At 42.7% G+C, this 72,089-nt stretch overlaps 3 protein-coding genes and 1 non-coding gene across 10 annotated transcripts; 3 read left to right on the top strand and 1 right to left on the bottom strand.

Annotated features, from left to right (window-relative positions):
* On the top strand, nt 33,534-37,092 carry LOC8067286 (receptor-like protein kinase HSL1). Its single transcript, XM_002462180.2, has 2 exons — nt 33,534-36,209; nt 36,415-37,092. Exons 1-2 carry the CDS (start codon nt 33,701-33,703, stop codon nt 36,762-36,764), a joined length of 2,859 nt encoding a protein of 952 aa, XP_002462225.1. The 5' UTR covers nt 33,534-33,700; the 3' UTR covers nt 36,765-37,092.
* On the top strand, nt 49,269-49,342 carry TRNAV-CAC. Its single transcript has one exon. It is a non-coding gene; the product is annotated as a tRNA-Val (tRNA).
* On the bottom strand, nt 51,235-53,107 carry LOC8054565 (probable protein phosphatase 2C 68). The gene has a single exon (XM_002460010.2). The coding sequence runs from the start codon at nt 52,777-52,779 to the stop codon at nt 51,706-51,708; it is 1,074 nt and encodes a 357-aa protein (XP_002460055.1). The 5' UTR covers nt 52,780-53,107; the 3' UTR covers nt 51,235-51,705.
* On the top strand, nt 54,696-65,348 carry LOC110432442 (zinc finger BED domain-containing protein RICESLEEPER 2-like). 7 transcript variants are annotated; one of them, XM_021452877.1, is made up of 5 exons: nt 54,696-55,051; nt 55,196-55,267; nt 57,815-57,895; nt 58,300-60,230; nt 60,317-65,348. In XM_021452877.1, exon 4 carries the CDS (start codon nt 58,310-58,312, stop codon nt 59,276-59,278), a length of 969 nt encoding a protein of 322 aa, XP_021308552.1. In that variant the 5' UTR covers nt 54,696-55,051; nt 55,196-55,267; nt 57,815-57,895; nt 58,300-58,309; the 3' UTR covers nt 59,279-60,230; nt 60,317-65,348. The 7 variants fall into 7 exon arrangements, with proteins under 7 accessions (XP_021308552.1, XP_021308548.1, XP_021308553.1 ...); XM_021452873.1 differs by having other exon boundaries at nt 55,142-55,267; XM_021452878.1 differs by lacking the exon at nt 55,196-55,267.

Below are 72,089 nucleotides of genomic sequence, written 5' to 3'. Positions count from 1 at the left end.
CTTACCACTTTCTAGCGTCATTGAAATAGGTGTTTTAGGACCTTTACCCTTAATAGGAAGAGAACGATAGCACCGCAAGTTGAGTCAATGCTTGAAGTGTGAACCTTTGATGCTTGGTTTGGTTTGTTATTATGATCATGATTGATTTGGATCTTTGTAATGAGTGTAATGATCTTGTGGATTTTCTCTACAATTTCATTTAGTTTATAGGCCTAAGGCATAAGGATTAATGAACTAAATAGTTAGGTTTGGTTGAAATCCTGTTTCTATCTCTTGCTGTTTTCTGGAGCAGTCTGTAATGATTCTGGTATAAATCAAAATCTGTTTGTGCAAAGTTCATCAACCTTTTCTGGGAACAACTAGACTCCAAGATCTTTCTCTGACCGCAAGAATCACCCTTATAGCTATTATGGTTTGGAAGTTACAAAAATCACAAGATGATACAGATGGGCTGTCAAGAATCTGGACCAGTTTCGGTTGCTTACTGTTTTAGACAAATATAACTATAGAATTTGAAAAAGTGTTATATAGAAAAGTTTTAGACAATTTTCCAAGCTTTCCAACGGTGTAAGCTGGAACTTATTTGGATAAGTAGAACCTGAGCTATGTCATTTACAATTGGATGTTTCTGTTCTGTTTCAAGATTTGGATAGTTTTGATATTCCCTATTTTCAGCCAAGATAAATTCAGAATCTGGGAAAAAGTTGTATACGAAAGTTGTAGAGGATTTCCTAATCTTTCCAAAAATATAAGGATCATCTCCAGATGAGTTAAGTAGCTCAAGATATAACTTCTGTAAATTACTATACTTTTGCTGAGACATTGTTAGGATGGATTTTAAGTTTGGCTATTTTACCTAAGCTTAAAGACAGAACCTAAGGAGGTTTTCTACATGAAAGTTTCTGGAAATTTCATAAGTTTTCTAACGGTATAATCCACAACTCTATTGGATCAACAGAATAAGAGTTATACCTGTTTTACTACACCGGTGTTTTCATATCAAGAGGAAAATTCCAGGATACCTGTTTGTTCTCTTGCACATAAGTTCTTGGGATGTCAGAGGTTCTCAATGTTAGTTAACTTGTCTGGAAAATATGCAAGCTACCTTTCTTGCGTCCCCTAGTTGACTTTTCTTAAGAGGGGTAGCCTAATTAAAGAAGTTACAAGAGAAGAAGTGGTTAATGATTGGAACATCTACAAGGACATCAGGTGCTTGGTATGTTGGTTTGTTTCAAGATATGATTCTATTTGGAGTGTGCTAATACCAATGGAGGGTTATGCCATTTCTGATACTCATGGATTAAGAGTTGTGTATGAGGATCAGATGACACCAAAGTCTATGAAGTTATATATATAATATGAGGGTGAAACAACTCGACTAGGATAAAGGTACCATTAGTTGGAACTCAGTGATGGAACCAACCTTGGATTAAGAGACCTGGTACAAGCAAATTTAAAAAAACTATGATGTGTAGTGTCTAAAAAAAGATAGGAGAGCTAGTCTCTAGTGTCCTCCAATCAATCTCATTTTAAGGGGTGTAGATTTCCCTGTCAGTCCTATGGTTATGAAACTTCAGGCATAGATGTGATCTTGGGTTTGGATTGGATGAAGAAATATGCTACGGAAATTAAGTGCAAAGAGAAAGTAGTAGTTGTGACAACACCCAAGGGAGAGAGAATTAGTGTGGATGTAGCAGTACAGGCTCCACCCACAGCTACAGTGAACCAGCTGGATGATGATATTCCGGATCGTGCAATGAATACATTCCCAGGTGATTTCTTAGAAAAGCTACCAGGTATGCTACTTGATTAGGGACATTGAATTTGCTAGTGCAATGGAATTGGTTTTCAGAGGCAGAAGCAACTTGGAAAAGAGAGGATGTTTGGAGAGGGTCATATCTACGGTGGTTTGATTATGCACTGCTCAATCTCGTGGACGAGATTCTTTTAAGGGGGTAGAATTTGTAACACCCAAAATTTAATTTTCAATTAATAGGATTTAATTTGATTTAATTAAGTACTTTTGTGAGCATTTAAATTTAGCATTTAAACAATTTTTGGGGAAATTAAAATTTATCATAGGTTTAGTAACATGATTTTGTGCATTCATACTGAGACATATTTTATTTTGTGTTGATTGCTTTTGGTTAGAAATAAATTGTGCTTTCAAAATGCTATTCAGAAAAGAAATTGGAAAAAAAGAAAAGGGGAGGAGCCCCTGGTTTCCCCCCCCCAGCCCAGCCAAACTCCCTCTCTCCTCCCCACTGCGGCCCAGACCGCGGATCGGCCCAGTACCCCCTCCCCCTTCTCTCCTCCCGCAAGGCCCACGGCGCGGCCAGTGCCTCCCAGCAGCCAGGCCCGCGCGTGCAGCACTCCCTCCCTTCTCGCTTGGCTGGCTGACGACCGGGCCTCGTTCCTTTCTCTCTCTGCTGCTCTGGCCCCACCTGTCAGCGCCCTGGCTTCCTTCTTCTCCAAGTCGTAACCGAGCCGGACATGGCCGGGAGCAAATCAAACCCGATTTCTCGGGATTTCTTGCCAACACGCGCAAAACCGAGCCCCATAAAGTCCTAGGCCTGCCCCGCGGCTCCCTCTTTGCGTCCAAGTGGAGAAACCGAGCCCTAATCGCCGTACTCTCTCGCGTTTGGATCTCACCGTGAACTCTTCCGCCACCGCGCGTGACCCCAACTCCCTGACCTCTCTCGGCCCGAGCCAAAGCTCTAGGTACGTTCGCGGTGAGCTCCTCGTCCCTCTGGTGCTTTTATTTCGGCGTTTGGTGCTCGGAGACGAGAAGTCGGCGAAGCCGGAGAGCTCCGCGGCGGCGCAAATGGCGCACCACCGCGCCGGGGCACCCCGTGCTGGCCGGACCGCCGCCAGCGCCCCCCTGCGCGTTTCCCTGCCGTCCGATGGAAGATCACCGGCCAGGATTAGAAGATACCCCTTCGGGGGGTATTTTGTTAAAGAGACACTCAGTTTTCCTTTATTTGAACCCGCCGTCCATTACGTAATATCCAAAGTACGCTTTCTCGGCTCAGAAAACGTAATCGGCTGGCTGTGTTCAAATGACGCTTTCTGAAAATTACAGTTTTGCCATTGGGAGTATTTTGGTCATAAAATATTCATTTTAACTCCGTTTTTGTCTATCCAAATTTCGTTAGATTCGTTTCAACGAGCTCTACATGTTAGAAGTATTATTTCACTGTGTTGAAACTTTTTAATTCTGCAGTAGCATTTAAATAATTATTTCTCTATAGGAAATCTTGGAAAATGCATAACTTCTCCGTTTTAATTCCGATTTTCGTGAACTTTACGTTTGTGTGATCGTAGCGCTCATAAACTTTTATCTTTGTTTTCCCACTGTTTGGTGTAATGTTCTAATTATATATTGTTTGCTTCGTGTATGATTGTCTACATTGGATTGCGTGTTGTTGATTGATGATCAGTTATAGACGGTGAGCGATACGTTGGTGATCAAGGTCAATCTTTTGAAGACCAGCAGCGGGCTCAGGAGAGCTTTGATCAAGCCAAGTATAACTTGGGATCATCCTTGTTACCTATTCACTTATAATTACACATATATATCATATGCATGCTATCACCTTGTCGACCTTAGCAAAATCATAGATGATTGTTACCTGGATTCCTTGGTACTTACTTGATATGCATTTGTTGTAGATGTGCTAGTGCTTGATATAATCCATGATCTTGTAAGATGATTAATAGCTATGCAATGAACACAAAAGAATGGCAAATAACTGTATGAGATCTTGTCTGTAAGTGATCACCGGGACAACAGTGCAACCATGAGGGCTATAATGGCTCTGGCTTTAGCTCAGTATGAAGCCCTTTTCTAGCTTGTTAGAGGTTACCTGAAAGGGCAGAGGGGCTGAACCGTTTTGGGTATAGTGTGGCCTCTGTCTGTATGAGTATAGGCTGCGAGTCATTGTGCCATCGGAAGGGGGGCTCTATATCTGCGCGCAAAGGAAACCTTGCAGCCCTAACATGTTAGACGAACTTTTGAAAGGCTTCATAGTGATCCCTGCCGACCTCCCTAGGAAGGGGGTTAAGAGATTAGCTACCTCGGGCGAAAGGGTAAATCATGACTCATGGGTAAAGATGTACAACCTCTGCAGAGTGTAAAACTGGTATACTAGCCGTGCTCACAGTTATGAGCGGCCTTGGGGGTTCTTGCTGCGCCGACGATGAGCTTATTAAGTTGTTATGTTCATTTGATTATCGTTTATGCTATGGATTAATTATGCTTACACTTGATCATGGGATTAATAGATTATTACTGCTACCTTGACATTTGCTATTTAATTATGAACATGCTATCCACCATTAAAAGCTAACTGCAGTCAAACCAGTGTCAGCTATTTGAGCCTCATGAACCCTGGTTATACTTGTTGAGTACGATATGTGCTCACTCTTGCAATTTCCCAACACCTCAGGATATGATAATGAAGATGACTGGAATGAGGACTACCGTTATGAGTACTAGGTTTGAAGTCAACCAGTCAACAGTGTCCCTGTGTGGAGCTTCTGTCGAGAGCGTTGTTTAATATTATTATCATCTTTGTATGAGACTATGTGATATATTATATTCTGCTATGTAACAAGCACTGCAATGGTACATTTGAGATTTGTCTACTTATGTGTGCGACTATTCCTGGGGCACATATGAGTCTTTTATGCATCCTATTTTGTTCTTAAAATATGGGTGTGACAGCAACTTGTGGAGGCATAAGTTTGAGCTAAGTCTAGGTAGTTGGTTGATATGATCATTGAAAGTCTGAGCTGCTATTTATCTTATTCCTAGCATTACTAAGTTCTGGAGATTTATTTTGAAAACCCAAAATTTTACATGATGAGCTCTTGTATGACAAAGTTTTAATTCCTACCAAAGCCAAATATAATACACATTTAGAGTTAGGAAAACTTTTGCACATTTATGCTACTTGCTTTGCATTGAGTTTAGTCAACCTTTGTAGTATACCCTACAAGAGTCTTGTCATGCTTTTAAAACCAAGATCACATACACACTCCAGTTCACATATGCATTATTCCTACACTTGGAGTAATCACAATCATTTCCATTCCATGTTCATCAATCATGCTTTTCTCTTACACTAGGAGTAAACACCAACAATCACCCTATAGGATAACCCTTGTCTTTAATGTTCTAAGTTTTTAGTATTACCTCTCTGATTATTTATTCAAAGGATACATGTGGCTATGTAAAAATATAAAAGAAACAAGGGAGTAAAAGATGGACAAGTGTCCCAGTAATTAAAACAGTGGGTACTAGATTCCCGCCTCCCTAATTATAAAGAAAATAAATATAAAAATAATAAAGATAGCCCATGTCTTTTCTGAAAAGGTTCAATAGAGAGTTATTCCCAAAGAAATATAAATTAGCCACAAATACTACAAATACACCTATCCACCATATTCCATACACATGCACACCTTGGTTTGATTGTATGCCTCAATTCTCTATGGATCCATTAGTTGACTTTACAATACATGCACTGCAAGTATGCCTATCCTTGTTACTAGCACTCCTATAAGCTCTACCATATATATACCTTTAGCTATAGGAGGCATAACATCATTAATGCCTCAAGAGAGAACCATAAATACCACATACATTGAGAGACTTGAGGGTGTTATACAATAAAGCTCTAAGTTTTATTCTGATACTTATAAAAAACTCTAGAATAATGGTTGTGCAAAGAATTTGAGACAGAGTGCTTGACCTGATCGTTTTGTCTTCTGATTGCTTAAGACTCATGCAAAAGCTATAAAGCCCCATGGTTAAAGGTAAAACAGGTAAGTTTGCAGATTAGAGCAAGTATTAACTAATCTGGAGGAGAATCTTTGTTGGGAGCATATGTACTTGGAAAGAATGAAAACATTGTAGCAACTCTTGATCCAAATGCATATACTCCTTAGGCTTGGTTTGCTAAGGGACTGACAAAAAGTAAGCTTGGGGGAATTCTTTATGTTCGATAACGTCAACTTTTATTACAACTTTAGACCTAAAGGAAAACATGATAACACACTAGTCTAGGGTTTTATCTGACAATTTCCACGATTTTTTTATATTTTGTATTTTCCAGGGTGAATTTTAGGAAAGATGAAAAGAGGGAATCTAGTGCAAAATAAACATGAAACTTATCCGCCACGAGAAACGTTGCGGGAAGATTTAGCAAGGATGGAGAAGACACCCGAAGTAACAGGGGGCTTGGCGGCTGCCAGGTGGCGCCGGCTGGCCCCACCATAGCGCCGGCCAGTGCCCCCCTTAGGGTTTTGGCCCCCCTCTTCTGAAGCTTCCTCCACTGCCTCTCCTGATGCATCTTGGCCCTTGGTTAAGTTGGTTTGATCCTACGGCGCACGCGCATCCCACTAGACTATAAATACAGGGGTAGACCCCCCTGGAGAGAACCAATTCATTGTTCATCAAGGCCTCAAGCCATCAAGCATCAAACGCCTTCAAGTTCATCAAGAGCCTTCTAGTTCATAGTTCTAGTTAGTTAGATTAGAAGTAGAGGAGATCTAGTTCTTCATCAGGATCTGGAGCCCGTGGCGTCAGTTTGGAGCACAAGAGTTTGGTAATAGATCTAGTTCTTACTTTATATAGTATTCAATTGTATATTAGGGAGACTTTATTCTTAATATATTCATATATTCTTAATTGCAATAGTCATTGTCTACTTTGATTATATGTCTAGGATAGTTGGTTTGATCTTATTGAATTCATGTAATTGCTCGTATAGCGTTTACCTAATTGATCGTTGGGTAGATGGTAGACAATATGTAGACTGGTGTTTAGATATCTTGTTTATCTGCGAGTGCACCCTGAAGTGCCGGGACGTGTGGTAGTCCGCGTAGGTGACAGCTGCATTGGTTCCTCTATAGTCCACCCTCCGTACGTAGGTCTACCATGGGCACGGTCGTGAAGGAGGTGACCCTTGTGTCTTAATACCCTCATTAGTTGATGCCTCTTTACATGTGATTATAATATAGGGTTGACTTAACGATGATTTGTAGATGTAATTGCACTAATTAGAGTTATTCATTGATATAGTTATAGAATTACCTTAGATCCAACTCCCTAGTTCATCCATTGGCTAACTATGATTATGACTAGTAGATGCTCTGATGACTATCTTTAATTATGATACTTGATGATTATGCTATCACTATTATTTATCCATAGTTATCTTGTGACCTCTGCCTGTTATGAGTAGATTATACGACTTGGGTAATATCATTTATTCATCCTATATAGTTTCTTATCAATATAATATATTATAGTTTAACACTTAGCCTTCCCAGTGGTATAAATATAAATCGACAACCTAGATACTTCCCTACGTAAAATGCTACAACGGTATAATTATCTGTCCGCTTACATAACCCATTTAGTTTATAATTATATTCATATCTTTTATTCTCTTCCTATCGTAATAGAACATGTGAATCTATGTTGAATTCCTAACAATATAGTTAGGGATGACAACCTACTTCATGCTTAGAGCATCTCCAATTGTTTGGAAAAAGGACTTGCTATCCTTGTTTATTTGGAAAAAGAAGAAAATTACTTCTCCAATAGTTTCGAATAGGACTTGCTAAATTTTTCCAAGTTGGAAAAAAGAGGAGTCACACGCGGATCTATCCGCGGCCGTCGTGGCTTGCTATACTGTGCCGCGAGTAATTTTCCCCCGCGCCACCACTTCTCCCGCGCGCAACGTGAAACTTCCATCGCCTCCTTCCATCGCCCGATCCTTCGCGCGCCTGGTCGGTCATCGAGTGGAGTCTTCATCATCGCCTCCGCCATCATCCTCTCTTGGCCTTCATCGACCGGCGAGGTGCCCTCCATCCCTGCGCCGGCCCGTTCAAGGTATGGAGTTCCCTCATGTCTTGGCAGTCCCTTGGTTCAACAATTTGATTCTTCTATCCGGATTCCGTTTCAATCTCTCACGCTAATCTGGTTCGACTACCATAGATAAATCATCCTAGTATTATTCTTTGTAATGTTTTGTGTATAGACATGGAGATGCAAGGATAGGAAAACTTTTTGTTAGGCATTCTGATGAGTGGAGATGTTAATGGTATTGCTGCTTTGGAGGACTTCGATTTTGGAGTGACTCAAGACACTGAAACTCATGACAAAGTGTCTCCAACCACCGTCACAAAGGGCCACAGGAAGAAGAATTTTCATTACAAGGAAGATGAGCTTGTATGCTCGGGATGGTTGAATGTTAGCAAAGATCCTATTAACGGTGCCAATCAATCCAATCAACCTTTTGGGGAAGAGTTCATGCCTACTTTGAAGAGCATAATGAGATGGCCACTGTGAGGACAAAGAGCTCGATTATGCATAGGTGGTTGGCATTCAGTTGCAAGTTAACAAATTTTGCTCATGCTATGAGGCCATTCTACATAGGAATCAAAGCGGGACAACTATTGAGGACAAGGTATATTCATTTTAATTATTTAATTATGCTGTGATTATTTGTAAGTGTCAAGGTATTTTAATTTTGATTATTTATTTCAACTGTGATTATATGTTCAGATTGTTGCAGCCAAAAAATACTATGTTGAATTGGACAAAGACAAGAAAAGTTTTGGTCTTGAGCATTGTTGGAATATACTGAAGGGGAAGACAAGTGGAAAGCCAACATGAAAGAGCTTGCTGAGCTTGAGAAAGACAAACAATCTGCCAAGAAAAAAAAAAGAAGACTTCCACCAAGGACAAGAGGCCGAGGGGGGAAGAAGAGACTCAAAATAATGAACTAGAAGATGCTGGTGTTGAAGAAACCGCACCAAAGAAAAGGCCAGAAGGGATAAAGAAGGCAAAACAAAACCTTAGACGTGGTGGTGGCGAGGCTTGCATGGAAGCTTTGGACAAGATGATGGCAAAGAAAGAGGTGTTAGACAAGGAAAAGGAAAAGTCCAAGGAGGAGAGGTTCCTGGCTGCACTAGAGCTAGAGAAGAAGAGGGTGGCAAATGAAGAAAAGATTGCAGAAACTAAGCTTCTCAAAGAGAAAAAAGAAATTATGTTGGCTGATCTGTCCTCCCTCAACCCTATGCAGCGCCAATGGATTGAGAAGATGCAAAAGAAGATCATGGAGAAGGAGCTTGCTAATTAAATTGACTTCTTGTTATTTGAATTATGTGTGCGTTGGATCAAGTTATATTAAGTTTTGTTTTAATATTTCAGTTATGTGTGTGCAGGATCAATCATGATTTGGATGTGCGTCGACAGGTTCATCTGAAAAGCTACTGCTGCATGGCATGCTGAGGCGTGCTGCTGCTGCATGGTTCTGCTGCTGCTGCATTGCTGCTGCATGGCGTGCTGCTGCTGCATGGCGTCCTCGACGAATTCTGTTCTTGGCGATGCCTGCAGATTCTGTCCTCGGCGAATGATATAGGCTTTCACTCCAAAAACCAAAAAGTTTTCAAGATTCTCGGTCACATTGAATCTTGCGACACATGCATGAAGCACTAAATTTAGACGAAATCAAAAACTAATTGCACAGTTTACCTGTAAATCACGAGATGAATCTTTTAATACTAGTTAGTCCATAATTGGACAATATTTATCACAAACAAATGAAAGTGCTACAGTAGCGAAATCAAAAAAAATTCACATCTAAACAAGGCCATAGTGATCATGGCCGGCAGTTGCTGTCCTGGGCAGATGCTGGGACAGATGATGCGACAGGCAACAATCGTTATTGTCGTACAAATTTTACATAGATGCGGTGACACATGATACGAATAAATAAAGCATATAAATTTAAAACAACAATCCAAGGTTCACAAGTTGAATATATATTTGTTCAATGAAATATAAATGTTTAGCTAATTAAATCATATATTGTACGAGTATAAATCTGGATGATGGTTCCACAGGTGTTCGATGAGGTCTTCTTTCAATTACACATGTGTGTCCTTGTCTCTGTTCTTTCTTTGAGCTTCAATGTATTCCTCAAGCGAACCAGTAGGCTTTCCATGTTCGGGCTCCACATTTTAACCACCGTACTCAAAACGCTCGTTAGGATCGACAACGAATCGTTCGTCTTCTACAATCATATTGTGCATGATCACACAAGCTCTCATAATCTTTGATAATGTCTCTATATCCCACATGCGACCCGGCCCTCGAACAATGGCATATCTAGATTGAAGGACTCCAAAAGCTCTCTCAACCATCTTCCTAGCTGCTTCTTGTGCTTTTGCAAAATATTGCCTCTTGTTCCCCATAGGAGCAGTGATGGACTTCACATTAGTCCATGTGGGCTATATGCCATCTGCAAGATAGTAGCCCATTGAGTAATCGTGGTCATTAACAGAAAAATTGACTTCCGAAGCTCTACCTTCCGCCAAATTATCAAACAAAGGAGACCTATGAAGAACATTGATATCATTATGAGACCTTGACATTCCAAAGAAAGCGTGCCATATCCAAAGGTCGTCCGAAGCAACAGCCTCCAAAATGATAGTGGGCTTCTCCACATGACCCTTGTACTGACCCTGCTTCTCATAAGGACAGTTCTTCCACGCCCAATGCATACAATCTATTGACCCTAGCATTCCTAGAAAACCTTTTTGCTCACTAATTGCAAGTAAGCGTGCGGTGTCTGCCTCATTGGGATATCTGAGATATTCTTCTCCAAATATTTCATCAACTGCTTCAACAAACCTCCACAAGCTCTCTAGTGTTGTACTTTCACCGATGCGAATGTACTCATCTGTCGCATCAGCAGGAATCCCATAAGTCATCATACGCATTACAACCGTGATTTTTTGGAAGCAAGACAAGCCAAGTACATTGGTCGCGTTCCTTTTCTGCACAAAGTAATCATCGTGTGCTTCTACGGCATTTATTATGCGTAATAAAAGCTCCCTAGATATCCTATACCTTAAAAAAACAAAAATTCAGTTTAACACATTCATTAAGTTTTAAGCACATACAACAAATTCATCCGAAGTGAATTAGCATCCACCTTCGACAAAATATTTCAGGGCCATATGTTGGATTGACCGCCAAATAATCTTGAAACATGCTCTGATGCCCGCCTTCTCTATCATGATGAAGAAATCTACGGCCTTTGACAGAGCCATCGTGTTTCTTTTTAGCTTTGACAAAGTTGTTCACAATTGCAGTAGCCGCTACTATCTCCAAGTCATCATCATCATCGGATGATTCCTCATCCAACTGTCTTTGAAGAAGGGTTCTCTTGCTAGCCATGATTCCTATGAACAGTAGTACATAAATCATGGATCCACATGAGATTCAGATTGGAAGATAGATGGTAAGAAGAGATGGGAAGATTGAAAACAGGGCCGGTATATGACATGCTCATCATCAAGCTGCACATGTGGAGAAGAGCGATCACCTGAGGCGGCAGAAGCTGGCAGCCTTCGTTGGACGTGATGGACAGAGGAAGCTAGGCGCCGTCGTTGGATCAGGTGATGCCTGAACGAAGCAGGGTCGCCTTGGTGCACGGCGTTGGGCGGCAGGGTAGCGGCGGCTCGGGGTCGCTGCGAGCGCGAGGACATCGATCGTAGAAATTCTGTTGGACCGGTATATGTGGGCCTATTTTTCTATGTTTACCAAGCCCAATTTACCAAACTATTGGATATACAAGAAAAATGGACTTGCCAAAATGTTTAGCAAGTTGCCAAATGACAATTTTTTCTAAGTCAATTTTCCAAACAATTAGAGATGCTCTTAGGAATGTTAGAGTGGTTAGTTGCTATTTGACAAATTAATTATATACCGTGCTTTTCTGATGTTGTTACTAGAGGTAGGGTTTATCTCTATTTTTAGTAATGATGATTGTAAATGTCAACAGAAACAACATGGTAGAACATACGAAACATATCCAGGATAGTATGCGAAACAACATGAATACACTACTGCAACATGTACGGATAGGAAAGTGAAACTCAGCAGGAAGATGCGGCAAGGGCTTTGGAGGCACCTACCCTCTCGCTCCTCCATGCGCGCGGAGTTATGAGATGGGGATTCCTTCTTTGCTCTAGGATTGTGTTCTTAGTTGTGTGTTGTGTCAAAGACTAGAGGCTCCTATCCTCTTTATATCCTTGCGGTAGGAGGAGCAGAGGAAAGGACAGCAGCTGAAGAGACAGTGATGAGTTTAACTTGGAGTTGAAACTCCTGTAATTAGTGAGTGCTAAAAATTAATGCACCACACCACACCAGCCTGCCTCGCCACGCCACACCATGCCACGCCCACGCCTGGCCCGGCCGGCAGCGGCGGCGGCGCGCGCCCGCGTGTGGCATGCCATTGTCCTTTTCTTAACTTCTCAATTTGAGTGGAAAGTTTCCACCATATAATTCAAGTCAAAGAATCTTGGAATTCCAATCTGGTATAACTCATATTGTCCATAATTACATACTATAGAGTTTATTGATTTATTAAATCTAAATGGGCCTAGCCCAAAAATAAATCCAACAGTATAACCTTCTGGTTGGCTTAGATGTCACGGTCGACCATTGTAATAAGATGTATGAAATGAGGGTTTGAATTGGCTGCCATATTATCCAAGACACCTCTGAGCAGGTCGCTCAACTGAGGTAGCTGGAAAGAAGCAAGGACCACAGTATGTTGCATGGTGTATACCTTTTGATATGCTGAACTAATGGGATTTTTTTGCTGGATGGAAAACATGTTGTGTTACATATTGTAGGACTGAAGGAATCAAAAACCAAAAATGTAGAGGATGTTCTGTAAAATGATGGAGTGCTAGAAAACTAACCCAGAGTTTGCCATAGCATATGTGATCCTCTTTGTCGGCCCACCTATTCAACATTGAAATATGTTGCTTTGAGAATAAAGCAACCTTTAGCACAACCATGTGATTGTTGTTGTCATTGAGTGGGTGATCCAGGTTCTTGAGGTAGTAAATCTGCATGGACAAATGAGTTCTTGCACATTATGAAACGCTAAAAAAATACATTAAGGGTTGAGATAGAATGCATGATGAGTGGTACTTACTAAGAGGAACGGAGCACATGATCGAATTGTAGTGTTAGTTGTCTCTTTGGCACCAAGAGACTGCCAGTCTTTTGCAGAGATCCTGATATGATCAATCACAACTTGTTGCCAATCAACCTTACCAAAGTTTCGGAAATCCTAGTTAACTGCAAGTCTGTGTTAGCAATGTCATATCATATCCCCGAAAACAATAACTTGTTGAAGATCATGAGGAAGAAGCATATCATTGAGAGGTCATCGGCGTTTCCCTTGGCCACCTCTTCCAAAAGCCGAGGGACTATGATTTTGTTTGTTGCAATTCCAAGCTGAGCCATGAGCTCTCTCTTCGCATTAGAAAGTTCCTTCCTAGACTTCTTAAGAATGCCCTCTGTGCCAGCTGGAACACCAAGCACAGCCTCAGCAACTGTCTTGTTGAGAGGTAGTTTGATGTTGGGTGGCACACATAGAACCATGTTGTTGGTATCCACCCTGTCTAGCAAATAAAGAAATAGGTTCCTGCTCTCCACACAATCTATAACAATTTCTAGAAATTTACCCCATCCAAGCTCATGAATCTTATTCTTTTGAGGTTTTGAAAGTTTATTGACGGCATTGAGCGCATGTTTGGGAATGCAGCAGGAGTTAATCTTGGCTGGTAAACCATCATCGTCCTATGGGATTAAAATTACATAAATGTGGACATAAAAATAGAGAGTTATATATATGCTTGTGTGAAGCCATTTTAGCTCACCTCTTCGTGTATGGATGGAAGCATAGATTTCTTTGATTTAGGTTCTTTGTGAGCAGGAACCTTTGCCCTTCGGCGTTTTATTGCCGGTTCGAAATCCTAGATGGAGTTGAAGTATGATCAAACATATGTAAGCATTAGTAAAAGGGAGATTCATAGAGCAGTAAATCCGAACTCACATCGTCATTGTTGTCTTGTGATGCAGGCGATAGTGGTGAGCCTATGGTCGGACCAGAAAGCAGGTCTTCATGATGTGAGGTATGAGGTGTTCTCTTTGGGAATGCTACAGAAGAACACTGACCCCTCTTCTGTTGGGAATGATTTGGTATGGTTTTCTTCTAGTGTTACCTTGAACCAACACCCTCATGAACTAAACCAAATGCATCATGAGTACTGTGTTCATTGATGTTCACTGACCTTGTGATGCCACCATTGTTATTGGTTGAACATGGAATTTGAATCTCAAAAAACTCCTAGCGGTTTGATATAGTAAATGTTGTAACACATCCAGGAACATGATCAAGTTTTTACTTCATCTTGCACCGAGTGTGGACCACACTGAAAATAAAGCAGTTAAGGGTGAATTGTGGACTATGAAAGGAAGCAGAAACTGTTATGTACATCATCGCTAAAAATTGACCTATTTGTGCAGCTATGGAATTATGATGATATCATGAGTAAAAGAAAAGTACCAAAGCATTGTGATAAAGAATTGAGCAACAAGAAACTATTATCTCTCAGCCCTGTAGATTAAGGCGATAGTACAAGTGTGAATTTTAATCCCAAACATGAGACAATTATAAACAACTAATGCTTTCTCATAGATAAATACTAGAAGACAATCATTGCTGATCTATTCTAGTAGGCGTAGGGCAATAATAAAATGCAATGATGACAATGGCTCATCCAAAAAAATGTATGAGACTGGTTGAAAGAAATAACAAGATACCGAACTACTCCCTCCATATCTGAAATTCTTGACATTTAGGACATGATTGTGGTAACCAAGAAGTGATTAATTAAGGGGTATTTTTCCTTCTTTACCCTTATTAAATAGGACTGCGCGTACATTATTTTCAAGAAAGCTTTGTAGTTTAGATTGCTAATGTGTGAGGTTGTTAGCCTTGAGGTCTTGAGTTCAAAGCCTCATAGGCACTTTTTTTTATTGAACGCTTTGATTTCTGCATGGACGGGCGGCGCGTCACGTCGAGTCTGCTGCGGGCTGCAGTTAATGTGCGTGTCAAGTCTGCACGAGCGGAGGGTAAACAAGTCCAAATGATGTCTTGCTACAGTAAAATGTCAGCTTTTGTAAAAATAGAGTGGAAGCCTAGGATGTCTGTTTTTTAGTATGGAGGGAGTATAATGCAAGAAGGGTAATTAATTAGTTTCATACACCACCAAGAGGACTACAGTGATATCAAATTTGGTACAGCTATGGACACCGTTTGCATTTCCCTCATCAACAAAATTTAACCTACTTTGCAGCTAATGAATTAATTATTAACTGAGGTAAGTAAAATTACGGAAGCATCATGAGGATGAATAACAGAGCAATATAACACTGATACCTCTCAGGCATGCAAATTAGGGTGTGAGTACAGGTGTGAACTTTGTTCCCAAACGTGACAAGGATAAACCAATGCAACATTGATTTCTGATGGATGACACATCAAAACGAGTACCACCGGTCTATTGACTAGGAGTAGAGAAGTAATAAAATGCTTTGGTGTCAATGGCTCAGCAAAAATTCAAACGATATTGGTTCAAAGAATACCAACAAGAAAATTAACTGTAATGCATATGGGGGGTTAATTTAATTCATATACCAATAGAAGGACTCTAGAGATAATCACCAATTTTGGATCTATTTGATTTGGGGGTGGGTACTGTTGGGAGCGATTCCAAACCCTTGTTCTTGACTTCTTGGAAGGTGGTGTTGGGGGTGACCCTCGGACCTTCTCTGAGGATAGTAGACGGAGGGTGTTGGGGTGGATGTGTGGTCTTCTTCGGCGAGTGGCGGCAGCAAAATTTCTATGTGGAACGGGATTAACGGGAGTCATGAAAAAATAGCAAGAACAGGAAGCAGAGATGGAGAGGAGCGATGCTAAGCGGTGCTGGTACGACAGAGATTTGATGGCCTTGAGCCTAGCTGCACCATTGGGATTCCGGGGAAGCCAAAGACAACGGGAGGGGTGGCGCTCATAGATTCAATGGACGATGATGGGAGGGGCGACACTCGTGGCTGCAGCACAGAGGTAGAGCAAAACTGGCGACAGAGCGGAGCAGAGATGACAGTGGGTGATGGCAGCCCAATATCCTCCGGCGGCAATCGATGGAATGGATGATTGGCGACACAATACATGGTTACTAGGGATCTCGTGGCAAAAGTGGGGGGTGGGGATTCAGGCAGGGTTGGAGATGGTGAGCAGGATCGGGGCTTCTCTACGAACGACGATATGGCATTAACGAGGGATCAAACAAATTTATGCGGGTGATTTATTATTCCCTGATAGAAAATAATAAGAAAAAAGTGTTGGGGTCTCAATAAATATGTCAATTTTGGTCAACACTGGGACGGGCGGTGCTCCACCGGTGCGCTCATTCAGAGTCAACACCCAGGACTCAAAATATATGTATGGCTGCACTTGTACAATGGACTTAATTCTACAAATAAGCAATTTTTTAAGTCACAATATAAAGAGCAATCATTTATAATATAATATTTACAAAAAGCTTCATTTATATCCTCCCCTGACTTAATGAATAATGCAACAGTGAGCTTATTCATGAGGGGTTCTACTAAATGGGTGCTTAGCAATACCAGTACCAGGCAAAAGAATTTCTATTTACTTACAGCAATTGACCTCAAAATCCAAGATAAGAAGCATAGGTAATTCCACTTGTTCTTTACTACACTATGAAGAACTTATGGCAAGGAATACATGCTACTTTACATGTCCTGTTTATTTCACACCATCCCTTTTGTTCTATTTGTATCTATAGAGATATTTATCTATTGTTGATCAATGATCAATAGTGTCCTCCTGATTCCTCAGCCTTGTTGGAAATAAAAGTAATTTAGCGATGCATAGATTAATTCCGACAACAAGAAAAAAAACTAACGACATGTATCACAGATATATGAATCAAAACTAGCACTATGATTTGAGTCAAATTCACGGGATCTAGTGCTAGCAACAGAAATGATATGAGACCGAATAATAGAGAGAGGATAGACATCCTTACAGTGGGGTTGTCGGCACGAAGGAAGAAGAGGAAGAAGACGAAGACCGTCGATGGAGATCAATGAACACCAGGCGTAGAGGGAAGAAGACGTCTAGCAAGAGTCACGATGGCGCTTCCCAAAAACCTGATAAGCCATCTACCCCGTGCAGTCAATCACAGTATTATAGAAACATTACCTATCGTTTACGCACTTGCCATAATATGAGAATAATTACTTACCAAATAGGTTAGTGCAATCTCCTCCATGCATGCAAAAGTTCCAAGCAGCAAAAGGAAGCCACGCACCCGCAAGGGTTGAAGCGGGAAATAACCGGACCATTCACACGTATGTCGTGCATGCGCGCCCATTGGCCCGGCCCGGCAAGGCGAGCGAGCGCGCGCGTGTGGTTCTTCCTTTTCCTCTCCCCAATAGCTTCAACAACATGGAGATAGCTCAACTATTTAAGTTGGCCTCACTCCACTTGAAGTAGCAAGGTTGGACTAAACTCCCCCACCTTTCCATATATACATGCATGTGTGAATGGGCCTTTGGGATTTATTTGGAATTCTTTGGCCCATGGCCCAAAACATCTAACAATCCCCCACCACATCCTAAAGGCACGCGAGTCATACTCTCTGTACCATAGTACTATTAATATACTAGCCTAGTGGAGACTGGTTAAGGTTGAACATCCACCTAGAACAACAAGATAGGCACATCCACAACTGCACAATGGACTAGGCCTTGAATTGGCAATTTGATGTGAATAGTTCACTTGAAGTCTTGACTGGTACTAGGCTGCCATAGCCAACACCATGAGTGGAGCGTATAAGTTATACTCCTAACTCACTTCATGAGCCCATTAAAGAATACCCAATTCTTATAAACTGCGACTAACAGTTGGGCTCAATAGGTGTGTTCTTACAAGAATACTCTATAGTATAGTATCTTGCTATAAAGCCTCAGAACACATTAAGACAAAGTCAACTTGCCTTACAGAAATGAGAGTACTGCATCTCCAATGGAGTGGGTCAAATGAAAATGGTTGTACTCTCCCATTAACCAACAACTTGTTCTTCTCAGGTCCTAATTCATGGGATCTCCGATCACATAGGTTGGGTTACTGCTGAGGTTAACTCACATGGGTCTCAATCCTATCTCCTTGAAGCATTGTCAATCACGGTGCGTGATAGCCCGTTTGTAAAGGGATCTGCCAGGTTTTTAGCTGTCTAGATGTAGTCCACAACTATTACTCTGGAGCTCCTTAATTTCCTGACAGACTTCAATCTATGCTTTATATGTTTGCTGGACTTTTTCCCATTATCCTGACTATTCTTCACATTTGTGATCACTGTTTGATTATCATAGTTTATGAGAATAGCAGGAATTGGTTTCTCAACCAAAGGCAAGTCCATCAACATATCTCTTAATCACTCAGCCTCAGTAGAGGCTATATCCAGAGATGTAAGCTCTGCCTCCATTGTGGACTTTGTAAGTATTGTCTGCTTACAAGATCTCCAAGAGATAGCACCACCACCCAAAGTGAATATGTATCCACTAGTGGCCTTAAGCTCATCAGCTTCTGAAATCCAGTTTGAATCACTATATCCTTCAAGTACCCCTGGGTAACCTGAATAGAGAATTGCATAACTCATTGTACCTTTTAGATAACGCATTACTCGATCAATATCATGCCAATGATCACTTCCTAGATTAGAGGAAAATCTACTCAACTTGCTTACAGTAAATGAGATATCAGGGCGGGCTGCGCTAGCTAGGTACATCAATGAACCAATAATTTGATAGTACCTTAGATGATCCTTTCCTAGTCTTTTATTCTTTCGAAGTATTAGGCTAGGATCATAGGGTGTTGGAGAAGGTTTGCAATCGATATAACTGAAGCGGTTCAAAACCTTTTCTACATAATGAGACTGCAAAAGAGTAATCCCATTCTCAACCTTATTAAGTTTAATATTGAGGATCACATCGGCTTCTCCCAAATCTTTCATGTCAAAATTTTGGGATAAGAATAATTTAACATCATTGATCTCATTGATGCTCGTCCCAAAAATTAGTATGTCATCAACATACAAACACAAGATTACTCCTTTGCCCCCACCATAACGGTAATACACACAAGTGTCGGCTTCATTTATTGCAAACTCAGCAGAGGTCAACGTCTTTTCAAACTTCTCATGCCACTGCTTTGGTGCTTGCTTTAAGCCATACAAGGATTTGAGTAACCTGCACACCTTGCCCTCTTGTCCTTGTGCTATAAATCTATTTGGCCGATTCATATAAATTTCTTCCTCTAACTCTCCATTAAGGAAAGTCGTCTTCACATCCCTCTGATGGACAAGAAGCTTATGGGAAGCAGCCAAGGATAATAGCACTCGAATTGTAGTTAATCTAGCAACAGGTGAGTAGGTATCAAAGAAATCCTCATCTTCTTTCTGTGTAAAGCCTTTAGCAACAAGCCTTGCCTTGTACTTTTCAATAGTACCATCAGGCCTGAGTTTCTTCTTAAATACCCCATTTATAGCCAATTGGTTTGCAACCCACTGGTTTATCCACTACTTCCCATGTTCCATTTGTAGTGATGGAGTTCATCTCACTACGGACTGCATCCTTCCAATAATCTACATCTGGTGATGCATATGCCTCTGCAATGGTCATGGGAGTATCATCTATGAGATAGACAATGAAGTCATCACCAAAGGATTTTTCAACCCTTTGTCTCTTACTCCTTCTAGGAGCTACAACATTGTTATCCACTTCAATACCAAGTGGGTCTATAATTGGCTCTATCGAGGGTGTGGGCTCAGGAATAAATTCATTAGACAAACTTGGTAAAGAATACGCAACATTTATCGAGAAAATATTCTCAAAGAAAGTAACATCCCGTGACTCCAAAAGTGTATCGACTAAAACATCAGGCGCTTCAGATTTTATCACTAAGAACTTATAAGTTGTGCTATGGTGCGCATAACCCAAAAAGATACAATCAACAGTCTTTGGTCCAAGCTTGCGTTTCTTATTAATTGGTACAATGACCATGGCCAAACAGCCCCACGTACACAAGTAATGGAGTGATGGTTTCCTTCCTTTTCCATCCTTCATACGGAGTAACTTCACTATTCTTAGTTGGAACTCTATTTAGAACATGACATGTTGTTAAAACAGCCTCCCCCCACCATGCTTTAGCCATACCGGATGTTCCTAACATGGCATTCACCAAGTCTATTAACATCCGGTTCTTTCTTTCGGCAACCCCATTAGATTAGGGCGATTATGGTGGTGTATGTTCATGAATTATTTCGTTCTCCACACAGAGAAGATCAAACTCATTGGAAAAAATACTCTCCACCACAATCAGACCTAACACGCTTGATTTTCTTTTCTAATTGGTTCTCTACCACAGCCTTATAAGTCTTAAAACATTCAAACGCCTCATCTTTAGTTTTTAGAAGAAACACATAGCAATATTTAGTTGCATCATCAATTAAAGTCACGAAGTATATTTTTCCTCCTTTTATCAACACACCATTCATTTCACAAATATCAGAATGTAGCTCTAGTAATGTCGTGCACCTCTCGTCTATAGCCTTGTGAGGCTTACGAGGTTGCTTCGCTTGCAGACATGCTTGACATTTAGAGCCTTTGACAGTAGAAAAGTTTGGAATTAAACTCATACTAGAAAAATGCGTCATACAACCAAAATTAATGTGACACAAACGTGAATGCCATATATCAGCCACGGAATTGTTTGAATCACACACATGGTTCACAACTTTATTACAGAAATCGAAGAGGAAAAAGTGAAACAAGTCTCCGCTCTTGTAGCCTTTGCCAATGAATTGGCCATACCTCGAGACGACTACTTTATTTGACTCAAACACCAGCTTGAACTCATCTCGGCACAAGAGAGATCTACTAATGAGGTTCTTCTTTATTGAGGGTGCATGTTGCATGTTCTTGAGCCGCACGATCTTTCTCGAAGTGAACTTTAGATCGATCGAACCAACACCAAGAATAGAAGCATGCGAGTCGTTCCCCATCATGACGGTTGAACCTCGTGCGATCTGGTAAGATGAAAACATAGAGATATCAATACAAACATGAATACTGGCTCCTGTATCAATCCACCAATCATTAGATTGAAATATAGAAAATACACTAGGTAAATAATTACTGTACCCAGATCCACTACATGTAAGCAACTCATTATGAATAAACATAGATATATTTACCCTGACAATAAAGATTTATTGCTAGCACATGTATAGCTCTAAAGCATCCCAGTTTGCCCAGCTCATGTCATGATAAAAGGCTAGAATTGAAACTTTAGCTAGCAACGCGCATTTTATTCCTTAGAGCATACTTAGTTAGCATTGTGAAAAGCCTGCAGTGAATCATGTCATTGTAATGATTTGTGCAGTAGGAGTGTATTGTCAAAATCCAAAATGCAAGAACTGATTAAATGCAATGGAATGTATTTTAATAATATCTGTCTATTTGCCAAATAAATAAATTAATACACATTATTAATGTCAAGTTCATAGAAGAGATTTATGCTGCAACATCAAGGACCTTGCTGCTCTACAAGGTCTGCTAGCGTGCTCATCTGTTGATTTGAGTGATCACCTTACCTGCATCAACCCCACCCTTTGACCAAGACATAAGAATATTGTTCACCGTCATGGACCATGACATGGGGGGTGAGGTCTAAATCTTCACATTCCACCAATTGGCAACCAAAAGGTAGATCTGTGTTTAATATTTTTCAAGATATGGAGTGCAGGGGAAAGACTATAATGTAGAAGTATGAGTTGGGTATATTTCTCAAGGTTGTCCTTTCATAGTAGATGAAGCATGAGATCACAATAATACAGTAAGTGGCACATAAGAATATTGTTCGTCATGAAGACCATGCAGGCAAACAGTCTAGGGTAATGCACTACTCGACGAAGACCATGCAAGCAGATAGAAGGGCAACGCTAGAGGTGAAGACCAAAGATGTTTTGCCCTAGCGGCGGAGTTCATCTCAAGGGCACAGTAGTCCTAGTGGTCATGTCAATCTCGATAATGGCGGTGGTGGTGGCTATCGGTGGAAAAGCCTAGATCAAGAACTACATCATACCTTGTCCATAGCTTTGCCAACTCTTCTCCTCTCGACGGCGTGGTTGAAAGCCCAAGTTTGATTGTGGAATTAATGACACCAAGTTGCTAATACCATTGTGTTTAAGTGATTTGAGTTAGGCATAGCAACACAGCTGATGAAGGAGAAATGTGACATGGAGTGATGACCACATGATCATAAAGATATGGAGCATGAAATTGAGATCATGGTGATCGAGTAATTAGCGATAGACAAGGAGTAAAGTGATCAAGGCAAAGGTATAACCATAGGGTTTTGCTTTTGTTGATCTAAGATGAGTGGAGAAGTGATTGACCGGGTTTAGGATAGATAGCCAACTATCAAGAGAGGAAATCACGGTCATCTCTCAAATCAAGTGCTACTAGGTCAACATCTTGAGCATATGCATTAGGATCCAGTAAAGTGCTAACATAAATCTTTTGAGAAATTGTTTGAGAAATGCTAACACACTTGCACAATGGTGGTGTACACTTGGCGGTGTTGGCACATTTGGAAAGGAGGTGGAGTTTGAGGGGTAGAGAGGGGTTTGGGTTCCTCTCTCCCTCCCGCTGAGCTTGCGAGATGAGATTCGGTGCTTTTGAGAAAATGAAATGCATATTTGTGAGTGGAAAATGAAGCAAATGAAGAATGGCACCATTGTGAGTCAAGGCAAGTACATCAAGGACATGATCAAGAAGTTTGGATTGCTAGAAGCTAAGTCAATGAGTACACCAATGGGCACAAATGATCAATTGGGTAGTGATGCAAGTGGCAACATGGTAGATCAAAAGCTATATCGGTCTATGATTGGAAGTTTGCTCTATGTCACTACTTCTAGGCTGGATGTAATGTTTAGTGTGTGCAAATGTGCAAGATATCAAGCCTCACCTAGAGAGAGTCAGTTAAAAGCAACCAAGAGGATATTGGGATATCTTAAGGGCACTCATGATGTTGGATTGTCGTATCCTAAGGGGTCTAGCTTTGAGTTAATTGGATATTTAGACTCTGACTATGGTGGATGTAAGATTGACAGAATGAGCACAAGTGGCACTTGTCAATTGCTAGGAAGGTCTCTTGTTTCATGGTCATCAAAGAAACAAAATAGTATTACACTATCAACTGCTGAGGCCAAACACAATAGTGTGCTAGTTGTTGTGCACAATTGCTTTAGATGAAAGCTACCTTGAATAACTTTGGAATCAAGTTTAAGCATATGCCTTTGCTATGTGATAATGAGAGTGCAATTAAGATGACACAATATCTAGTTCAACATTCAAGAACCAAGCACATTGACATAAGGCACCATTTCACAAGGGACCATCAACAAAAGGGTGATATTAGCATTGAAAGCATTGGTACCAAAGATCAACTAGCGGACATCTTCACAAAACCACTTGATGGGAAGAGATTTTGCAAGTTGAGGAATGAATTGAACATACTTGACTTCTCCAACTTGAAATGAGTACACCCCCACATATTTATAGACATGTCTCTCCTCTAACAAAGCAAGGTAACGTTGGTTGACATAATATTCATACTTTTTTAAGGACATGATTAGAATATATAGACATGTGTGCATGACAAATAGGCCCATTCATGAAAAAATCAAAAGAATTTGATGTATATATGGTACCACTATTGCTTATATGATTGATTGATCTAGTGGTAGCATATGACATGGTTGTGAGCTTGCAAGCCTAGTGTTGAATCTAGAAATGAGCTTATGATCTATAATTCAACATGGTCAAGATAACTCTTATACTTCATGAGGTGTAAAAAAGCTTATCCTTGGATCAAACCGAATTAGATGTTCTAGGCAAGTGATCTAGATTAAACCATAATTTAACCCTCACCTTGATTGACTTAATTCTCACTAAATTTGAACCTTTGTGTTCATTGATGTCAAAGGGGGAGAGAAACAAAGGTAAGTCACTAAAGGAGAGAAAAGATAAGTGATCAAGGGGGAGACACATGAAAATGGAAAGTGATAAAATAAAACTTGAGCACACAAATAGGGGGAGCAAGCTCATGAACTGTTTGTTTCATTAGTATGTGCATTAACATGAAGATTTGTTGTATTGCAAGTTTTAAATTCACTATTCTTGTTTGATTGGTGTTTGCTAGAAATAGAACTTGAATGATGCTTTGAAACCTAGCACAAATTAGTGTTTACATGTGGTAACTAGACACATAATTTGATCTCATGAGGTATTTTGAGTTTTTGATGAATGTCTAGCTACATTGATGCTAAGGATGGTATATATTGGCAACTCCAATTGATATCATGCTTCAAAGGTCCATTCTATATACTTTAGCATCATTTTGTTAGTAATAACTCTCCTAAAACATTAATTCATGCATATTTGCAAACTTGAACCAAACTCATGGAAGCACATATTTAGGGGGAGCTAGTACTACCAAAACCAAAATTGAAGTGTTTGTCCAATCTTGTTTCATGATCAAAATGCTTTGGACAAGCAATTCAAGTTTAATGTGATTTCATTTCATATCTTTGCGATGATTGTCATCAAATACCAGACTGAAAGCCCAAGTTGGTTTTGGTAATTAATGACACCAAGTTTCTAATACTATTGTGTTTAAGTGATTTGAGTTAGGCATAGCAACACACGTGATGAAGGAGAAATGCGACATGGAGTGGTGGCCACTTGATCAGAAAGAGATAGAGCATGAAATGGAGATCATGGTGATCGAGTAATTGGTGATGGACAAGGAGTAAAGTGATCAAGGCAAAGGTATAAACATAGGGTTTTGCTTTTGTTGATCTAAGATGAGTGGAGAAGTGAGTTACTAGGTTTAGGATAGATAGCCAACAATTAAGAGGGAAAATCACGATCATCTCTCGAATCAAGTGCTAGTAGATCAACATCTTGAGCATATGCATTAGGATCTAGTAAAGTGCTAAAATCACTCATTTGAGAAATTGTTTGAGAAATGCTAACACACTTGCACAATGATGGTGTACACTTAGTGGTGTTGGCACATTTACAAAGGAGGTGGAGTTCAAGGGTAGAGAGGGGTTTAGGTTCCTCTCTATTGCGCTTTTGAGAAAATGAAATGTATATTTTCTATTGCGCTGGTGGCTGAGTTGAAGAGGACGTGATGTCGCATCAGACGCTGGGTCAGACAGTGTCGAACGCTAAGGCCGCATCCGATGAGTACAACACAGTGAGGTGAAGTTTTGTTTGTGCGTCGGAGCGTCCGACGCTCTAGCGTTGGCGCGTCCGATACTCACATTGTAGCAGTAGGGTTTTGACATTGAATGCGTCGGATGCTGGGGTGCATCCGATGCCTCTTCATTGGACGCGTCCGACGTGAGTTCGTAGGTTTTCAAACCTTACTGAGTAGAGTCCGGTGTGAGGTGGCGCATCTAGTGCTTAGCGTTAGACGCGTCCGATGCCTGCTCTAGAAGTTCGTTAACGTTTAAGTGACCATTGGTGATCAATGGGTCACATTCAAAGAGGAATACATGGCGCAATCTAACGCAAGTAGCAGGTGAGCATCGGACATCGGACCGCTTCGATAGGTAAGCGTCAGAGCGTCCAACGCCCCTTATTATAAATAGAATGTGGCCGTATTTGGGGAGCTCTTCCTTGCAGTTCTGAATGTATTCATACTTTGAGCTAGAGAACATCCCTTCCACTTATCCCTTGCTTGATTATTCATCTTAGTGAGATGAGATTAAAGTGGCACTTGATCTTTGAGTTTACTATGAATTTCTTGCTACTCTTGGGTGTTTTCCGACACCCTAGATGGCTTGGAGCAGCAGAGGTATTGAGTTTGTGATTGAAGATTGTTTCGAGCCTCACCAAGTGATTTGTGAGGGATTCTTTAGTCTTCCCTATAGGAGATCACAATTGGTTATTTTAGTAGATTGCTCGTGGCTTGGAGAATCCCCATCTTGTGAGTGGATGTATGACATTCGCTGAGGGCTTGGCTTTAGATTGCCAATTAGCTCATGGTCCATCAAGTGAGTGTATGGCCACAACGAGGACTAAAATCTTGTGTCATCTCTTGCCCAGGATTTCTTATTGTGTACACATTGTGGTTGATTCTTGGATATATCTCAATTCATCAACGTTGGTACAACAATCTCTTACTCACTCCTTTACTTACTTGCTTACCTTGCTAGTTGTTTAGCTTGTGTAGCCTTATTTCCTTGTTTAGAAGTAGAGCTTAAGTGTTGTCTTCTTTTGTTAGTGTGGTTTAGTGGCTTGCATAACTTAGTTTTGCTAGTGCTAGAATTGCTTCGTTATTTATTTTACTAATAAACTTTGTTTAGTTAAGCTTATAGAACGGTTGTGGCGAGGTCGTCGCAGGCTTCTCAGATCAAGGCGACATCGTGATTGTGACTGGACATGAGCGCAAGTCTAACGGGTGACGATGACAGCCCCCAAATTCGATGGTGTGCGGGGCAATGGCGTGCTGGATCATGCAATTGGAGGGGCGTGAGATTTCCTTGCCGGCGTGAGAATTCCAATCGAATTCCTTCCTTCCTTTTAACACATACTACGATGTTTTTAATTTTCTTTTAAAACCTACGTAATTTTTTTTCCTATTCAAACAATGCACGGGGTGTGACTTTCGAAGATTTCTCTCTTGTACATTTGCATCAGAAATTTTTTTTTTATTCTTTATTTTCTCTAGACCCTTCCACCTCTATGTTTGTATATTTTTTCTCTATTGTATATTTGCTCCAGTAATTATTTCTTATTATTTATTTCTTTTTGCACCTTTCACCTTCTGTTTGGATCGCGGGATCGCACGTGGATGGTAGAGCGTCGCACCAAACGATAATCTTACTTACTTTCTTTTTTAGTTGTAAGAGATATCAAACTTTTGATAATAATTTAGTACAGAGTAAAGAAATGATATAGGATAATGCTTTAACATTATCCAGCGAAGATAGATTCTGTATGGGTTTAAGCAATGATTTTTTAATTGATATTAGATTATTTGATTAGGATAATACTTTCCTTAATCTTGGAGCCCTTCGCAAGGATTAATAAGCCTCTACTCAGGTAACTTCATGAATAGCCCCGAAGCCTCCCCATAGGCAAGTGGGTCTCTGTGACCTCTCTCTATACGTGGTTGGTATGATCTCGCAAGATTACATGATTACATACAAAAACACAGTGGGCATGATTTATAATTTTTTTTTACAAAAGGTTGCTGCCATAAGCCAAAAGTTAGAAAGCTAGCTTTTGAGCCAAAAGCACAAAAACTGTAGCTCAAACAAACATGGCTTAATGTACCCACTCTGTCCTAAAGTCCTACACATCTCGCTTTTTGAGAAGTCAAAATTTTCTAAATTTAATTAACTTTATAGGAAATACTCCCTCCATTCATTTATTTTGCTCATCTAAGCAACAACTTTTTATTCAAAAATCTTCTTCATATTAGCTTAGAATTTACCTGCATTTATTGCTCCTTTGTCGCTCATTGGCTATCACATTTATTACCTCTTTGCTGCTTATTGGTTGTTCCACGCTTCTACATCGATCCATGCACCATGATGATTAAATGCAAACTGAGTGCTTTTGCTCTGCTCCTTGGTCACTGCGCCGAAGGCTAAAACAATAGAGATAATGAACGGAGGGAGTAATCTCATTATTTGTATCTTTAAATAATTTTTTTATAAAAAAAGATATAATATGTTGATACTTATTAATAATATTATTCGGTAAACAATCATTCTCTTGACATTTAGTCATTATTCATACAAAGCAACCGTTTAAATAGGATAAACAATGATTAAATGAAAACAGTGTACCACAATGTAGCATTTAGATGAACAATGTTTAATACATGACATAAATATTAATTTTTATCTTTAAATAAATTTATTAAAAAAATATAATATGCTGTTAATAATGTCATTATAAATGGTAAATGGTAAACATCATTCTCTTGACATTTAGGCGAACAGTGTTTAATACACAATATAAATATTAATATCTTTTGTTATATAGTGCTATATTTGATTATAAACTTTTAAAAACGATGACTCCTCAAAAGTGAGTGCGTAATTATTTTGGGACTGAGTATGCTCAACACCCCTTGTAGTCCTTCCCGTGTAGCTTGCCTTGGAAAATGTACAGGTTTTCTTGTTAGTTGGAGTTAGCACCAGCAATAATTCTTCCAACAGTAGAGAGTAAATGAATTCAGGCATGTTACTTGTTTTCAATTGTAGAAGTATACTCTTCCACACGGTGTATATACCTTCTCCCTCCAAACTTAAAAACCGGTCGTTCTAGACCCATGGATCGTTTTCGTAAAACTTATCGCTGTGGCGTCGAGGCTAGCGTTTTTTACGCGATTACCCCTGGCTAGCTCACGCCTCCCATCCGTTCGGCTGCCCAGTCAACCACGAGCATGCGTATGCTCCTCGTTACTCGACCGCATTTATTCTCGGCCGTGCATCCGTTTAGCTGCCGCATTTAACTATGCGTGCATGCTCTCCTCAGTTCGTCCAAACGACCGTTCAGATCAAAGCCAAACAACGAATCAGCCATTGCACCGTAGTAGTAGAAGAACAAAAGCTAGCTCAAGGCAGCTAGCTAAGCAAGCAAGGCAGTGAATCGGAGTACTACTACTACATCAAGGGGTTCGAGACGTTATTTATAGCAACAAACAGTCCAAGCGTCAGCCTACAGCGCCAAAGCAAACAATTTTTTGGAATTCTAGTGCCAGTTGCAAAAAACACGAAAAAAAGGCAGCCTCAAACAAGTCTACACGCGCGAGTTGAAAATTTCCAACGCTTGCCAGCGCCAAACAAGTCTACACGCGCGAGTTGAAAATTTCCAACGCTAGCTAGCGCGCCAGGCTGAAATCTCGAGCAGGTGAGAGCCGCGCGCGACGTGCGCCATGCAGGGGCCAATAGTGCCATGCAAAAATTCCAAGCCTCCAGCAAAAAAATCTACAGCCACTGGGGTTCGATCTCAGCTCGCCACTCTCAAAACCCCATGCGATAGCCAGTTGGGACAATTTACTTTCTTGTCCATAAGCACCTGTAACCGTATTTATTAGGGGCAGACTTCAATTAATCACTCTTTGGTTACCACAATCATGTCCTAAACGTCAAGTTTTTCAGTATGGAGGGAGTACTTTTTATTGTTAGGCCAGTCTCAATGGACAGTGTCACTGCACGGTTTCACATATACCAACACGTCATCAAGATTGAAATGAAACCATTTATGAAATAACCGTAGCAATGAAGCATTTCACTTTGTTGTTTCTAAGGCTAAGCAAAGCATTTAATTACTGCAAAATGATTGGATCACATGCAAGATGGTGAAAACATATAGTCCTCGGTGGGGATTTCATCTCGTTTCACCGCGTGGGAAACAACGCCCGCGGGGTTTGACCATGGTGAAACTACTTCCTTCTCTCTCATCTTCGTTTCATGCAAAAAGTACAGTTTTGCTGACATGACGCTCTAATAAATGTGTATGACATCCTGGTGAAACCTCCACTGAGACTAGCCTTAGTAGTATTCTGCTGCATTTATAAAATCCAATTATGCTGTAATTTTTTGGTTTCTGGGTTTCCAATCTACAGATGTAGTATTCCGTGATGAAACCTAGAGACACGGATATAAAAAAAAATTATGGTGTAATAGTTTGCATCGTGACTTACGGCTATGTTGATGTCTCGTTTCATGGAGATTTGGCGCTGGTTCTAGCTTCTTATACTGTAGCAAAAAGTTGTTATTATCTCTCTCAAACTAACGACAAGTGTAACTCTCATTTTTTACTTCGCCAGTTTTAGCTTCTCGGTGCACTCTAGCAACAAGCTTAGAAACCACTTTGAGCCGTACTAAATAGGGTTTAGAGTTCTCTCAAAAGAAAGGGTTTAGAGTTTGCTCTATTAAAAAATGTACGTGGATTTATATTGAGCACACTAAGCATCTAGATTTTGACAAAGCAGAATTACCATACTATATATTCCTCCATTCCATACGAGGATAGCCTCTGCTTCCTGGTTGAGAAATCATACAAGCATTTTATTGAATTTTTTGAAGATTATCTTAGGCCCCGAAGAATTTAATTATATATATATAGGGATAATTCCTTTTTACTCTAAGTAGTAGTTACTCCCATATGTATATCTTTAGATTTAGGGCGTATATGGCCCGATGAAGTATATGTAGACGAAATATATGATCATACTAAACCATCTAAGGTAGTATATATGTTAAGTATGCATGCATACATAGAGTATGTGGTTATACTTATTATATATACTATAGTAGTGACATTTTAGTAATATATTAAAAAAATATAATTTTTTTTGAAAATTTTTCACATGATAAGATTTAGAGTATCTTAATATAAGTATATGAACATACTCAAATCGATAAACAAGTATGAATACATACGTAATATTGTTTATTGAAGATGGGAGTAATTACTCCTCGGAGTACGAGAGATGCATCCCTATATAATATATATATATATATATATATACATATATATATAATATATATGAAGCAAGAAAAGATTTTATATAATAATTATATACCATAAAGAAAAATATGAATGCTTTCGTCACTGCGGATCAATCATTCGTCACTTCACCAAACTTACAACTCACGAGATGCGTGCCCTCGTCGATATATAGTGGTCGTGAGCACCTCTGGCGTCTTCGACCACTAGCCACCACCATTCGTGTTACCTTTCACATCCCCCGCCTTATCGTTGAAAGGAGTTGTGCGTCCAAGAGTTAGAGAAACTTCCCTGCCGCATCTTCTCTAACCTTATAGCCTCACTTGGATCTAGAGAACACGGGCTCCATGCAACTTATGCTCCCTTGATGAATTATCGGTATCAAGTTTCTCGACCTTTTCTTGTTTATATATCCCAACACATATAGATTTATGCAATACTTTTGTAGATTTCTTTTCGCTCTACTATTTATGTAGATGATAATTAAGAGTTATCTTTTTAAAAATCACACAGTAAAAATGTTGACGTCTACATTGATGCGGACATATCATCCGGAAGAATGAGCCGACAGATCTTGAGATTGACGAAATTATTACACCACGTCGAGAAGGAGGAGAAGTATATGGATACATATGAGATCTCCTTGCTGCGTGGTGTTTCCAAAGGTAAATGTTTTGTCCAATCTAACCCCAACCCTTGTCCATATCGATTCGTTTCTTCAATTTCCTGATTTTGTTTTGCCTCTTATATTAATTAGATTCTGTTTTGCATTGCCACCATGTGAAGTTTATGGCTGCATGGACGAGCGAATCTATGTAGATTTAGTATGGGTTTGCTGTTTACCTACGAAAAATCCGTCGGCCGTGTGATCTGATAAGTATTATCCGAAGCGCACTGGTGTTTTCACACTAGCTACTTAGATTAATTTTGGTGGGAGTTCATCCGCGATCGTTGCATCATCCGCGATATCAGGGGTCTGCAGGAAAGCCGTGGAAACGCATACGACATGCATCACATGAACCCATGGCTGCAAACTAGTGGTGGCACTTGCCGTTTTGGCACTCCAGCCGGCCGATGGCATGCAAGCTCTGGCCTGCCACGGCGAGCACGCACCGCGCTGCGCCCGCCAGCTCCTCGGCGTCCGTTCCCGGGGGCCAGGCCTAACCTCCCCGGCCGGGCGCGCGGTGCGTGCCTTCTTCCGGCGCCTCGGATCCTCACGCGCGGCACCGTACCCTAGCTCGCCTGGGCCTGGGCAGGCTGGCCTGAGGCTCACCGCCGTCCAAAAACGGTACCGGCGGCCGGGAGGCCCTCGCTTCTCACGTTTTTCCTGCCAGCCGATCGACGGCGTGGCACACGCCCCGTTCCAAAACATCCCAACAACTCAGCCCCGCCCCCGCACAAAAGCCGGCAGAGAGTCACCCGCGTCGCGCGCCGCCGAAGCCTAGCTGCAGGATGCACGCGCCGTGCGCGCCCGGCCCAACCGCTCGCTTTGTCCCAGCCCTCGCCGCGCCAGCGCCATGCTGCGCGGTCCGCGCAGCGCAGCAGCCGCCAGCCAAAACCGGGCGGCGCCCACCGGTTTCCAGCTCCAGCCCACCGCCAGCACGCCGCTCTCCCGGTAGAAACGCTTCAGTTGCACACCGGCTGGACGGCAGAGAGTAGCGCGCTGCCAGCCCAGTTGTGAGCGTTGCCGTCGGAACGAAGGAAGGAAGGAAGCCAAACAAATCATTTTTGTTTGAAGGCGAAGGGAAAGCAGCAGTTTGCATTGGCAGCCGGGAAGAAGCCAATGCCATGCCACTGCCACGTCCATCGGGACCATCCAACGCCCCTGGCTGACTGGCTTCTCTGTCACACACACACTCTCTCTCTCTCCACAATCCCCTCTGGCTAGGCCGCTTCGGTTCTCGTGCACTGCCGAACCGCCCAGGCCTAGAACTCGTGAGCGTTTCCCAGGTGCTGCTAGCTTCCCCGATTTCTCAAAACTGGTCTCTTGCCTCTTGTGCTCTTGTGGTGACTCCCTGTGACCGGCTAAGGCCACACAGGACTGAACACGCTAAAGAATGTTTCTTGGTAAAACTGGCCACTATGGGTTTATTTATGTGGCCATAACAATATCAAGATCAATTTATTTACATTTTATCTTTTGTAAAATCATGCTAATGGTAATGGACCTTTAATTACAGTAAATGACATGCTACGAAGAATGCGCCAGTAAGGATTTTTAATTTTGGTGTTGCAAATATTTCGGTCACCACCGAAATTACTGAATTTTATGAAATTCGGTGAATTTTTTTTTTAGAAACTAGCACATAAAGTATGCTTTTTTCTGAGCGAAATTTGGCCCAAATTAATTTGTGAAAAAAATCCAAAAAAGATCCATGTTGCCATACTATCTTGTTGTTTCACAATAGTCAAACTTTGCGAAATTCGGCCAAAATTAATTTTGAACCATGGTTTGAATTTTCCTTACTTTCGATGGCCATATCATCAGTTACTCGAATCGTGTCGTCAACCTACTATAAATACATGTATATCCAAATGCTTGGTCCATTGCGAACGTCACTTGTCATTACTTTCATAAGTCCACAGGTAACGTTTTCGATGTCGACAAACGGCTATTTTGACCCAACAAGATGGGAGACAGTTAATTACCAACGACTACATTGACCCAACATGGATGGAAGGTGATTAATTACCCGACGACAACTGTCGCGTCGATTTATTTGTGAAAAATGTATCCCTCCTGAATCCAAATTGCTAGGCACACCACACTATTTCCATCGATGATACATCTACTCACCCAGCGTGAGCCATCTCTATAGAATTACCTCAGTAGATAGATGGGTTTGGTGACATGTTTTTTACTTAGGGCCTATATCTTTTTTTTATATAGCTACTCAGGGCCTATCTGGGTGTACCTCCGTTGGGTACCCCTACCAAAATTACCCGGTGACTTCCAATGGGCACTGATCTTCCATCTATAAGAGGAAATCATGGAGAGCGAGCCTTCGAATTCTGTGACGGTGTGACCAAAAGTCCAAAACATAACTCCCTCCTCAAAACCTCCGCTCTCCAGTCTCTCCACTCGCCCACCACCGCCACCGCCAGGCGCCAGCCATGGATGCCACCCGCTGCCTCCTCGCGTTCCTGCTGCTCCTGCTCCAGTCCATTGCTGGCGCATCCTCCGACACCAAGCATCTCATCGCCGCCAGGTTCGCGCTTCGCGACCCCACCGGCGCTCTCGCCGGCTGGGCCGCCGCCACCAACCGCAGCTCCCCGTGCCGCTGGGCGCACGTCTCTTGCGCCAACAACTCCACGGGAGCCGTCGCTGGGGTCAATCTTTACAATCTCACCCTCGGCGGCGTCTTCCCCACCGCGCTCTGCTCCTTGCGGTCCCTGGAGCACCTCGACCTCTCCGCGAACCAACTGATGGGCTCGCTGCCGTCGTGCGTCGCGGCGCTCCCGGAGCTCATCCACCTCAACCTCGCCGGGAACAACTTCTCCGGCGAAGTCCCGCGGTCGTGGGGCGCCGGGTTCCGCTCGCTTGCCGTGCTGAACTTGGTCCAGAACATGCTCTCGGGCGAGTTCCCGACGTTCTTGGCCAACCTCACCGGCCTCCGGGACCTCCAACTCGCCTACAACCCCTTCGCTCCGTCACCATTGCCGGAGAAGCTCTTCGACCTAGCCGGCCTCCGCGTGCTGTTCATCGCCAACTGCTCCCTCAACGGTACCATCCCCTCTTCCATCGGGAAGCTCAAGAATCTCGTCAATCTGGACATTTCGAGGAACAACTTATCCGGTGAGGTGCCATCAAGCATTGGGAATCTGAGTTCTTTGGAGCAGATCGAGCTCTTCTCCAACCAGCTCTCCGGTAGTATTCCCATGGGTCTAGGGGGGCTCGAGAAGCTGCATTCGCTGGACATCTCCATGAACCAGCTCACTGGGGAGATACCGGAGGACATGTTCACGGCGCCGATGCTTTCTAGTGTGCACCTGTACCAGAACAATCTGTCCGGTCCGTTGCCGGTGACGATGGGGACGGCGGCGCCAAGTCTGTCTGACCTGAGGATTTTCGGCAACCAGTTTTCAGGGCCGTTGCCGCCAGAGTTTGGGAAGAATTGCCCGATCGGATTCCTAGACGCGTCGGACAACCGGCTGTCGGGTCCGATTCCGGCGACGCTTTGTGCTTTTGGAAATCTAAACCAGCTCATGTTGCTGGACAATGAGTTTGAGGGCCCCATTCCGGTTGAACTGGGGCAATGCCGGACACTCGTGAGGGTGCGGCTGCAGAGCAACAGGCTGTCTGGCCCAGTGCCACCAAATTTTTGGGGATTGCCCAATGTCTACTTGCTGGAGCTTCGTGAGAATGCACTGTCAGGGACGGTTGATCCTGCCATTGCCGGTGCCAAGAACCTATCCACGCTGCTCCTACAGGACAACCGGTTCACTGGTACTCTGCCTGCCGAGCTGGGGACGTTGGACAGCCTGCAAGAGTTCAAGGCCTCCAACAATGGTTTCACTGGACCCATACCTCAGTCGATTGCCAAGCTTTCATTGCTTTACAATCTTGATCTGAGCAACAATTCTCTCTCTGGAGAGATCCCAGGGGATATTGGTAAGCTGAAGAAACTGGCACAGTTGGACCTTTCACATAACCACCTCACCGGGAATGTCCCTTCGGAGCTTGGAGAGATCGTCGAGATAAATACACTTGATTTGTCAAACAATGAGCTTTCTGGTCAGTTGCCTGTGCAGTTGGGGAATCTCAAGCTAGCTCGTTTCAACATATCCTATAACAAGCTCTCAGGGCATCTACCCAGTTTCTTCAATGGCTTAGAGTACAGGGACAGCTTCTTGGGCAACCCTGGCCTGTGCTATGGGTTCTGTCAGAGCAACGACGATTCAGATGCCAGACGGGGCGAGATTATCAAGACGGTGGTCCCCATCATAGGTGTTGGTGGCTTCATCCTACTCATTGGCATCGCTTGGTTCGGCTACAAGTGCAGGATGTACAAGATGAGTGCTGCTGAATTGGATGATGGGAAATCTAGTTGGGTGCTGACATCCTTCCACAGGGTGGATTTCAGTGAGAGGGCTATTGTCAATAGCCTTGATGAGAGCAATGTGATTGGTGAGGGCGGTGCAGGCAAGGTGTACAAGGTGGTTGTAGGGCCACAAGGTGAGGCCATGGCTGTCAAGAAACTCTGGCCTAGTGGTGTGGCAAGCAAAAGGTTAGACTCATTTGAGGCTGAGGTTGCCACGCTGAGCAAAGTTCGGCACAGGAACATTGTAAAGCTTGCATGCAGCATCACAGACAGTGTCAACAGATTGCTTGTCTACGAGTACATGACAAATGGTAGCCTGGGGGATATGCTCCATAGCGCGAAACCCAGCATCTTGGATTGGCCCATGAGGTATAAGATTGCTGTTAACGCTGCTGAAGGACTCTCATACTTGCACCATGACTGTAAGCCCCCAATCATTCATCGAGATGTGAAGTCAAACAACATCTTGCTTGATGCCGAGTATGGTGCCAAAGTTGCTGATTTTGGTGTTGCAAAGGCTATTGGGGATGGCCCGGCTACAATGTCCATCATTGCAGGGTCTTGTGGATATATCGCTCCTGGTTAGTTACTGATGCCTAACTGTAGTTCTAGATGTTTACTTAAGTTGTTGTGCCTCTGCTTTTTACTTTATCCTATGTCTTTTCTTTAGTTGCTCTGTATAGTTTTTGAAAAGTAGTATTCTAGTAAAGTGAAGCTACAGGTTAGAGCTGACATCTATTGCATATTACGAGTTCTAATGCCTGACTGATCTGTTATGCATTGCAGAGTATGCTTACACTCTCCATGTAACTGAAAAGAGTGACATATATAGCTTTGGTGTGGTGATCCTTGAGCTTGTTACTGGAAAGAAGCCGATGGCAGCTGAGATTGGCGAGATGGACCTGGTGGCGTGGGTATCTGCCAGCATTGAACAGAACGGGCTAGAGTCTGTGCTTGATCAGAACCTCGCTGAGCAGTTCAAAGATGAAATGTGCAAGGTCATGAAAATTGCACTGCTCTGTGTCTCAAAACTTCCAATTAAACGCCCACCAATGAGGTCCGTGGTGACGATGCTGCTGGAGGTCAAGGAAGAGAACAAGCCAAAGATGAAGGCGGCGACAACTCTGCTCATCTGACCTGGGGAGGCAAACCCATCTGAACAATAATAAATAAAAGTAGTGTTTGCTCTTCTTGGGATAATGTACTAAAACAATCTGCATTATATCTCATCTTGAGAAGTTCATTCCAGGTAGCAGCTAGCTAGGTCTGAAACGCAGCATGGTGATTGCTAAACCTTGTAACTGTAGTAGCCTTTTGCTCTGAATGAGAAAGTGCTGGCTGCTGTCAATTTTTCTCTGGCATTTTTTTTTATGTTCATGACTTTCCAGGTAGCAGCTAGCTAGGTCTGAAACACAGCATGGTGATTGCTAAAGCTTGTACTGTAGTAGCCTTTTGCTCTGAATGAGAAAGTGCTGGCTGCTGTCAATTTGTCTCTGGCATTTATTTTTATGTTCATCACTTGCTAGTCCCATCATGGGTGGGGTTCACTTCCATTCTTTTGTGCCTATTTCTGTCCCAATCTTTTCCACCTGGTTCTGGTAAGATACTTTGGAACATCTTGTGGACATGATACAGTGCCTAATGACCCAAAACTTCCTTGGATATCAATCTAACTACAGAAAGCACGGTTGTATGCAATATTATGCAATTATCTGCATCAACTAAGATACATATACATATATAGAAAAAGAATTGGATATATCTTTCGAATGCTCTGTACACTGTTATATATAGCTGCACATGAAACTGGAACATTACTAATTAAATTGGACTGCCTTTTTATTGCCAAGAACAGGACTGTATTTTTACTATTTGTTCTGTTCCTGGAGTACTATTAATTTTTTGATTCCTTCAGCTTGTGACCATCCAGTCCCGCCTCGGCTGCTCGGTGTTTGCTGGCCTACCGAGCAGACAAGTCAGTAGCGGAGGACCTTGCCTCATCGACACGCATATGGCTGCCCTACCGAGCGGAACGACGATGACACTCCACCCCCACAGGAGGAGCCACACATAGGTTGGTGTAGTTTCTCATTTGATCTGTCATGTACTAAAGTAACAGATAAGGAGACACTTAGATAGGAAATGAAAATTTTGAGGTTTCAATGTTTCATGCAAGCTGCATAACAGTCATAATTTTTTTATCACTTGCTTTGGATATGGAAAAAGAAACATGACTCTGCACATCCCCTGATGTATCCTAGATCATTAGCCACCACATTGATCAAACTTTGCTTGAAAAATAACTTTGTCTATCAACCATCCATTGACTCTTCATGGAACTTTTTCACTAACAAAGTATCAGATAAGGAGACACTTAAACAATAGGAAATGGACATTTTGATGTTTCAATGTTTCATGCAGGCTTCATGTTTTTCATTGTATTAGTGCAATTCATTGTATGTACATATGAAAGCTTCATCTAGATTTTAGGATATAAATTTTTTCTTTGCCATCCGTGCTCACCTTCATGTGTTGGCAGCCGTTTTGAGCACCTACAACAAGAAGCTTTCAGGACAAGCTGCCTCAGGTCCATCTCTTCTACCCCCATTCTTGGCCAATGAACAGCAATCATGTGCAGACAGATAGTTCTAGAGTTTGCTTGGTTGATATATAGTTCAGAGTTTTTCTGACCAATTTTTTTAAAACCATTGCAAGACGGTGTCCTGGGGTCTTTAATTCAACCAAGACTATACTCTGACCTTAGGTTCATGTATTCTATTTCTTTTGTTCTGAATTGCTCTGGTCAAATTTGTACAGTTCATTGTAATCAAGGAAGGAGGATGATCAAGCCTCCTATTGCCCTTGTTGAGTAGCAGTTTTGTACTACATCATCTTGCTTTTGAAGAGATGCATATACGGTTTACCAAACATTAAGACATAACCAAGTACTGAACAAGTTATTTTAGATATTTTAGAAAATTAGTATGTGCTCTTGCTCATGCTGAATAATGATGCGTGAGGTAGTATTTTGATGGATACTAAAAAAACAATATATGAGGGCAGCAATAACAGGTCATATATTATTTCTGAAAAGCAATATATGATGCTGAAAATTAGAGGTATGTGTTAGTCATTTCTTAACTTGAAGACTGCAAATACTGTTCCCTGAAATGCTACATGCAGAGTTATATATCCGTTCATCATCACACTTTTTGGTTATCACTAAAAAAACATCATAGCCTGCAGTCCTAGTTAAGGCTTTTAATTTGTTATGATATATGGGGATAAAGTGTGTTGTATTTTTTTTAAAAAAAAGATAGTGTGTTGTATTTTAGAACTGTGGGGTAAGTTAGGAGATTCTGAAACTTTGTGACGGCAGCATTGATGTACTCCCTCTGTCCCTGAAAGCTTCAATTCCTAGAGTTGTCTTAAGTCAAACTTTTTAAACTTTGACTAAATTTCTAGAAAAAAACACTAAGATTTATAGTACCAAATTTATATCATTAGATTTATCATAGAATATATTTTCATAAGATACTCATTTTATGTTATTGATATTGATACTCTTTTCTATAAAGTTGGTCAAACTTAAAAGAGTTTGACTAGCACGGATTCTAGGAATTGAAGCTTTTAGGGACAGAGGGAGTATGTCAAGTTCTTCTCCTAGAATCTGTCTTTATTGACTTTATAGCATCTCTTTTATCATTGTGAACTGTTCTAAGCTGTTTAGCCTGCATCATTATATATTTTGTTTTTTTAGACAAAAATTATATATTTTGTTTATTTAGAAACAATTTATGTGCCGCGTCATATGGACAACTCTATTGTTTCAAACAATTCAGTCTTTTCACTGTTAATTCACTCTGCATTTCATTTATAAAATAAAAAAGCTTGCAATTTGGACCCCAATCTCATCAAACAAGAGAGACGAATGCTGGGATCAGTTCATCAGTTAGGTATGTCACATTAGAAAATGTTCCAAAAATATTTTTTTGGGCAAGTTTCACAACAGCTTGGGAGCAGTTCATCAGTTAGGTATGTAAAAAAGTTACAACTAAGACTGAGCATTTATGTTTTTAGATCTGCATTGCAACTTGCTTTCCCTATGCTACATGCTTGCTTTCTTTGCATTCTTCACATGTTTGCTACAGATTTACTTATAGGACTTGTGTGATGAATGGGTTCTTCTGGCCTTTTAAGTTGGTTGCAAATTTTCTTTAACCGCTATTTTTGGTTTTACACAATGAATCAAATTGACTGAAATATGTTTTAACAAGATGGAAGGATTGCATTGTACATCATTACTGGAAGCTGGAACCACATGGGTGATCGGGAAAAAGAGTTTTATCAGTTTTATTATTGGTAGTTATGTGGTGAGGCCTTTTCATTTGTTGATAATATGCACTAAGATATCACTTCTGTAATTTCTTTGTGCAGAGTACAAGTTCTATATTGGCAAAATTTACCTGCAGCTTTTCTGTATCATCAATGAATTTGTGGTATTCATGTGGTTGCACTAATTGATCATTCTACTTAATTGTGTTCTATTTCTGGAAATAATTTATACAAGGCAGTACTACCTGCTCCTTTGATGCAATTATTAATGATGTATGGTCCCACTGCTTCTTTTAACTACTGCTTTTGTTTGCCTCCTTTGTCCTAGCAGGCAGACACTGTCACACTGCAATGAATCAGTTTCATGGAAACTGCAGTAGAAATAGGAGGAAAAGAAGCTACATACAGAAAGACCGTGGTTGGTGTGGCTCCAACTCCATCCACTCCACTGCTGTAGTCAGAACCTCAAATAGCAGCTTCGCCTCGGTACGCCAAAAACAGCTCCGGCTCCTCTATTCCATGCCCAAAACGGCTCCTCTTCGTCCAGCTCTGTACGCTGCAGGGTCCAGAGCAGCACCAAATAGACCCAAAATCAGTGAGGTTTCATGGCAGCTGGATATACTTATGATATTCTGTTGACGCAAAATTCTGCTGATTTTTTCAGAGGACTCCACGTCAGCACAAGAGGACCTGGGAGATCTGCTTAGTTCCAGTGCAGGATCCGTATCGGCGCGGTGTGCGCGGGCGTGCCAGTCTGTTTGACCATTCAACTGACAAGGTATAGATGATCTTCGTGAAGCACAGGCGATCGGCCGAAACGTCAGCCGATGCAGGCTATCGGCCCGACGGCCGATAGGAGACGGGGTGCCGATGGGCTCTCGTTCCACCATGACCAGAGCCGCAGACCGATGAGATCTAGACCAGTACCGCCACCAGTATCTCTAGGTGTGACGACAGCGATGCGCCCGGAAGTCACAGTCTGGAAACACTTAGCGGGATAATGATCTCGACCGCACCAGCCGCGAATCCAGATGAAAGCGATGCGCCATAAGTCGAAGATCCACAATACTCGATAACTGTGAACAGATCTGGACGAGGCGACAGTGATGCGCCCAGAAGCCAAAGCCCAGAACATGCTCGATAGACGGGGAACTCACATCTTGTCGGAGATCGAACTGAAGCGATGCAGCCCAGCTTGCATGAAGAAACTCGTCGAGGGACTACTTAATCCTACTCCTAGTGCTGGTAAAGTACATGCGATAATGTAAAGGTATTGATAAGATAGATTGTATTGATCTGTGGAGATAACTCGATACAACAGCGAGGGCTTATATTTATACCCTGAGCTGACCCACAATCCTAACCAAACTTGACTAAACAATACTTGTATAAAAAGAAATATCTAAACAGACCTGCCTAATTATAAAGATACACGGACTCTAATTTCTCTTGTATAGAATCCTTGCTAATGAAGTTTTCTTCTCTGACTTGTCCGTGCAAATATAACCCACACATGCGTGATTAACATGTACTCTTTTGGTTACTTGCCCTCCGTGACATACAGCTGCACATGGAGCCAATCACCTTTCTTGCATGTGGATTTATCTCTAAGTAATGAAACTTTTCTGGCGTAATCCTTTTATAGCCGATGGTCTTCTTTCTAGCTCCTGAATTTACTAGCAACAATAATACATCAGTGCACCAAATTTATGGTGTCCACATATTCCTTCGTTTTGCACAGGTTACAAGCACCATAATTTGCCACTTCTGTTCTTTTATTACTTCCGAGAGTGCAAACTTCTTTTATCTGATGACAATAGGAAGTTGCAGGACAAATCTTTGGTGGGAGTGTAGGGCCAGACGGCCAGTGTGCCTAGACAAATGAATTGGACTTTGCGGCTTCTCATGGCATGAATTGATTGGAATGATTGTGTTCTCAGCGCTTAGTACTTTAGCTTCAGCTTCTCTATGTTAGTGGTATACCACTTCTTTCGTTTCTTATTGTTATTATGCACATTCGATGCCTTTTTTTCCTTGAATGAGTGAAACATTGGTGACTCTTTGCCCCCTCCCTGTGTTGCTATCCCCCATTCGTAAAAAGTATCTACCAGAAGTCCACAAGTGTATAGGCAAAGGCGAAAACGATCCAACGCAAGCTCACACGTCATATACCCCACTAATGATTTTGTACAAGTTCAAGAGCATAAAAAACAAATTTAGAGAGCATAATAAATGGGCTTACAAAATTGTGTTGAAGTAAATTGCAAATGCATGAAAAGGACAAGATAAATTCAACCATGCTATTTAACACTACCTCGATCCCAAAGAAATTACACTCATTTTTTTTAAAAAGGGGAATATATTAATATCTCAGCTTCTGCATCGATCAATGCATAAGAATTACACTCCGGTTTTCTTCCGCGCCAATTTATTGTAAGTTTGACCAAAGTTATACAAAATCTTGGCAAAATTTATGTTATCGAATAAATATCATTAAATTCATTATAAAATATATCTTCATAACTACTAGTATTTCGTGTCATAAATGTTAGTACTCTTCTCTATAAAATGTCATGTTTTAGAGAGTAAAAAACCAACGGACTCGCATTTCTGGAAAGGCTTGATGAACATCAAAGATACCTTTATGAGCTTTGGTTCGTTTAAGGTAAAAGACGGGTCGCAGACCATGTTGTGGGAAAACACTTGGTTGGGAAACAAACCGCTTAAGGATAGTTCCTGGACTTTTCAATATTGTAAGACTAAAACAAGATTTAGTGGCTCAAGTTCTTAGTTCATCCCCACTAAATATTTCTTTCCGTCGAAATTTAGTGGGTGCGAACCAAAGGGATTGGCACAGAATTGTAGCTTCTTTACATGATTTGAACTTACGGGAGGAAATGGATGTTTTCGTCTAGGCTCTTCATGTATCTGGAAGTTTTACAGTTAAATCCATATATGCTGCGTTAGGGTAAGTGTTTCACAAGATATTTGGCGTATTAAAGTCCCTATGAAAATAAAAGTATTTTTGTGGTACTTAAAAAAAGGTGTGATTTTAACCAAGGAATGGTGACAGGAGGTGTTGTTTCCGTTATTGTCCAGAAACCATTCAACACCTTTTTTATCGATTGTCTTTATGCCAAATTTTTGTAGCGTACTGTATATTTACTTTTTAGAATTTCACTTCCTCGAAGTATTGATAATCTAATCTTTTTAATAGTTGCTTAAAATCGGCTAGTAAGAAATTTAATGCATTGTTATTAACAGCAACATCGGCGCTTTGTTGGGCAGTTTGGATAATAAGAAACGAGTTGGTTTTTGACAAATGCAGACCAAAATCTTTTTGGCAGGTTCTTTTCAGCGGAACACACTGGCTACGGCAATAGGCAAGATTACAACGGCTTGATGGCATGCAAGAACAGCTGACCCAAGCTGATCAACGTCTAGAGATGTCGGCCTTGCACTTCTTGGTTCTAATGGATGGTTGTCTATTAGACGCATTAGTCTTGTTTAGTCAGAACTTTACGCTCATTTCGTTATCTTTTTTTTTTTGCTGTATTTGGAATTATTTGCAGCTTGTGGATTTGCCTACAGGTGGAACGTTGTAATAATTGGCCTGATTTTATCGGTTGATAGATGAAGCTAGATATTTACTATCTTTTATTAAAAAAAGATAAGAGTGTACGCCAACAGTCCTTAAACTTGTTAAGCCGTGTCATCCCTATCCCTAAACTGTCAAACCAAACGTTTAGGCATCTAAACTCTATTCAGGTGACCAACTGATGCAGAGGTCCAACACACAAAGCAGCAGCACCACCCAAAGGGATGTTCTGGTGCCCAACACAGAAGGCAGCACAATAACCTTATTGTATCTTGCATACCACAATTGCAATAACTAATGATCTGCAGGAAACCACATCCACAATGCAAGCACAAGTCCTTGGACCATTGCCTATTTGCCTGACAATCAGTACATTTTATCCAACCAACCCGTTGCCCGTTGGCAGACCTGTGCCTGGCAGCAGCAACAAGGAAGAGGCAGATATCGACAACAAGCAAAACGACCAAAAAGGGAAGGTCAACCAAGAAATCCGCAGGAAAAGATTGGAGGCAGATGGGCAGTAGAAGGGCGCTAGTAATGATCCCAGAAAAGTGTAATATACAATACAGTAGCAATGGTCCTTACTTTTGTTCAAAACATGAACCACGTCTATCTTTAGTTTACTATAGTGATATGCAACACAAACTTGTAATGGCAAAAAATGAAATGTTTTTTCGACATTGTCATTCAAGTCCTCAGTGTGAACAAGTTGTGTGACAGTGAATGCAATTCTGTATTCAGGCCTTGTTTAGTTCAACCCGAAATCCAAAAAGATTTCAAGATTCTCTGTCACATCAAATCTTGCGGCACATACATAAAGCATTAAATATAGATGAAAATAAAAATTACTCACATAGTTTGACTGTAAATCGTGAGACGAATCTTTTGACCTTAGTTAGTCTATGATTGGACAATATTTACCACAAACAAACGAAAGTGCTACAGTAGCGAAATCTAAAATTTTTTCGGAACTAAACAAGGCCTCATTCACAGATCATCTACTCCTTCTGAATAAATATCACATTCCAGTACCAGCTTTTGGTGTCAGCCGCAAAATACATCATAAACATACAGCAATTGAGGATCTATGGAACTTTCTTGTGCTCCTACAGCAATGTGCAAATGTGCAGCAAACTACAGACTTTCTTGTGCTGCTTTCTACCTCCTGCAACCTCTCCTGCCATTTGTTCTGCTTTCTTCAGAGTTGAGAACCTCCCTGTAATCCCCATCCACTACTGAAGGAAGTCGAGACCTGGGCCTCGGGGTCATGCCCAGAGTAACTGGGTCGCCGATTTTGTTGAGGCATGGGACCCCAATAGAGTTTAGGTGCCTAAACGTTTGGTTTAACAAGTTTAAGGACTGCTGGCACTTTGCTCTTTAGATAATTTGACTTAGTACAATCAGCTTCTTTTGGAACGTAGATAGGAGTATTTCAGGCAGGCGAACAATATTCTGAATTCTGAACATTAGAAATCCGAATGCATAATCTATGTCGAGCCCACTGAGATGTCACTCATGGAAACCACCATGATTGAAACTGGAGATCTCGCATGCTTGTGGGCTCCATGAATCTCCTCTTCACCAAAGGCACTGTGGGGTTCTACGAGCTGCAATCTTGGACTTCTGAGCCCCCGAGCAGCCAATGGGATGCGAGTGCCGGAGGAATCTTGTGATTGCCAACCATGATGGCCAAAACGAGCACAATCGAATCAACAAAAAAAGGTAACAAAAGAAAGGTACTAGCATATGGCGTGAAATATTATATGAGTGAATGCAATTGAGAAGAAAAGCAACAGTCGGAGCACTTGCTGCTTTGTATGAGGACTCAGAATTCAGAAATTCACAAGGAAGTAGTGCTGTTTCCTTTTGCTAGCCTTTTGAAATGGCCCACTCTAAATGTGAACATACAAAGTCACTCCAGTGTCTGAAATTGTCAAGGTAGTCATCATGCATGAACAGACAGAAGAGAGTATTTATCTTCCTCATTTGATGTGTGTCTGAAACAGCAACTGCTATTTAAAATGGCCCACTCCAAAGGTAACAAAAAAGTAACAATCGAATCAATAAAAAAAAAGAGTAATATCCATATCAAACAGTAAATTGATGTGGTCTTGATATCAAACAGTAAACTCATGGGAATCTGCCTAGGAGTGTCTTTTGCCTCGGAAAACAAACCACACGCAGACGGTTAGGATGAAATTATCCTAATATTTGTAACAGTAGTATTGCCTATTGACAACTCGGTGACTCCGGTGACCATAGCCAGACGGCGAGAGGGCACTACTAGGCCGTGTATATAAGAAGAAGAAGAAGAGAAGAAGAAGAAGAAGAAGAAGAAGAAGAACAAAAAAAAAAAAAAACTATGTGTATCCAGGTTGTTATGTGTTTGCCTGGGCCTTGGGCCGGTTCATTTTCTATACTCTGATAATGGACGGCCCTCTATCACAGCTGCTAATGGACCTATGCTCTGTCGTGTCACTGAGGCCTGGTCTAGTTCTAAAAGAATTTAGCATTAAATATAGATAAAAAAATAACTAATATATAGTTTGTCTGTAATTTGCTAGACAAATCTTTTGAGCTAAATTAATCCATGGTTGGATAATAATTACTAAAAATAAACAAAAGTGCTACAGTAGCTAAAATTAAAAAAAATTGCCAACTAAACAAGGCCTGATTAGCGGTATCTTCTTCTCTAGAAAAAAAATACTACAAATGGAGATTTTCTTTTCGCAAATAAATAAATGGAGCTTTTTTTTAGTTTATCTAGTGAAGTGTGCCCAGTAGACAATGCCACTATGGGTTAAGGTGAGCCTGGTGGCTGGTCTTGTACCATGTCATGCAGAGGTACCATTGACTTCTAAGGGATTCATAACAAAAATCCCTAAGGGCAAATACACAGAACCATTGATTATTGCTCCCTGACAAAACGGCCGGCCTGCGTTCTCTGGTGACACTTTCGTTCATTTAATCTTTAGACGTATATTTCTAACATCAAATAAATTTATTTAAAAATTAGATTTAAATATCTATCTAATGATACTAATTTTATAATATAAATATTAATATTTTTAATAAATATTTAATAAAAAAATTTTATAAAAAATGAAAACGACAAATATTTAAGAATAAAGAAGTAGCATACAAGACACTTGAGCAGGCGCTGTAGCAGTGTGGCACTGTAGCACTGTAGGAGCTGGCCTGTAGCACTGCAGGAGCAGGCCAAGCCGGTTGCCATGTAGCAGGCACTGTAGCGCTGTAGCTGCTACCTCTTTATTCCTAAATATTTGTCGTTTTAGTTTTTTATAAAAAAATTTTGATTAAATATTTATTAAAAATATTAATATTTATAATATAAAATTAGTATCATTAAATTAAATTTAATTTTTGAATAAATTTATTTGAAGTTAGAAATATACGTCTAAAGCAAAGGGTGGGCCGTTTTGTCACAAGGAGCATCCTGCCATGATGGGCGGCGGGGTTGCAACCCGCCATGATGAGTGGCGGGGTACTCTTTGCCACGTACCCCACCACGTGTTAGCCACGTCAGCAAGGTGTCTCCTGAACCATGCCACATCAGCGGTAGTACCCCGCCGCCATGCATGGCGGGGTTCTGTGCATTTGCCCCGCCATGCATGGTGGCGGGTCCAAACGGTCTAGTTTTGAAAATATTTTCATAAGCGGATCAAATTTGAAATATGTTTTAAATTTGGGCTAAAAATAAAAAAAATTCTCCGTGGACACCTCAAAAATCTAGTTGCGCCTAGTATCCGTGGACGGAGGGAGTATGAATGAAAATAGGGTTCCCCTCAGGTCCAAAATATCTGAACTGTCAAAAATGGAAATAGAATCGAACGTATGACTAGATTGGTATGCATTCTGTTCTCTGTTCCATCAAACATCTCCAAATTATTCAATCAGGCATCTCCTGGAATTCACTACTAACTATAAGCATGATAGTTGACCAAGACTTCGAATCAAAACAAGGCCTTGTTTAGTTGCAAATTTTTTTGCAAAATGGGTACCGTAGCATTTTCGTTTGTATTTGATAAATATTGTCCAATCATGGACTAACTAGGCTTAAAAGATTCGTCTCGTCAATTCCGATCAAACTGTGCAATTAGTTTTTATTTTCGTCTATATTTAATACTTAATGCATGCGTCTAAAGATTCGATGTGACGGGGAATCTAAACAAGCCCCAAATCAGTAGCGTTTCTTGAGTTAGACATTGATGCGCCCACAATGGGTGAAAAGAGAAAAGTATTGATATGAACAGGTGGCTAACACAAGAATATAAAATGGCATAGAAATAGTTTTGCAGCAGAGGTAGAGCATGTCAGTTATGAATTGTAGAAGAAAAAGAAAAGAGCAGTGGAACTTGCATATACAATTCGAACTAGAATCAATCAATTCTGACACACGGCGCCATTACTAGTGGAGTTACAATATTTATCAGAATATTCACAAGTATTAGCAAACCCAATACATACTGGTAAGATTAAATCAGTAAAAAAGGCCTTACTTTACTTGGGTCAGCACTAACGCCATGCACATCCGAAGTCCCTAATGTCCAAAATGAACATCCAAAATCCCTGATGTCCAAACCGAAATCTAACAGTACCACACGATGACTACTTTGACATCCCGCGAAGGCTGGTCTGACATAGGCAAACCCAATTTGCAATGTCTCTCCGTGAATTTCGTGATCTGCCGGTTCAGTTTCTCGAAGGTGTTTATAGGGGTAGGATTTACGTATGTGTACTCATAGAGGGTGAGTGTGCGTGCGTTGCGAATGTATGTGTTGTATTGTCTAATTTTGAAAAAAATAGTTACACATATTATTTTTCAAAAAAAATATTTTAACTAGATTTATAAAATATTTTCAACACTTTTATGTTGTATTATATTTATGAAAAAATATTTCAATATTATCCTAAAAATATTTTCATGTGTTGTAAATATGACTATGTTTTTCTATGTTTAATTAATTTATTAAAAATATTTAACTTCTCAAAAAACAAAATGTGGACGCTTAAGCTTATCAGCTAGCAGACATAGAATAATATTTTTCTCGCAACAAATTACTGTCAGCATCAGCATCAGCAAATAGCCGTAGAAACCATCAACCGGAAGGGCATAATCCAAAATTATTAGGGGCTCTCTGGATTTGTGGTTTTATGATTCTAGCCTGGAAATCTGTTTTTTTACCTCGTATATAGAATCCCCCGTTTGGAAATGCCCTGGATTTCTTTGTAGCCGATTTGAGAATTTGAAACTAATTGCAAACAGTGCCTGAGTAGTTGGACTCTATTTTTCAAAAGTGTAGTTGAGCTCTCTCTTTCTATTTTCCATCTAACTGAACTGAGTAGTGAGTAGGACCTTCAATGTACTCTTCCTTCCTTCCTCTTTTTTCCCGAGAGAGTCTTCCAAAACCCATTCATGAATCTCCTCGAAACCGAGAAAGAAAAAACTGTCATTGATTGGTCCATGGGAAGTATGCCCATTTGTGAGCAATGTTAACGAAATTTCATGCAAAGCGCACCATGTGCCCATAGTGTATAAAAATCCCACCCCTTCATTTTGCCAAGAAAATAATATGGGATCTTGCTAGGAGCTAAAGTAGGTGGTTACCTTGCCAAAGCATCTTTTGCCAAATGACAAGTAAGGGAATCCAGTTAATTAGCGTGAAGCCTCCAACAAAAACAACTTGTCTGGGTGGTGTAGTTGGTTATCACGTTAGTCTCACACACTAAAGGTCCCCAGTTCGAACCTGGGCTCAGACATTTTTATTCGTTTTGTTTTGGTTTTTTCCATTTCATTTTTATCCTTTTTTTTTGTTTTTTCCATTTTATTTTTTGTTGGATCAGTCAGATGGCCCACACAGTGATAATACAAATAGTTTGCGTTATCAAATCTTTTCCCAGTTCCATTATTTGTTATGCCAGAATGTCAGATAGCCCACACTGTGGTAGTACTACAAAGATTTTGCCTTATTATACTGTACTACTACATGACTTTTATGTTGCTGTATTTTTGTCACAGTTCATCCCAGGATCCCACCACCCCTGATTGCGCTCAAGATAACAGAAGCTGCTGCTGGAGTAGAGGCGTTCCTCACGCTCCTCACGTTTCGAGATTCGGGGTCACAGATTTGCCGTGACCTGTCTGCCGATCATCGTCGCATCCAGACAGCAGCAGTACTCCGCAGCACGCCACCTGCTGGGCTCCAACCGCTCGACACGGCAACGCGTGTCCACCGGTGGATCCCTGCCGCCGCTGCTTGTACAAACCAAACGCCCCAACAGCTGGAGCTGCCAGCGGTCAGCTGTCGTACCAGCAAAGCGCACGCGCCGTGGGGCGGACACCTGGACTGGACTGGACTCGACCAGCGGCCGGCTTCCCTCCCTTCCTTCCTTCCTTCCTTGGCCTTGTTTAGTCCAAAAATTTTACAAAATTTTTCAGATTCTCTGTCACATCAAATCTTTAAACCTATGCATAAAGTATTAAATATAGATAAAAATAAAAACTAATTGCACAGTTTAGTCGGAATTGACGAGACGAATTTTTTGAGTCTAGTTAGTCTATAATTGAACAATATTTGTCAAATACAAACGAAAGTACTACTATTCCTATTTTGCAAAATTTTTTGGAAGTAAATAAGACCTTAGCCGAAAAGGCAAAAATTTGGCATGCCATCAACCATCACTCTCCGTTGCGTTACACGGAGAGTCGGAGCGCACAATTTTGTTAAAAAAAAAATTTTAAGATTCTCCGTCACATCGAATCTTGAGACACATGTATGAATCATTAAATATATATAAAAATAAAAACTATTTGTACAGTTCATCTGTAAACCGCGAGATAAATCTTTTGAGCCTAGTTACTCTATAATTGGACAATGTTTGTCAAATAAAAACGAAAGTACTACAGTACCGTTTTTCACAAGTTTTTCCGAACTGAACAAGGCCTTAGCCTCGCCTCCTGGCTCCTGCGTGTCACACTGTCACGGACGCCCGGGGCCGTCGCTCTCTGAAAAAGCGCCAAAGAGATCCCTGAGAATCGTCGAGCTGTGCGCGCTGCGCTCGTTCCGTCGCCCACCGCAGATCGGGTGGGGTGGGGAATCTCGTTCTCGTCGCCGGACCAGACCAGACCAGACCAGACGTGCGATGCGCAACAGCTGGGAGGGTTGGGGGTCTGGCGTCTGGCTGGATAGATAGATGGATGGATGGACCACCGTGCCTGTGCAATTGAAGGAATTCATCAGTTCGTGCGAATGCAATCGCGTCGGGCGGCACATGATGTGAGCGAGCTTCTTCACTCCACGTGGAGTGGAACCATGCAAAAATATCTCTTCTGTCGCTCCCCGTGCCGGAGTTTCAACACAAGTTTTCCGAGTGTTCTCCAGGCGAGCACGTCTGAAATTTGGAACGTGTCAATTTGTCTTTTTTGTTTCTGTCTCTACAAAAAAAAGATTAACTACGGAGTTTGGGAGTGTGATTAGCTTCAGTTTGGTTTCACAGGCGTGTCGATCGGTGGCTGGTCGTCCTCCTGCTTGAATCCACGACCATTTCACTGCCCAAATTGCCGTTTTTCCATGCTGTGCAAATAATGTGAATCGTGTTGTTCCGCAGAGTTCTGCTTTACTTGACCCCAGCCAGGAATTCGAGAATGTTCAGACATCAAAATGCAATTTTCCTTCCAGAGATAATGTTTGTTTCGGTTGCTGTTTCAATAGATAATAATAGTACTCCCACGAGATCCAGACTGATTTCTTGTGAGCCCATCTCTCCTTTTTCTGATTCGCTTTTATTTTATGATGCAAAACTCTATTCTCATCCCATTTTGAATTTCTTCTGAGACCATCTCTCCTTTTTCTGATGCTCTTTTTATGCAACACTTCATTTTCATTCCAAATGGTATCCGGATCAAATTCCGGTTCCACCATAATAACTAATCTAAGTGCTCCTCTGAACTTTTTGATTCAGGGAGAGTACAGCAAAAAAAATATTTTTTTTTTTTGATGAAAAAGAAAGGAAAAAAAACCCAATTAGTACACACCCGTCACCCGCGAAATCCTTTTGTGCACCATCCATCATCCTACCTTGTACTACTAGTACTACTAAAACTGGCGACTGCACAGATCCAACTAGTGATGATTCCTCCGGCGGAGGTCGACGACGACGACCGAGACGTTGTCGGAGCTGCGCCTGGCGAGGGCCAGCTTGGTGAGCAGCGCGGCGGCCTCGGCGCACCACTTGGCGCGGCCCCTGCGGAGGCAGGCGCGCGCCACCTCGCACGCGGCCTCGTTGCTGACCACGTCCCACAGCCCGTCGCTGGCCAGGATGAGGCACTCGTCGCCGTCGGACCGGTCGGTGACCGTCACCTCCGGCACCGACGACACGTACGGCTTGAGGTAGCCGTCCCCGATGGCGCGGGACATGGCGAGCACGCCCAGCACGCGCGCGCCCTCCCAGAAGATGACGCGCCCGCCCGCGGCCTCGATCCGCGCCAGCTCGTCGGGCCGGTCGGGCTTGTGGTCCGACGACAGCGGCACCGGCGGCGCGCCGTCCCCGCCGCGGCACAGCACGGCGCGGCTGTCGCCGCAGTTGGCCACCACCACGCGCCGCTCCTCCACGACGGCCACCACGGCGGTGGAACCCACGTGGTCGCACTTGTGCGCGTCGCAGCCGCAGGCGCCGCTGGCCCCGCCGGCCGACATCACCTCGCTGTCCATCCGGGCGAAGCTGCGCTCCATCGCCGCGGTCCAGGAGACGTCGTCGGCGGCGGCGGCGACAGCGAGCTCCTCGGCGAGCAGCTCGTGCATCCGGTCCCGGCACGCCTCGGCGACGTGCGAGCAGCCGTGGCCGTCGAACACCCCGTAGAAGTCGCGCCTCCCGCCGTGGGAGCCCTCCGCGAGCGCGAACGCCTCGCGCACGGACACGGCGTCCTCCATCTCCCTCCTGCGGCCGGCCACCGACGCGGCGCCGTGCTTGCGCGCCACGAGCAGCTCCCCGGCCTCGAGGCTCCGCTTCCTCGTGGCAGCGTCGGGCGTGCCACCAGCGGCCGCGCCCGCGTGCCTCCACCTCCCGGCGGCCTCCCCAGCCCGACGCCGCCTCTCGGCGCGCGCCCTGGCCCTGGCCTCCGCCTCCGCCCCAACCACCTGTGCCGCCGCCGCCGTCGCCGCTGCGGCCGAGTCGCAGCACACCTGCGCCATCGACATCAACCAATCAACCACCACCACCACCGCCTCCGCCACCCACACCCCCCACCGGGAAGCTTCCACCGCCACGTGCACCTCGAGCGAGCAAGCAAAGCAATAATACTACGCCGGACTGCGGCGAGAGGAGGGGAGAGTTGAGAGAGGGTCCCGTGGTGCCGGGCGCACCTTTTAAAAGCCCCCCGCGTCCGCGCGCGGGAGTGGTACGCGTGGCGGGGCGCGCGAGCTCTGAGGCGGACCGGGTGGGGGCACCCACCGCATCCGCATCCACGGGCTCACCTTGCACGACACGTTGCCGCCGCGACACGTGACGCGCGCTGCCGGGTCTTGTTGGTCATAATAAGCACCCGCCATTATTTATCGGATGCGCACCACACCACGTCTAAACCTAACCTAATCTAATCTAATCGCACCAGACCGACGAACTACCGCGGGGAGAGATGGCGGCCGGCGATTGGGCCACGGGGTCGGTGCGTCCGTGTTCCGTGTCCGCGCACGGGATCTGGGTGTGGTGGCGGAGAACAAACAGCGTGACGTGTGTCCCTCTGCACGGCGGCACGGCAGCGGGGGCAAAATGCCGCCCGGGGTTTGATGCGATCCTTGTATGTACAAGTAATAATCAAAAAGGCGAAGGCGACCGCGGTGCGTGCCGGGACGGGATTGGCTGTAGCGCCGGCCACCCAAGGCACGAGGACTCGTGTCCACTTTGACTCGGCGGTCGACATGACACGTTCCCTTTTGGGCTTATTTTTTTTCTTTTCTTTTGCACCCGTGGTAGTAGTACGTGACACCGCAGGGATCAAAATTGGACACCCACGCGCGCGTGGGGCCCGGAGAGGCACCGAACGGAACGGAACGGAACGGACATTCGGGTCGCCGGGCCCGGTCGAGTCATCGAGGTGATTGAGGTGGGAGACGTGACGTCACGGGTCCGGAGTCAGCGGCGACGTGGACAGCTGCGTACGTGCCGCCAGCGGGTGGAGTCGGCGAGGGATGGACGGGAACGCAGACACGCGGTGCCACGCAAGGGACGACGAGCGGAAGCGGCTGGCTGGTGAATGCGTCGGGACTTGTGTGCGTGGGGGCCCCGAGGAGGGTGGTGATGCATGGGCGGAGACGTGGGGGGGCCCTGGAGGCGTGGGCGGGCGGGGTGACAGGTGTTACGACTGGCTTTGTTTAGTTCACCTGAAAACCAAAAAGTTTTCAAGATTCCCCGTCACATCGAATCTTGTGGCACATGCATAAAACATTAAATATAGACGAAAACAAAAACTAATTACACAGTTTAGTTGTAAATTACGAGACGAATCTTTTGATGCTAGTTAGTCTATGATTGGATAATATTTGTCACAAACAAACAAAAGTGCTACAGTACCGAAAACTTTTCACTTTTCGGATCTAAACAAGGCTTGGTTGAAAAGGACGCCGCTCCATGTCATTTTCTGATGGTGGTTTTGGTTTACCGGAGAAATATCCGAGTCAAGCTGAAAGTGAACAATCAGAGTTGTGATGTTCTTCGATTGCTTGACATGCCGGAGTCTTCCATTAAACATTTTTTTCTGTTAATTCCTTCTAGAAAATCTATGAATATACAATAACTAGTGGCAGCTAGCCGCGCGTCTTCATGCGGAACGGTAAAAGATTTTATGCGTAATGTTAAGGCACGTACTTGGAAGATTCATAAAAAAAAAACAGGAAAAGATGACCATAGTGATTCGGTTGATTTAATTTTGTAGTACACTAAACGGGACACATATAACCAAGCCCTGGTAATGGATCGCGTGAACTCATGGGCCGAAAGAGCCCCCTAACTCACGGGGCAGTGTGGAGGATTTTATATGGGCTATATAAAAAAAGATCGAGCTGGGCTGAATCCTTTTAAGAAGAGCTGGATTATATATATGGCCCGAGTCTGTTGTGCGAATCCTGGTAGAGGGCGGGCCCGCGAATCATAAGAACGGATCCTGAAGAAAGGATCCTCTTCGTCGGCTTGGCCCAAGTGACGCCGACGCGTCTCGCACTCTCGCTGGCTCCTCGGCGGCGCAGGCACGCCACCAGCCCCTCCTCGCTGCGCCACCCAGACCTGGCATCACGCCGCCCACCTCGCCCACCTGTGGACCAAAGCCGAGGGTCGCGTCCTCGGAGGCCGACTGCCCTTCTTCCGACATCGAGCTAGGTCGCCAGCGCGACGCCGTTGCTTGCAGGCCGCCGCCACCGAGGTCTGTCCCGTTCGTCTTCTCGTCCGGATCTGGTTACTCCCGGCAGCAACCTACAAGTAACACATCCATCGTCCTCTCATTCCTTGTGCTTCCTCTCTTCAATGATGTCTTGTTGTTATTGATTGGAGAAACGCTGTTTGAATTAGAAACAAATAGCTCCAAGATTCGTAGACAAAGGAGCTTACGAGCTGCTTTTGAAGGTTCCAAGGACACCAACGTTTAGGGATCTCTCCGGAGAAGAAATTAGTAGACAGGTTCCTGGGAGATGCATGGTAAGTGTGTGCCTCCTAAAAGTAATTTATTTTTGCTGCAACAGGGCAACTAAAAGTAATTAAGGAGTGTTGCAAAATGTTTGGCACATGTAAAGAGAGAGATAAACAAAGAAAATAAAAAACTAACTAAAAATAAACAAGTGAAAAGGAGGTATCTTACCATGATATCATCATTAGGCCGAAAATTTCTTTCACATACCTGCATCTAAAAAAGTTTAACAATGTTAGGGTTAATTTTAGTGAAAGTGCCCATCATGCGAAACACCCACCAATTGATATACTGCCCAAAGAAGGAAGGAGTAAACATGAGAATTTAATGGGTACTACTAGCGCCCGAACGTCCGATCTGGGCGCTAGTGTCCGGACGCCGGGTCTTCGTACACGACCCCACCTGCCCCGCTTGGAGAAGAAAAAAGCGCTAGTGTCTGGACGGGTCTTTCGTACATGACCCCACTTGCCCACGCATGGAGAAGAAAAAAAAATAGAGATGCGAACACATCCTGCTTAGAGAAGAAAAAGAAATTGCCCCATCCTTCTGTCCCCACGTAAGGAACTCGTCCTGCCGCCCATGAGATCTGCCCACCCCCAACATCATCGACCCCCAACATATCCGCCCCATCCATAGCTCGCCCCCACAGCTCCCCCCAGCTCACCTCCCCCGCTTGAGATGCAACAGTAGGATGAAGCAGCGAAAAGTATCATGAACATATTGTTGCAACATCACCGAATAAAGTTACTGCAACAATAGGTTGAAGCAATTCGAAACACTATGATCATGTTATTGCAACAACACAGAATAAACTGCTGCAACAATGGGTTGAAGTAGTTTAAACACTATAGAACATATGTATTGCAACAACAAAAATAAATAACAACGCCAACATTGTGATGATGAAGTTGAAACATCTTGAACGTATTGTTGCAACAACAAAGAAAAATAGTTGAAATATTAAGCTGCAAGGTCTGAAACACCAAGAAGATATTATTACAATAACACCGAATAACAGTTCAAACACACATGCAACAACTACTGGAACATGCAGATTGAAGCAACTGAAAACATACTGCAAAACATCTAAAAAAAGTAGTACTACAACATCGATTGAAACCTACTGCAACATCAAGAGAGAACCACTGCAACACGACGAGATCTGTACCCGAGAGCTCACCAAAACCCTAGCCACTGTCGTATCCCTTAGATCTAGATCCAGATGAGGAGTAGAAGGAGGTGGACGACGAGGATGAGGAGAAGGTAGAGGAGAGCTTGGTCTAGAGGGAGAAAAAAGAGGAAAAAGTTGAGATCCAGATGAGGACCCGCCTACCTTGCCGAAAGTCGCCGTTGTTGCTCTTCTCTCCAGATGCATGGAGGTCGCAGCGAGGAAGAGAAAGCAGAGGGAGGTGTGTGGCTCGTCGGAAGCCACCGCCATCGCCCCCACTCCAGCGGCATAGAGGACATGGAGGTCGCGGAGGTGAGGGAGGAAGGAAGGAAGGGAGGGGTGGCTCACGGCCATCGTGGCGTGGAGAGCACACAACGAAGGGAGGCACACGGGATGGGCGGCAGGAGCAGCGGCGTGCGGGCGGATATAGGCACGGGCAGTAGGAACGGTGGGGGAGTAGCAAGGTGAGAGCGAAAAAAGGTGAAGATGGAAGGTGGACTGGATAAGCGGTGGAGTGGCTGCCCACGCGTCGCCCACGCACCTGTCCGATAGGGTCGGACGACCGTAAGGTAGCATTACCGAATTTAATTCCCTTACCTCTGAAATCTCAGTGTTGTCAAACAAATTGTAGAACTGTATGCAGAAAATAAACAGTCCATATCAAAGATACAGCTTCCAACGCAGTCATGACTCGTGAATAACTTAGCCAGTCCTATATCAGACAACATTCATGAATCAATGTAGAAAATTATATATATGAAAGCGAGGCCATATTTTACTTCTCTGCCAGCTCTAATAAAAATTATTTAACCAGTTCTTTATACTAAGGCATACATGCATATCTTTAGTGATGTTAACTAAAGTTAAATTTCATAGCACTAGCAGGCATTCACTCAACAATCCAGAAGCACTCAATATGCTTGCATAGGATACTCGCACAAACAACTTTTATTAGCTTTTTTCTTGTATGACGAAGGAAGCAGGAAACAGACTTAAATATGTAATTACTTGCATATTCATGTGCAAAGGAACTTGAATTTATTTATCTAAACTATAATGCATAAGAAAGCAAGGAAATGGAAGAATCTGGAGAATTTATAAAGAACAAAAGAGGAGACCCCAGACGTGATTTATACCTTCTCTTTCCAGACGTGGTTTAGTAGACAGGTTCCTGGGACTATTCTAATATCTAATAGTAAATAATAAATCATACTAGTAGTATCTCACATTGCCCTGAGCTCGGTGCAGTTCTTGATCTTTGCAGGGATTGGGCCGTGCAAGCTGTTCTGGTTTCAAAACTGAAGTTTTACAGTGTCACTCACAACTTATATACATGTGTTTATCTGTGCATAAATACAACGAAGCTGATATAATTTTGTTGCTACTGCAGGTGAATTGTGGTCTAAGCAAAAGGAAAAAGAAGGATCTTTTTCTAGACTCGAGAATTTTGGTCTTACGTCTTCGGGAAAAGGTGAGCCCTTCATCCTATATTCTGCTTCAGCTAATCTTCTGTGGGATTTAGCCCTTCATCCTATATTTCACAGTTTCATAACAGAAACTCAGTACACTTTCAGTTTTACAACAAAAACTCAGTACACTTGTGATAGTTACCATCTTTAGCTCCTTGGGATCACTGCTTGTAGTATCTGCACCTTGCTCCTGTTATGCGTTGTGCTGAAGCTTAACAGTCAACACAAAATTACTTCTTGCTGTCTGTTTTAGTACCTGACGTTGGTCCTTAATTTCATTTTTCTATTGCTGAAAATGATGTTCTGTTAACTAGTCTTCATATTTGCATTTACATTGTGTTATTGATTTTCTTAAATTTTCTATTAACTGAGAAACTTATAGTAAGAAACTTATTCTTTTTTCCAGAAGTGGTATTATGGAAAGAGCTTCATCAGCAACAGCAGCAGAGGATGAGGATGCTATGTCAACAGATCAGTCAGGCAGGTCAGGGAAAAAGAGAGCTAAAGTTTGGGGTTATCTTGACACAGAATTCATTGATGGAGTTGAGAAGGCTGTCTGCAAGTATTGCAAGTTTCAGTTATCTTCTGTGCCAGGGCAAGGAACAACGCATTTGAATAGGCATATTGGATTTTATTGTCATTATATCTCTCAAGAGGATAGGGATAGGTTCTTAGCATCTTGGAAGAACACGTCTGGAAGAGAGAATTCTGTATTTGATCCTGTGGTGTTCAGAGGTCTCGTTGCAAAGTACTTTGTTCATAGTGAGTCTGCATTTCAAAAAGCTGATAATCCTATCTGGAAAGAGATGATTTACTATTGCCAACCTTCATTTCATGTGGTCGGCCAACAAACGGTCTGTGCAGATTGTATGTTGTTGTATGCGGAAGAGAAACTGCAGCTACTAGATCAGATCACAAAGTTGAAGTCCCATGTCAGTTTAACAACATATTTGTGGACATCCAATCAAAATCTAGGGTACCTTGGAGTTACAACCCATTACATCAATGAAGAGTTTGAGCTCCAGAAGAAAATCATTGCATTCAAGCAAATCTCATACCCTCATAACTCATTTGCTATTCAAGATGGGATCACTGCTTGCTTAGTGGAGTGGGGCTTGATTGATCGTGTGTTCTCAGTGACCCTAGACAATGCAAGCGTGAACAATAGAGCAGTCAGAGACTTGTGTGCCGCTCTAGGCCCACAGATGTTCTTTAAAGGCGAACATCTACATGTTAGGTGTGCCGCTCATGTGCTCAATCTAATGGTTCAAGCAGGACTGGAAGTCATTCCTGATGAAATCAAAAAGATAAGGGACGTCATCAAGGTTGCCACACCTCTACGCCTTCACGGCTACAAATATTCAATTCAATTGTTTAGACGTTAGGTCTCAAAGGAAAGTCGGGGCTGCTTTAGATGTTCCTCACCGTTGGAATGCAACATATGATATGTTGAGTGAAGCTCTGAAGTACAAAGCAGCTTTGAACCGATTTGCAATATAGCAATTTCACGATTGTCCTAGTGAACTTGACTGGAAGGATGCTGCATCGCTTCATGAGTTTCTGGAACAATTCAGTGAGGCCACAAAAGCGTTTTCTGCGGATAGGCATCCAACAGCTTACATGTTTCTGAAGATGATGATGGCAACCCGAGATGTATTGCTTGATGATGCGTGGAATGCCAATGGATTGCTCAATGCGTTGGCCGAAGCTATGTATACCAAGTTTCAGAAGTATTGGGCTGCACCTAGTATTTTACTTCTCATAGCTGCTATGCTAGATCCATCGATGAAAGCTGACTTTGTCAAGTTCTATTTCATGACTGTTGAGAGTCTAGAAGCGGAAGAGAAGATGAGAGAGCTCAGACAAAATTTGGATCAGTATTATCTAGAGTATGAGAGGATTATCAGGAACATTGCTGCTCCTGTATTCACTTCCCAAGAAGAGGAAGTATTAAGTCAGGGCAATTCGAGTTCTTCTGGACTGCGTGGCAAACGGCGTGTGGAGCTTGCATTTGCTCAGTTTTCATCACAAAACTCGAGGACTCGCTCACAAAGATCGGAACTCAACATTTATTTGGCTGATCCAAGAGTAGTTGTGAGAGCGGGAGAGAACTTTAATGTTCTAGCATGGTGGAAAAAAACTCAGATGCCTATCCTGTCTTGTTTCTGATGGCTAGAGACTTCTTGGCTATTCCTGTAAGCACAGTGTCCTCAAAGTCTGCTTTTAGTTGTGCTGGAAGGATACTAGGCAAGAATAGGACATCCTTGTCTCCAAAAACTCTTAAAGCATTGGTATGTGCGAAAGACTGGTTGTTTGGCTTGAATGATGCCGATGAAGGTAAATGTCCTCAATGAAGGATACATATTGCAAAGCTGGTTATGTTTACAATAATGGTTTAATATGTTTGTCTTGTTTCATTGCAGGAGAACCAATGACTGGACGACGTATGTTCGAGTCAGATGAAGAGGAAGATGTTGATTGACAAAACCTGCACATCGTATGGTTGTTTGGCACCACTTTCCTAACGCTTGCTTAAAGTGCCATATATAAAGACATGGGCTCCATCATATTGTGAACTCTGAAGTGAAAAGGGTGATTGGTTGCCCCGACCGGGCCATTCAAAGGCCCATCCTGCACGGTTCGGTGCAGTTGGCCCGTGTTTGGTTTCCCTGCTGGTATCCTTTTCATGTATGGCTTCGTTCCTCTCGCCCCCTCCATCCCGGCCACCTCCGTCTTCTCGAGTCGAGCTTCCCACTCCAGCCGGGATGCTTTGGTTCTTGGCGGGAACCCTAGGCGAACTTGGCGGGAGCTGGCGCCGTCCCTGGTATAAAAGCGCGCGCGCTGGTGCTTGTTAGGGTTACCCCCTCACTCTCGCCACTCCCGCCTCCATTTTCATTGGTGAGTCGTCCCCTCTCCTCCTCTCGCGCCGCCGGATTCGCCCTTCCGACATCCTCACCGACGGAGCCTTGAGCTCCCTTGGTGTGTGGAATGGTATATCTCACCTCCTCCGTCTCATGTTTCTTTAATTTCCATCTTGTGTTTGATTGAAATGAGCAGATATGTTACGGTTATATGTTGTACCGAGCTAGATCTGTGCGATTTTGATTGAGATCTACTTGTTGTTGAGGCAAATCTACCTATTGTTATGCTTGATGTGGTTGTAGATTGGCATGTTTGTTAGCTGAAGCAACTTGTTGCTGGTGATGCATTTTTCGATCTGAATACTGAGCACAGTGCCTAAGGTCGATGATTACACTTGTAAAGATTGACGCTGGAGGAGCTCTATCTGGAGTGGCAACCGCGTCTATCGTAGTATTGGACTGAGTTCTTGTTGTTACTAGGTAGTACGCATCAGTACTGGTTCATTAGGGTTCTAATTTGGCCATGTGTATTCTGTTTTTTTCTAGAGATGGATTTTGAAGCTAGGCGCCGAGCGGCTGCTGCTATGTTAGTAGCTGTGGCCACTTGGTTTTTCTTGTGGTTTAGGAGAAGAGCTCAGGATCCTAGATCTGTAACGTATGGTCCCATGGCAGACAGGGACCAACAAAGGATGAATAACCTAAACTACATTTACAACTCAGATGAAGTGCACTGTGTGAACCTCCTTAGGATGAGAAAGGCACCCTTCTTCCATCTTTGTGACCTATTTCGTAGTAGAGACCTCTTGTCTGATAGCATCCATGCTAATGTGGAAGAGCAGGTTGCTATGTTCTTGCATGTTGTGGGTCACAACCAGAGATTTAGGGTGGTAGACCTTACATTCAGGAGGTCAGGTGAAACTATCAGTAGGTACTTTCAGAGAGTGCTTTATGCAGTAGGGGAGTTGAGGAGTGAAATGATTGTCCCTGCTTCCAACAATGTCCATTCAAAGATCCTTGGTAGCAGAAGGTGGTACCCTTATTTCAAGGTTGGTTTATATTATACTCCAATCTTGGTCATCAGTAAAGCACTGATTCATTTCCTTAACCATTTCACAAACAACTTTGTCACATTTATATAGGACTGCATAGGAGCACTTGATGGAACTCATGTCTTAGCTAGGGTGCCAAAAAGGATGCAGCCTGCCTTTAGGGGGAGGAAGGGACTTACACAAAATGTCCTAGCAGCTGTGAGCTTTGATTTGAGGTTTACATATGTCCTAGCTGGGTGGGAAGGCTCTGCACATGATGCCCTCATACTAGCTGATGCTCTTGTAAGACCAGATGGTCTTAGGGTGCCTCCAAGTATATTTCAATGTAGTAGTACTCTTTAGTACCCAATTTGGTACAAGTAGTAACTGATCCTCAAATATGTGGCACATTTTTTAGGGAAATTCTTGCTTGTGGATGCTGGTTATGCAGTAAGACCTAGGTTTTTGCCCCCATTTCGAGGTACTAGGTATCATCTGAGGGAATATGGCAACAATAGACCCCAGAACCCAAGGGAGCTCTTTAATCTTAGGCATTCATCCCTGAGAGTCACCATTGAAAGAGCCTTTGCTGCTTTGAAGAATAGATTTAGAATCTTAGACAACAAACCTTTTCACACTTACAGAACACAGGTTAAACTTATTCTGGCATGTTGTATCCTTCACAATTGGATTCTGGGATATGGTGATGATGAGCATGTGCCTGATGAAGCCACCTGGAATCCAAACCATAGAAATGTTGATGCCCGGCCTGGTCTTAGATGAGGGAAGCATGGGCTAATGCTATGTGGGCTAACAGAGGTTCTTCTAGGCAGTAGACTTTTCCTTATGAACCAGTGAGCTGTTGTGTGCTATTTAGTAACTGTGATGTGAACAATTTTTTATGAGACTTCTAGGCACTGTGCAATGATGTAATAATTGAACCAAATTCATATGCTTGCTCTCTTTTATATAGTGTTGCATATTTATATTTTTAATATGGTTCATGATCTTGTGGTTGGGTGAATGAATATGACCAGCAGGGATGGGTGATCACATTAACCTCATTGATGAGGCTAACCTGCTTGATGGTGGAAATAGCCATGTGGTAGTGCTAGATGATGACCAACATGCACCTCCTGTTGGCCCTATGCACTAGACTCCAGTTCAATCTAGGTTCATGCTAAGGAGGTTCCTTGATCTGGTAGTGCAAGGAGTGAAAACTGATAAAGGGTTCAAGGAGGTGCATGTTAGGCAGGTTGCTACTATACTTTCTAAGTTTGCTAGGTAGACAGTGTCCACCCAGCAAATCTACAATCACCTTCGAAAATGGAGATAGAGGTGGGTCAAAATTGTTAGGCTTAAGGACCTAAGTGGTGCCCTTTGGGATAGTGATCATAACATGATTGTACTTGATGATGAGCACCTCCTAGGACACACTAAGGTTATAACATGCACCTAGCAAAACTTAAATACATTCCACAAGTACCTGTTAGCTCTTTGTCTAATATCTTGCTGTCCTATATCACCCAGCTGATGCTAAGTTCCTGAACACCCCTATAGAGAACTATGATCAGATGGAAGCCATCTTTGATGGCAGCCAGGCAACTGGAAGATATGCTATGGGCTCAAATGAACCTTTGGGTGTCCCTACTGATATTGGTCAGGATTAGAGTAACCTCACTGATGATGTCAAGACTGAGGCGCAGTCTGGCAAGGCTAATGATGTGCCAGCTGAAGCCTGTAAGGGCACGGATGATGGCCCTGGGAAGGGAAAGAGAGGAAAAAAGGAAGGTAGGGCAAGATGAGCTTGACATCATGAATGGCATGGTGAAGGCTGTGGAAAATGTTGGGGCAGCTCTCAAAGCTCCACAACACAATGAAGTACATAAGGACCTATATGGTTGTGTCATGAACTGTCCTGGTTACTCTCAGGAGGCTCTTATGGTAGCTCTGGTTTATCTTCTGAGGAACAAGGCTGAGGGGCTTTGCTTTGTTCAGATGTCAGAGGCACATATGATCCTTTGGCTTAGGGGCCACCTGAGCAACTCCATGGGACCTTAGATGACCATCTTCTTGCCTCTCCACTTTTGCAAATCACCATGCTAACTGTCTAATGCTATAGGATGTATTTTGCAGTACAGCACTGCAACACTAATGGTGCTAGGAAGGTAGACCTGCTGCTTGGAACCTTTGGTGCAGCTATTTTTTGTATAGCATAGGACACATGGTTGTTGGATGTGAGGCTTTGTGGACAATGCCTGGTGCATGCACCTTAGAAGCACTTTCAAAATGATGTGAGGCTCTGTGGACAATGATTGGTGCATTTACTTCATATAGTGTTCAGTGCACTACAATTTGGGTTTAAGAGTAGCCTATGATGATACTAATAATAGTCTGAGGTGGCTGCCTTTTTTTCTACTCACTAAATGTTCTATTATTTCATGTCACTCATCAAATCTGTTGGGACCATGCACTGTGTAGCAACATTTGGGTCATGCTCAAGTTGATGGCAAACAGTGCATGTTCTTACAGATTCCATGGGCACCATGTGTTTGTTCCTGAGTTTGTTGAACTTGCCTTGCTTCCTATTTTTATTTACTTGGCAGCTACCAATGATGGACTTTACAGTTAGCTGAGGCCTTGTTTTTGAATGTTAGTTTCTTTGAATGCCAATGATGATATCTACATGCCAATGATCTGTTTTCTTTCATGGCTGTCATCTGACCATGTGAGACATCCATGCCCAATGCAACATCAGGGCACTTGTGCCAAGATGAAGACTGGGCTGGATGGCTCACATGCAAAGATTTCTGAGGATACTATGGCTGGTAGTGGTCAATGATGATTACATAACAAATGAGGTGGATCCCTTCTCTATGCTGTGATGATACACTGTTATTTTCATGTCATTCATCCAATGTTCTAGCATCATCCACACGACTGCAACAATTAGGTTCCCATGCAGTTCCTAAGCTGATGGCATCCTGTGGATGTGCTTGGACATTGCATGGGTCACTTGAGTTTGCTTAATCTGCCTCTTTTGAATACATGAAGGGATCCACCAATGACAACTCTGTATTAACTGAGGCCACTACCTAACCAATTCTGATATTGTTTGGTGATGGCAAATACTTACAAAAGGTTGCACTGGTTGTTTTGAAGGGAACAATGACGACTTGGAATGTTGTTTACCGAGGAAAGAAGCCTAGGGTTTATGATTCCTGGCCTCTTTGCTGTGATGCTGTTGCTGGGTATAGTAACAATTGCTACAAGGGCTTCAATGCAAAGAAGCTGTTGCTTCATTCCTGGAGTACACGGGGTTTGAAGATTTCTCTATGGAGGAAAATGTGATGAGCACCCCATGCATTACTGCTGGGGCAACCACACACACCCAAAGAACCATCCTTTATTTGCAATTGCTGTGTTTGTGGCTGTTGTACTGATTAGCCTGGATGTTTTTCTTACCACTCGTTGCTGCAAGTGTGTCTAATAGTTTTGTACTGCCAATGATGGTTGTCAAATGACTAACGAATTAAACTGAGGCAAGACTATCTTTTCTGATCTAAGTATGTGTGCTATTCATGGTCTTTTCGGTTTGCTTGCCAATGGTGGTAACCTCACCAAAACCATTCATGGGTGCTGCCACCTTTTCATTCAGCAACAACCAAACAAGATACAGTGCATCAGTGCATTCTATGAAATCATCCCAACAGGCAACCAAACAAGGAACCCGTCGTCCAGTACGACCACTAAAAATACAACCAAACACAGTTGCATGTACGCTCTGGACGGTGCTGGTTTGGGCTGGGATGACCCCTTCATCCTGGACGAAAACTACTGGAGCAACCAATCACGCCCAAAGTGGGCGGATCTATATAAGATCACTGTCTGTACTCCTGTTTATACATCCTACGGTGGTAGTACGACGTCAGTGCATTTCATGAATAAAGGGGGAGATGGAGGCGATCGCTAAATGCAACATTGTGCCAGCTTTCTTTCCCTTTTCCTTTTTGGTATAATTTATATATGGTGATCTTTTTAGCAAGAAATTTTCAGGTTTTCAGAGATGCCATGATGACGTACTAGTATATAAGCTCGAGGTTTGTAAACAATGCTTTCTTTGCGTCCTTCCCGTTCAGGCGTTCACCCTGAAAGGCCTGAACAATGGAGCGGTACATTAATTCTACAACCTTGTCCATGATGAATGATTGTGTATATGAGCACTAGATGAATCCCTTCTTCCTTATCTTGCATTTGCGTTCTTCCTCAGCGTAGGATGACATGCTGTTGCTGCTGCGGTTGTTCCTGACCGTGCAGCCGGGTCTCCTCTGCTCCTGCAGCACCCAGCATACAGAATTATTACAGGTCGTCAGTGACAAAGAAGAAAAAAAAACAGCAAAAAAAACATTTAGTAACCCAACACTGGTTCCGCCAGCTGCTGCTTCTCTCCAGCAGAACATGTCTTTATATACGCAAACGTGCCTGCGCAAGACCCAAGGGCTTACGCAAACAATGCACACGCAAACGTGCAAGCTGCAGCTTGCACAAAGCCCAAGGGCTGAGTTGTGCCAGTAATGAATCGTGGCCCTAGGATTTAATTAGGATCAGGAGCAGGAGTAAGATCTTAAAAAGAAGGAGCCAAGCCGGATTAGGATTATAAAGGAGACTTGAGGATTGGATCAGGATTGGGCCACTGCCCAAATAAGAGGTGGGATTAGGGGCGGATCATGGCCCATTACCAGGCTTGTAGCTTTAGGATTCAGTTATTAGTATTTATAATCTGATGATTGCTATACATTTATTTACTAAAATACCTGTAGATGTTTATGGATGTCGGCAACAGAAATGGATAAAATTTCTTTGGAGTAAGTGATAAGCAAAAAGGAAAAAAAAAGATCATGGAACACAGTGACAAACTGAGAGATAGAAGCATGAATGTTATCTGCATAAATTTCAACTGAATCATGCATTTGTATGGGCATCTAAATCTGAAGAAAAGTAAGTTCGAGAAGATTACTAAGGCCTTAGTTACAAAAATTTTTGCAAAATGATATTGTAGCACTTTCGTTGTATTTGACCAATATTGTTCAATCATAAATTAACTAGACTCAAAAGATTCGTCTCGCAAATTACAGGTAAACTATATAATTAGTTATTTCTTTTTATCTATATTAATGTGTTATGCATGTGCCGTAAGATTCGATGTGACGGAGAATGTGAAAAATTTTGTAAAATTCTTTGAGAACTAAACAAAGCCTAAGGGAAAATTACCTCAGCTGATGATTCTCTGGTACTCCCAGTCTGGGACCCAACAAAGAAGCCTTCTTATTATGTAGTTGTCCATAACCTTCATTTCAATTTATAGCATAGAAAAAGGCTTGCTTCTATATTTATACTTAGCCTACTTATGTTTGCATAACTTTTTTGAATAAGACGAATGATCAAACTTAAGGTTAAAGATTTCAAACGTTTTATAATTTGAGGTAGAGGGAGTATCTAATAAGGCAAAAAAATGATTAATAAGAGTGTAACATATTTATTCAAACAACTACGGGCATTATCAAGTGGTGCCATTAGCACCATTATGCGTTGACTCAGGCATATAAATTTACAAAGCACATGAATACAGGAGAGGGAATCTAAATCAGGTGTTACGAATTAAACTGCTAGAGAAATAGCCTTTTTATATGTGGATAGAGTTGAATCTGTTGGGAGGGAGGAGCATCTCAATATCCTTCATCAGTTGTGGTATAATCGTATAACACTTTGTTAATTAAGGAAACTATCCATCTGTCTAGAGTGGCAAAAGTAATATGAACAGAAACCTTCGACAACATTCCTGCTTTCTGTAAACTGAATATGATCATCGGATAGAATTTGTCGCCGAATGGATGCATATCAAGGAGTTCCTATAAAATAGCAATGGCAACACAATTAGCACTGAATTTTCAGCACCTAGGTATGTAGAGGAACATGATTCACCAAGTCTACTGAACTGTCGTCCAATGGATTTCGAGGAATGAGGTGGTGCCGCCTTTATGCTTGCTGGCTGGCACTCATACAGACAGTAAAGGTAGTAAAGTCCAACCAATCTTTGTGGTAGTGAACTTTGAGAAGTCACAAGTGACAATTGAGGACCCCATCTCTCTCATCACCATTGAAGACAACCCTATGCATTCTATGACCAACATCATGGAAGAAGTCATCATCAACATTGAAGACAACACTTTGCATTCTACGACTGAGGTCAACAAAGAAATACCCAGGTTATTAAAGGATCCATCAAGTAATGCAACTTCTTCAATGGCCATAGCTATAGAGAACGGTCTGCCATGTCCTCCTATGCACTCACCTTCACCACCTGCAAGACGACGACGCAAGTCCTATGATAGATCTTCGCTTCGTCGAAGTGGTCGCATTGCACAACGCAGCGTGTTAAAGGATTTGGGCATTGTTGGGAATGATAGGAAGCTCAATGAGAGTGCAATACAAGACATTGTAAGTCGCCTAAAAGAATTGTTTCCACCAGACCTTCTCAAGCCTCTAATGAGTTTAAAAGGACGTGCCTTTTGGGACTTTGTGGCGGAGGCCTCTCTACAACTTCGTTAGGGGTTATGAACGATGGCGCAAGTGCGACTGGGGTTTTTGACGACGATGGTTGTCCATGTTGATCTTTGGTATTCATGAGTGTATTAGTTGTTTCGATCACTTCATTTTGTGTTGTAGTTTTGTTGTACCACCCAATCTGGATTTCTTATTTTTAATATAATCGGCAGCTCTCCTGCCTGATTCGTTTTTTTAAAAAAAGTCTACTGAACTGAAACCATTAGGGGTAAAGTAAATAGGCACCATTTCGGGTTGTACGGAACAAAAAAAGCAATTATTGTTACTTCTAAAAATCCATTAGGGGCATATGAAAAAATACTGATAATGCCACCTACTAACAGAAATCACCAAGGCAACAGACGGAGGACACATATTGATCAGGATGTATCTTCTGAGCCATTTACTTGCACTAAAGCCGAGAGCCTTCTTTCACCATGGACCATAGAATTTGTTCTCCACATCACCTGGCAACAAAACTGAAAAATTACAACTGCAACGAAACCTTGACACTGTCCAGAGTGGCAAAAGTAATATGAATAGAAACTTGATACAACATTCCTGCTTTGTCTAAACTGAATATGATCATCGGATAGATTTTTCACCGAATGGATGTGAAACGACTCCACAGATTCGAATTATAACGTGATCATCCCAAAATTGAGCCATCACATTATCATGTATCAGCCGTTATCATAATCATACATCGTGAAAAATAAGATTACAACACATTTACTTTACAACACTCGGTCAATAAACCTATTACATCGTTTTTCTAGCAAAAACACACGGTCTTAATCAGAGTCGATGTATTGCGCTAGCGGTGAAGACTCCTCCTTCACGGGCAGTCATCAAAGTCGCCGTTGTTTATTAGCGGATGTAGCCTTCATCTTCGAACCAAACTTGAGCGTAGGAACGAGACCACCTAATCCTTCTCAATTCCTTGAAGTCGTTCTCATATTCATAACCTGATTTCCAAAGTATCAGTACGATTTGTACTGGCCACTAGCTCCCACCCTATGCATTTATGTATGCTTTGTGGTAAGTGGAAATGCAAAGGGTAGATCAAAAGGCCTATATATATATATATGGTTGTAGTTTTCCTATGCAAGTTCAACAATATTTTATAGTATAATAACTCTTCAAGTTTTAATCCATCTCAACCACACATTCATCCATCCATCCCATCACACACATCTCACCACACTCTCACTCTTAAGGCAGCAACGATGACTCTCGCTCGTGCCTTGCCTCAACGGCCAATGCCGGATCCAACACAAACCTAGGAGAAGATAGAAGGGAAACATTCACTCATCACCGTACACTCACAAGCGAATGAACATATCATGGCATTGAGCAATGCATGTCAAAATTTTCATCACAGGCTGAAAAAGAAAATAAATGGCAAAAGGAACATAATAGGGTACCTGGATTCTGATTATGCGGGGATGATAGAAAATCCACGTCTGAATATGTATTCACTCTCGCAGGGGGAGCTATTTCATGGAAAAGCTTAAAACAATCCGTCACTACATCATCCACAATGTATTTCAAGTTTGTAGCATGTTATGAGGCAACGGGGCAGGTGAACTGGTTAAAGAAGTTCGTACCCGATTTAAAGGTGGTTGACAGCATAGATAAAGCACTAAAGTTATACTGCGACAATAATCCAGCAGTACAGTACACTCACAACAATAGGTCAGGTGGTGCTGCCAAACATTTTGAGATAAAGTACTATGTTGTGAAGGATAAAGTCTGGGATCAAATCATAAGTCTTGAGCACATAAGAATTGAAAAGATGCTCGCGGAACCACTTATAAAAGGCTTACCACCCAACGTGTTTACAGAACGTGTAGTCAACACGGGTTTAAGGGAAAGCCTATGATTTCTGGACTATAAAGGGCCTAAAGTCAAAGTAATTGTTTCAGATCAGAGACATGTATTGTAGATGTTAAATCTATCGGTGATAGGCCATGATGATGAAACATGCTCTAGACTATTATCTGTGATGGAACGAGTACAGAGAAGAGTGTTTAAGTCAAAGTTTAAAGGTTAAAGTAAAAGTTGAGATCAAAGGGGTGAATATTAGATTGATCTCTCACCGATTAGGCCCGTCCAGCCCATCTATGGTTGGAGGGCCCTGTCACATTGCGCTATATAAAGAGGTAGAGGCCGGCAGGCTCTCAGTGCAAGGTTTCTTTGAGCCGCCACTCCCCACCGACAAACTCTAGTCCGATCTACGGTGGGTGCGTAGCTAGTGACAGGAAGTCCCTAGTGCCGTCACTGCTCTGCACTGTCTCGACGTCCGCGTCACCACCACTTCTTTCCCGACCATCGCTGTCCATGCGCAAACCTACATCGATGAACCTATGATGGCCTTCGAATCTTCCACCACGCTTGCACCTGCCTCCTCCGATGGTTTGCACCTCACCATCTCCTCTGCTCCTCTAGATCTCCCATTGTTTATCCTAAAAGAAAGTTATACCCCACTAGATCTACTAGAACGATCCTCAAAGTCTAATAAAATGTACTGCTAAAATGGCGTGCTATGCTTTGCGTAGCTTTGAGTTTGGTACAGGGGATCTGTAACCCATCAGTGGATTCAGGCCTTGTTTAGTTGGTGAAAAATTTTGGGTTTGGCTACTGTAACACTTTTGTTTGTATTTGACAATTGTTGTCCAATCGTGGACTAACTAAGCTTAAAAAATTTGTCTCACAAATTATAGACAAACTGTGCAATTAGTTATTTTTTTATTTATATTCAATGCTCCATGTATGCGTTTAAAGATTCAATGTGACAAAGAATTTTGAATTTCTTTTGGAAATTTTGGTAACTAAACAATACTATATTTGAGTTTGAATTGTCTGTTGCAACGTCCAAGTAGGTATAGTTTTCCAAACAGGACGCCCCGCACGGCACGGGCACGGGCACAGCGAGGCATGGCACTATGTGGCATGGCGGCACACCGTGCCGTTCCTGATAGTGCCGCCGTGCCGAGTCCTCGGCCTTGGCACGACCCTAAGGACGGTTAGCCGTGTCGTGTTGTGCCGATGGGCACGGCAGCCCGCGTGCCTCCGCATGCCACCGTGCTAGCTTGAAGCGTGCGTCGTGCCGTCGTCGTCGCGTCGGAGCTCGGTGATGCACCATTGCAGCCGCCAATGCCGCACCGTCGTCGCGTAGGAGCTCAAGGATGCCGCCCATGTCGCGCCCCCAGCTGCATGCCTCGAGCAAGCGCCGCCGTCGCCCACACCGTCCCGCCGTCATCGCGCGACCAGAGCTACTCGTCGTGCCGTCGTCATCACTTGTGAGCTCGAGGGCCGGAGCTGCTCGTCGCGCCGCTGCCAGGTCATGGCACCAGCCGCGCGTCGCCGCCGCAAGGATGCCGAATGCAGGGAACGCCGGACAGCTGGAGATGGAGAATGGAGGTGGAGTGGCTGGTGATGGTCGACTGGGAAGAAGAGGGCGGAGACAGTGAGGGTGTCGGGAGGCAAGCTGTGGCTGCACACGGGGATTGGGAATTAGGGATATGGCCATACAGGAGTTAGGGTAGGAAGTTATATATATGCTTGATCCAACGTTTACAGTGCATCACAAACCATCCAACGGTGGGGAATTATCGTGCCGATGATGGGCCAGGCCAAATTCCGTGTCGTGCCTGTGTTGACCCATGGACCGAATGTACGACCGAGGCACGAGGACAAGG

Source organism: Sorghum bicolor, chromosome 2, assembly GCF_000003195.3.
Source record: "Sorghum bicolor cultivar BTx623 chromosome 2, Sorghum_bicolor_NCBIv3, whole genome shotgun sequence".
Lineage (NCBI taxonomy): Eukaryota > Viridiplantae > Streptophyta > Magnoliopsida > Poales > Poaceae > Sorghum > Sorghum bicolor.
Note: the sequence above shows the minus strand (reverse complement) of the source record. Positions and strands in the feature narration are given on the sequence as shown.

Coding starts and splice junctions, on each gene's coding strand:
- LOC8067286 (XM_002462180.2), top strand. CDS start 33,701: ATGGATGCCACCCGCTGCCTCCTCGCGTTCCTGCTGCTCCTGCTCCAG. Junction 36,210..36,414: donor TTGTGGATATATCGCTCCTG/GTTAGTTACTGA, acceptor TATGCATTGCAG/AGTATGCTTACACTCTCCAT.
- LOC8054565 (XM_002460010.2), bottom strand. CDS start 52,779: ATGTCGATGGCGCAGGTGTGCTGCGACTCGGCCGCAGCGGCGACGGCG.
- LOC110432442 (XM_021452878.1), top strand. CDS start 58,310: ATGGAAAGAGCTTCATCAGCAACAGCAGCAGAGGATGAGGATGCTATG.